Raw genomic sequence first — 59,837 nt, 5'->3', positions numbered from 1 at the left:
AAAAAAAAAATTCAGAAATATGAAATATAATAGAGTCCACCAACAATTTTTTAACTTGGGTACTGCAATTGACAATGATCCAGCAAATCATAGCTCCAAAATAAGTAGCACCTAATAGTACTTGCAGAACCAACCTTTGAAAACCATATACACCAAAATAGACATAGAAAAGTAAAAAACAAACAAAAGCATGCAAAATAATGATACAAAGGAGGGGGAAAATCAATTAAAATAAAAGACACAGTATATATGAATATGAAAGATGGATAAATCAAATTTCAATGGCACATTCATCTGGTAAAAGAAGATAACAATAAAATACAACAAAAGTAACCAATCGGTAATTTAACTCACCTCAATTGGGGACATCAATTCTGGTGGCTTATCCCAGGTAGACTCACCTGTCCTCTTGTTGTAATAATAACTAGAAAAAAACAAGAATCAATCAAAGTAAGCTAATGAGAAAGAACACTGAATGCCACCAACCACTTCCAATATTTTGCAAACTTCAAATTGGAATGTTAAACTATTACAATGAAGCATGAGGTCAATAACATTGCAGGAGACAAGTAGAAATGATAGGACCTGCAGCCAAAGCAAAAAATTACCTAATCTCTTGCCAATCAGATGAGGAGTGTTGATTAAGGCCAGGAATAGTTACTGTCTGAAAATCCAAATTAGAGATTCCAAAACTATAATTAGTTAGTTTTCACAAAACAAAAACATATAAATCAATGCACAAGGACTAAAGCTAGATACAAAAATTTATTAGTATCACATCTAAGTAATAATCAGAATCCTAATTCAAAGTTTCACATGATTTCCTTAATTTCAGCCATTGTAGTATATTTCCAGTGTACTTGGGTTGGTTACTGCAAAATATCACTAACCTCCCGCTCCGGTTATCTACCCTTTAATTCATACTACTGAATTTCCCTTCAGGTTGTTGGAAATATAAAGAACCTCACCTCTCAGGTAATCTGCCCTTCACTTGGATTACATTTTGTTTAAATTATATTAATCCATTACTACACTAATCGTACGATACGCGATGCGTATCATATGAAAAAAGTTCCATATCGTAAGGGCGCATCATAAGTGCTCATGAATCATACGATATAGTATGCGTATCGTAAATTCGTATGCATAGTATGATACATAATCAAATGTTTAAAATGGGGTTTTAATGTGTTTAAAATTTGTACTTTTATTTGTCACAAGTTATATGGTGCAATGATCAGTAACCCACACAAGTTAGCAAGTAAACCTAGTCTAAAGAAAAAATTGCAACCTTGTCATCTTTTTAGTTATACATTAATTAAACCAAGAAGTTTTAGGTGATTGAATCCACTTTCTATATTAATAAAATAGAGACTCGGGATCACAATGACAATTCTCTATACCATGGGGATGCAATGATGAGATTGAAAAAAACAAAAACAAAGAAGCAGCACCTTCTCCAAATTATATTAAATATTATTGAGAAATTTCATACTTCATGAACAAGAATAATTTTTTTCAAGAAACTTGAAAAGCACATAAAAAAAAAAATAGTGAAACACAAAGAAAAGGAAGACGAAAATATGTGACCCTCGTAACTTTTTAACTGAAGAGATTAGAATGAAATAAAATGTAACAATAAAAAAGCACTTACAGAATCTGTAGAAGGGATGACTGAAGGTTGCTGACCAGTCTGCAGTACTGGTGTCGCAAATGTAGCACTCTGATGTTTAAAGGATAACCAAGTTTGACCAGGTACAACAGGCTCAAGCATTTGAGATGTTGGTTGGAACTGGGACAATGCACTAATATCATTGGGTAGGCCAGGCACATGATTTGTTACAGGAGGGACCCTTGGTTGACTCAGATTAGCAGGCATTGCAACATTTGAGGGAGACCTCTGTACCATAGGCTGAAACTGCTGAGATGCCGATGGAACACATGTTTGTCCTTGCTGGGTTGGAACAACTGGCTGAAACTGCCGCCAAAGAAATTTCCCATGACACAATAGCTCAAGACTCTTATAAAATAACAAATGATAAAAACATGGATGGGAGAGATAAAGATGAACCAGGAACAAAAGAGTTAAAAAATAAATAAATGTCACATGCCTTCGAATAAAATCTAAACAAAGTGTTGAGCATATATATGAGATTAAAAAAGGTTTTACTATAAGCAAATATTCATTCAAGAATGTCTACCAAACGTGCCCTAATTGAACAGACCAAAAAACAAAGAATAGGTTTAGAAACAGCTAAGCTGAGCACAATGTCAAGCCAAAGTGAAAGCATCATGTTCACATACTCACATTCAAGTCAATTTTAATTGAAAAAGAACTAGGTTTCAATCAAGAAAGGTAAGAATTATATTTTCATAATTTGAGGGAGCTAGGCAAAAAAAAATGACTGAGATACACAAATGCTCATAAAAAAGGAACACATTTCAACCTACTTCTTTGTAAACTCCTGTATTCACATAGGTTGCTTGTTATATAGAGATGTTAACACCCATATACTATAGTCACTGCATAAGATGGTCGAGTAGAGACTCACCTGTTCCTTAAAAGGAAGAGACTTACCATCAGAATTATCTTCTGAAATCTTTGGTTTCTTCTGCTTTGATGTATAAGAGCAGTGATCCCTGCAAATCAGGTTACTATTAGTAGCATATCAGACAATTGTTAAGTCTTTGTAAAGAGGTGAGAGAAACTTACAGCAGTTGGGCATCCAAGATATCTATGCTGCGATCCATGGGATACTTGTGGGTGGCCACAACCGAAATATTCAAGTCCTTGAAACCTTCTTGGTCTGGTTCCATGTTAGATATTTTAGAAACAACAATTATGACACAATACAAGTAAGGAATTTCAATGTACTGTTCACGTTGCCTCTGCCTCTTATTAGAGTTAGGAATGAAGGAGGACTGCAAGAGAAGACAGAATTTACTATGACCTAAATGGAGAAGACCGTGAGGACGATGCTCAGCTAGTAATTCTTTCTTCCCGAAAATTTCACCGCAAGTGTCGAGATAGCCCTCGAACCACTCATCAGTAATCAGATTGTAAGCGTGTATAACCAATTCATGTCTAGCTAAATAATCGAAGGAAACCCAATAGAGGGTATCACCATCTGCTAAAGCAGTACTAGTCCTCGGCCTGAAACCACAACAACGACGTAGCTTGCAGTTTGACACGGGAGTGTCGAGTGGTTCCCAAGACTGATCATCGATGTTGTATGTAAGGAAACGACACTCAAGAGGACGATCGTCAGGAGTATGTTGACTAAGGAATGAACTGACAAGAATCTGCTTCTTGGGCTTAAGAAGAAGAGCGACAACATTCCGACTATGATTGCCAATCTCCTCTGGAGGATTGGGTAACGGTTTCCACACTCCTATTTTAGGATCTAAAACTTCCATCCAGGGAGAGTCAACTTTCCGTAAACCACCTAAAATGTACAACTTTCCGTCGACGACGAACTTGTGTGGCCCGACTCTACTAACAATCGATGGAGGACCAGGCTGCCAACCATCAATATCACCACCGGTAAGGTCGAAAATCTGAACCCGATCATGATAGCGATGACTGCTAATACAATAGATGGAGGAGTCTAATGCTGCAAAGTAACACTCTTTCTCAATCTCCATCACCGAACGCGGATTCAGCTTTTGCTTTTGACAGTGTGAGTCTGCGTCTGCGTCTGCGTCTGGGACATCAATGGAAAACCATTCTATCTGTGATACGGTGGCTCCATCATCCCTCACCGACGGTTGCTTGTACCGGGTGAAGCCGCCGAAAACAATGACGGATCTATCGTTATTTGGCCTTGACGTTGTCGATGAACTTTCGTCGGCCATAGAATAGAAGAGAGTTTGGGAATTGTCGATGAAATAGGGGTTATATACTTTTTGGTTTCGCCTGTGTGCAGTTTCCTCTATTGGGCCATCCTTGTCTCTACTACTCTTTGGGCCTAATTGTTGTTCGTTTGGGACATTAGGCCCATATCGTGTCATCTATTGTTGTTAGCTTGTTTTGGTATAATAGACCCACTTCAAGCCTATACTCTTTAGGCCCACTTCTTCCTTCTTAGACCTTAGGTCCGTGTCCACCTCTCCTTGGATTTTTGGGTTAACAATTTGCATTTTATTTTTTATGGTTCAATATGATCACTAGCTGCATGATTATTCAAGTCGGACGGCAAGATATTATAAATGTCCTGAAAACATGATTTGTTAGTGTCCAGGAAGGGCTTCTAAACTTGGAGAAATGATCAAAAGCAACTAATGGTCCGTTTGCAAAGATTATTTTTGCCCATTTATTTTACTATCTAGCTTATTTTTGCTACTATTCATAGGTCTCACTGTACTTTTTCGTACTATTTATTGGTCATACTGTACTATTTTAGCTAATTTTTACCAGTACTTTCAGTAAAAAATTTTCAGTTTCAGCAAAATAAATGAATCTCAAACGGACACTAAATGTAGTATGAATAAATAGTTTTTTTTTTTTTTATATATATTTATTTTTGAGAACAAATAAATAGTTTCTTAAGCTCAGTGGCATGGGATTACAATGTAGTTAAAAGACTATTTTCGATTCTGGTATTAGATCATCCAATCCTTGCAGAAGTTTGAAAAAAGGAAAAATCCCGTTTAAGTTTGAGAATATGTGGTGCTAGCCCCAGGATTTACTGTTTAACTGAGGGAGTGGTGAAACAATTATATTATAATAGGAACAACTAGCTTCAATCTAGTGATAAGCTATTATATTAGAGATTTTTGACCCATCTAATGGGGACTTTGTATAAAATATTGGCTAAGGTGCTAGCCAACATATTAAGAAGGTATTGGGTAATCTACTATTAAATTCACAAAATTCTTTTACGGAAGGTAGATAATAGATTCGGATTTAATAGCAAATGAAGTCTTGGATTTAAAAGTTTGTTGTAGATCCAATGGATCATTTGTAAGTTGTACTTAGAGAAGGCATATGATTATGTCAATTGGAATAGTCTCCTTTATTTGCAACGGCGATTTGGGCTTAGAAAGAAATTTAGGACTTGGATCAACATGTATCTTTCTTCATTCATATTTTTAGTTCTCTTGAATGGCAGCCCTGCAGGTTTTTTTGGAGAATTCGAGAGGGTTACAACAGGGGACACCCTATCCTCTCTTTTCTTCATCCTAGTTATGGAGTTGCCTTGTCAGGTGATCGATAGGGCGGTAGAGGAAGGTTGTCTGATGGGGTTAATAGTCAAGGGTAGTAATGGAGATGCCTTAACTATGTCATACATTTTTTGCACTTCATTAAAAAAAAAAAATCGCTTCCCTCTACAGATGATGCGATTCTCTTTTTGAGGTAGAGATGGAGCAAATAAGAAAGGGATAAGATTAAAATAATAATAAAATAAAAAGAGTTAAAATGAATGCAAAGTATGCATTTTAGTGGAAGACATGGCTGTTAGCTGGAAAATGAAATTCATAAAAAAACATTTCAGGTGTTGAAAAAGTTGAGAAACTGCTAGATGATGCTCAAGTCTTTCTGCAAATCTATGGAATAGCTTTATGAGGGAAGTTTCATACTAAAAGCATTTCATACTTATTTCTTAAGCTTGTTGAAAGTATGGCACCAACGATTTTCTTTGGCCTTATACAGTTTCTTTTCTAATCAACAATGCATCCAGTTTTTTCGTTCTCTTTTTGTTCTTTTCTTTCCCTCATTTCTTCTGTTCTCCTTGCTTGCTGCTCCTTTTTATTTTTCTATCATTCAAAAAACACCATGAGTATCCTCTAAAGTAAAGGGTTTACAGTGGGAGATAGATAATGATAATTTAGAACTTTTTTTACTTGAGTCTCCTTTTAATCTGCTGTCATTTAGGACAGGAACAAGAAGAAAATGGAAACTTCAAGCGACCAAAGACAATATATTTACTACAAGAAAAACTAAGTTTTATTGGGTTTCGCACTTACAGGTTATATGGCATGGATGCAAGATGAACAGTATGCAACTAAGTCTTGTAAATAATTGTCTTTAGTACTTCTTGTGTAGATATATTGTATCGTACAGATTACAATTTGTATGTTAGATCTGTTTTTGGCATTTGCAATTGAGGATCAGACAGATCCATTCCATTTCCATCTAATTAGATATCACTTGAGCTGTGGATATTAGAATAAGTGAAGTTGTGCTTTTGTTTAATGAAAGCTTTTGCAAGAATAAAAAAACCATTTACTTGATGAACCAGGGTTTCTTTCCTCCAGATTCATTCCTGTTAGATAAGGTTGATAAGATAAGGTGTTGGTGCAAATACAATAATAATAGAAATAACACAAAAAGAAACTGAATAATACTTCTGAATGTTATTACTTATGGACGGTCGGGCCATTTACTCACCTCCCCCTTGCGCACGTATCTAGCCCAATATCTGAGTCAATACATTTTAGCCCATTAATCATCACAATTAAAAAGAATAAAATAGTCTCTCTTCTTTTCAATGTGAGATTAAACATTTTCACTAACTCCTCATCTTCCATATTCACTCACACATCTTTATATTTATGTTATTACATTTATTCATTTTATTTATTTAATATTAAAATGCTCCAACAATCCCCCACTCATTTTAATATTAAACTTTTAGTTAAAGAGAGATTACCAGGCAAAGACAGGTCATTATGCATCATGAAGGTGTGCTCTGCATTGAACATTCACTTAGTAAAACAGCGATCTCAACTCCAGAGTCGTAGTGGTCTCTGGCTTGAACTAGGAATGCTTTAGGGAAATTAAGCATTACTGCTTACACACAACAACCCAGGTGTTGACATGAGCTTTTATAGCTAGCACTTTACGGCCGTGTGCTGATCCCGGTTTCATGAGTGTATTTGAGATTAAGTCCAAAATCTCATAGGGAGCGGTCCCACCCCCACACTCACATAGGTGAAATTTGTTAAGGGTACTCCTGTAATTCTAACACCCCACTCATACGAGTTACAAATTTCATTAAGAGTTTTTTACTCAACCTTTTCACATTACAGGATAAATGCACTTACATCATAGGGATGAACAATTAAAAAATTATTTACAAAATAAATAATTAAAAAAATTGTGCATTTCTTACGACCATCGTATGATTCGTTTTTCCCATTGAACCCAATTCTCAAGATCTCTGGTCCTTAGGTTGTGTATCCTCATACATGGCTCACGATTCTATGGACTTTAGTCGCATCCCCCTCGATGTATTCCAGACTCTATCTTTTGCCAAGGCCTTGGTAAATGGGTTTGCAAGATTATTATTAGATTTAATATAATCCACAGTTATGATGCCACCACTCAAATAAGATCGCACGGTACTGTGCTTCTTCTTATAGGTCTGGATTTACCATTGTAATAACGGTTTTTAACTCTACCAATTGCAGTAGTGCTATCACAATGAATTAATATAGGTGGAATTGGCTTTTCCCAAAGTGGAATTTCATATAATAAATCTCTAAGCCAATTTGCTTCTTCACTAGCTGAAGCTAATGCTATTAATTCAGCTTCCATCGTTGAATTAGCAATTATTGTTTGCTTTTTAGATTTCCAACAAATAGCACCACTACCTAAGGTAAAAATATATCCAGTGGTAGAGAGAGAATCACCAGACAAAGTATTCAAATCAACATCACTAAAACCTTCAATCACAGCAGGGTACTTTTTATAAAATAAGCCATAGTTTTTGGTACCAATTAAATATCTCATGACTCGCTCAATAGCTAGCCAATGATCTTTACTAAGCTTGCTAGTAAATCTGCTAAGCACTCCTACTGCATATGCAATGTCAGGCCTAGTACAATCAGTAGCATAAAGCAAACTACCAATAATACTAGCATAATCCTTTTAATTAAAAATCTCATCATCATTATTCAAAGGAAATAAATGAACACTAGAATCAAAAGGAGTCGCTACACTTTTGTGATCATGAAAATTATATTTTCTCAATATTTTCTCAACATAATGTGATTGATCAAGATATATTCCATCACATGCTTTTGTAATTTTCATGCCCAAAATAAAATTAGCCTCACCAAGATCTTTCATATCAAAATGGCTTTTAAGCATATTTTTTGTCTCATTTATAACATGCATATTTGAGCCAAAAATCAACATATCATCCACATAGAGGCTAATAATAACATGTAAATTATTCCATGATTTAGAATAAATACATTTATCACATTCATTTGATTTATAATTTATATTTTCTCAATATTTTCTCAACATAATGTGATTGATCAAGATATATTCCATCACATGCTTTTGTAATTTTCATGCCCAAAATAAAATTAGCCTCACCAAGATCTTTCATATCAAAATGGCTTTTAAGCATATTTTTTGTCTCATTTATAACATGCATATTTGAGCCAAAAATCAACATATCATCCACATAGAGGCTAATAATAACATGTAAATTATTCCATGATTTAGAATAAATACATTTATCACATTCATTTGATTTATAACCATTCTCAATCATGCAGGAATCAAACTTTTTATGTCAGTGCTTAGGTGCTTGTTTTAAGCCATATAGGGATTTGTTTAGCTTACATACCTTGCTTTCTTGTCCAGGCTCTACAAAGCCTTCGGGTTGATCCATATAAATCTCTTCCTCTAGGTCCCCATTTAGAAAAGCAGTTTTTACATCTATTTGATGAATTTTCAAATCAAAAATTGCAGCAATAGCAATTAACAATCTAATAGATGTAATTCTTGTTACCGGGGAAAAAGTATCAAAGAAATCAAGATCAACTTTTTGTTTAAAGCCTTTTGCAACAAGTCTAGCTTTAAACTTATCTATTGATCCATTCGGTTTCAACTTTTTTCTAAGGACCCATTTACAACCTATGGTCTTACAACCTGGTAGAAGATCTACTAATTTCCAAGTTCTATTAGAAATTAGAGATTCCATTTCATCATTGATAGCCTCTTTCCAAAATATTGCATCAGGTGATGTTAAAGCCTCTTTTAAATTTTGGGGATTTTCCTCAATATTAAAAACATAATAATCAGGACCAAAATCCTTTTCAACTCTAGTTCTTTTATTCCTTCTAGGTTCCATTTCAAAATTTTCTTGATTTTGTAAATGTGAAGTAGAAGAACTAGGTTGTGACAAAATATTTTCTTCACCCCCACTATTTTTCAATTTAAAAGGAAATTTTTCTTCATGAAAAATTGCATCACCAGATTCAAAAATTATTTTGTTTTTAAGATTAAAAAATCTATAGGCTGTACTATTAATTGCATAACCAAGAAAAGCATAGGTAGTAGCTCTAATTCCCAATTTAGGCATTTTAGGGTCAGTAAGCTTTACATAAGCAAGGTAACCCCATACTCTCAAATATCCCAAATTTGGCTTATGTCATTTCCACATCTCAAAAGATATGGTGTGTGACTTTTTATGTGGCACCCTATTCAAAACATGACATACAGTTAAAATAGCTTCACCCCAAAAATGTAAAGGTGCACCAGATTCAATTAACATGACATTTGTTAACTCAATTAAAGTTCTATTCTTTCTTTCAGCCACACCATTAGAAGCGGGTGAATATGGTGCAATAGTTTCATGGATAATTCCCAAAGACTGAATAAATGAGTTGAATGCACTAGATTCATACTCACGGCCTCTATCACTTGTTATTCTTTTTATTTTTCTATCGAATTGATTTTCAACTTCTTTTAAAAAATCTTGAAATTTTTCAAAAGTATCACTTTTATTTTTCAACAAATAAATAGTTGTATATTTTGAAAAATCATCAATAAAAGTGATAATATATCTATTTCCTTCACGAGTTAAAATTCCCTCAAATTCACATAAATCAGAGTGAATTAACTCAAGCAATTCGGTATATCTTACAACATTTTTATGAGGCCTTTTTGTAATCTTAGCTTGACTACAAGTTTCATATTTTTCAAAATCTTTTGACAGTCTTGGAATTAATCCTAAACTACTCATGATTCCCACATATCTACTATTTATATGACACAAACGAGCATGCCAAAAATTAATAGAAAAAAGCATATAAACTGAACTGGTAGATGCTTTATTATTCTCAACATTCAATTTAAACATTCCATTACAAGCATAACCCTTGTCCACAAATAATCCCCTTTTTAGTGATTACATAATTATCAGATTCCATAGTTTGCTTGAAATCAGCCTTGTTAACAAAAAACTTGACATCAAATTCTTTCTCATGGACGGAGTGTAAAGAACATCTTTCAATATTAGCACGCGTCCAGAAGTGAATTTCAATTCAACCTCACAACTCCCAAGAGCCTTGGTTTTGCTAGAGTCACCAAGCATAATAGTTTTTTCTTCTTCAAAAGAAGTGTACAACTTTAACCAATTTTTGTCATAGCAGACGTGCCTATTAGCACCAGAATCTGCCCACCACCCTTCAACATATTGCACTATATTGATGTCTGAAATCATAGCCACTAAAGGCTTTTCGGTTACGTTAGCCTGTGGGACAGATTCACGTTTTGGAAATTTGCAAAATCGAGCAATATGCTCACTCTTGTCACAGACAAAACAGGATCTATTAAATTCATCTTGTGAAGGAGGTCCTTGGTTCTTATTGTAATTTTTATTCGGGTTTCCCCTTCCCTAAGGTCTATTATTATTTTTAAAGGCTCTCTTTTTAGGCTTTAATTGACTATTTCTAGGAAAATGATTTTTGGGCATATTATTATTGGCTGAAATAAGGTTTACCTTTGTGGTGGAATTACTATTGCTCTCTTGTGTCATAAGGGCATCTTGTCCTCTAGCCTCCTCCTCCATACGGATGCGTGTGATCAAAGTCTCCAAGGATGTCTCCTTTTGTTTGTGCCGCAAAGTCTTTTGGAACTCCCTACAAGATTGTGGTAGTTTGTTAATTATGCCAGCTACCACCAAATTATCTCCAATCTTTATGCCTTCAGATCTCAATTCTGCCACAATCATTTGGAAGTCTTGTGCTTGATCCACCACCGATTTTCCATCCACCATTTGGTAACGGAAAAATTTGCTAGCAGCATACTTTTTTGCACCTGCCTCCTCGGTATCATACTTGCTTTGTAAAGCTTTCCAAATTTTCTTAGCATAATTGTAAGTTGTATCATAATAATCATAAAAATGATCGGCAAGACAATTCAATAGATAAGAGCGACAGTTATACTCATCTTTTGTATTCTTATCTATTTTTTCTTGATGGAGAACATATTCTTCATCACTCATCTCATCGGTAGAAACTTTTGATGGATTCTTGTCAGTGAAGATGTAGGAGACTTTGAGAAGGCTCAAATAGAAGAGGACCTTTCCTTTCCACCTCTTGAAGTGGGTTCCCTTAAAGCGAAAGGACTTGTTAAGATCTCTAACAAACTCATTTGGTTTCTCTTGTGTAGGCTCCATGTGTTGAATCTCCTTAAAATTGTTGGTGCAAATACAATGATAATAGAAATAACACAAAGAGAAACTGAATAATACTTCTGAATGTTATTACTTTAAAGAGAGAAATTACACAACACTATTTGGACTGAGGCGCGGCACTCGCTCTCTTTAAGGAGATTCAAGCCTTTGGTTGGCTAAACTTTGTAATCGGTGCAGACCTTCTCTGACTTGTCTTCCCCAGGATACAACAGCTCAACAAGTGTCGTATGACTAGAACAACCTCTGCACAAAGTATTCAACCCCAAAACTCCACCAGAAAGAACACCCTTCTTTGACAAGAATCTCTCTATTTTTTTGTGTGTGTATATTGTATTTTGCAGTAACTTGGATTGAGTCTAAATGAGTCTATTTATAGGCTCAATGGGCCACACGAAATTACTACCCAATTTATTCTGATTAATTAGGTCCATTATTTTGATGTAGTGGGTGTTACAAGATTAATTGTTGGATATTAATCTGATGGGCTGGAGTTACACAATTAATGGTCTGATAGGGAGTTTCTGAAGAATGAAAAGGCTCAAACAGATAGTCCATTAAGTGGGTTAATGGCTCTTTATTTTCCATAGTAAAAATAGAGTATTAATTCGGGCCATTTACTCACCAACGGATATGGTAATTGCTCTGAATGGGCTGTCAAGTAGGAAGATCCAAGAAGCTGATTCATTTCCAATTTTGATATCTCCACTCTTTACCTCTCCCTTGCGCATGTATCTAGCCCAATATCTGAGTCAATACATTTTAGCCCATTAATCACCACAATTAAAAAGAATAAAATAGTCTCTCTCCTTTTCAATGTGGGATTAAACATTTTCACTAACTCCTCATCTTCCATATTCACTCCCACATCTTTATATTTATGTTATTACATTTATTCATTTTATTTATTTAATATTAAAATGCTCGAACATAGGGCATATAAACACTACAGGTAATTATCATCCATACATTGCGATCGTGCTATTTAGTAACTATTGAAGCAGAGTAATCTACTTGGAAGGATGATACATGTGTGATGTTTATTGATGTAATATTAAACATGTGTCATGTCCTAGAGAATTGTTTGATAACTGCCTCCTTATTTTTCATTTTCTTTTTATTTAAGCAAAAATTATTTTTTAGTGGCTTCTAGATTGATAGTAAAACAGAAGATCATCCATTCCATACGGGCTGGTTCGTGATTGGTAGCTGGTGTGATGTTAGAATATATAGAGGGTGAATCCTTGAGTAGCCCTAACGCTTAGAAATTTTATTTAATTAAAATATGGCTTTTACTTTTGTATAAGTATGTTGTTAATTCTTGTTGTTTACTGTGAAAGTGTTTAGGGTTTGATAAGTCAACCCTAACACATAAAATATTATTTATATATAAAGTACATGATATTACTGTTTTACCCCTATTACTCATAACACTCCCCCTTAAGCTGGAGAGTATATATCATACAATCCTAGCTTGTTACATAATAAACCCAAACGAGTCTTGCATAAGGCTTTAGTAAACATATCAGCAATCTGGACTCTTGTAGAAACACATGGAGTAGCAATTACACCATCTTCTACTTTCTCCCGAGTAATATGACAATCTACTTTAATATGATTGGTTCGCTCATGGAACACAGGATTGGAGGCAATGTAAATTGCTGCTTGATTATCACAATGCATAGTCATAGGCAGCTTCACAACGAATCTTAATTCCTCAAGTAAATGCTTAATCCACATAACCTCACATGATGTGTGTGCCATGGCTCTATACTCAGCCTCTGCAACAGACCTGGCAACAACAGTTTGTTTCTTACTTCTCCAAGTAATCAGATTTCCTCCCAGAAAAGTGCAATACCCAGTAGTGGATTTTCTATTTGACGGTGATCCAGCCTAATCAGCATCAGTGTAGGCTTCTACCCGTAGGTGACCATTAGCTTTATACAAAAGACCACGGCCTGGATGTGCTTTAAGATACCTCACAATTCGAATAACTGCCTCCCAATATGGAAGGCGAGGATCTTTCATAAATTGGCTCAAAACACTAACTGCAAATGATATATTTGGGCGAGTAATTGTGAGATAATTTAGTTTACCAACCAAACGATAATATCTCTCAGGATTAGATAACAACTCCCCCTGATCTTCATACAATTTGACATTAGGATCCATAGGAGTCTCCACTAGTTTAGATCCTAACAAGCCAGTTTCTTCCAAAATATCCAACACATATTTCCTCTGTGATAAACTGTTGCCTTCTTTAGATCGTGCTACCTCAATACCCAAGAAATAACGAAGTTTACCCAGATCCTGAGTTCGAAAGGAGTTTTGAAGGTATCTTTTCAAATCATCAATACCCTGCTTGTCATCTCCAGTTATTATAATATCATCAACATATACTATCAACAAAATCTTTCCTTTATCAGAGGTATGAGAAAACACAGAGTGATCAGAGTGGCAACGTCGCAATCCAAACTTTAACACTACTTCATTGAATTTACCAAACCAAGCTCTGAGAGATTGTTTAAGACCATAGATGGCCTTATGCAACCTACACACTTTTCCAGACTCCCCTTGAGCAACAAACTCAGGTGGTTGCTCTATATACACCTCTTCCTTCAAATCGCCATTCAAGAAGGCATTTTTAACATCTAACTGAAATAATGGCCAACCCAAATTAGCAGCCAAGGAGATCAAAATCTGGACAGAAAAATTTTTAGCAATAGGTGAGAATGTCTCGGCATAGTCAACACCGTATGTCTGGGTATACCCTTTGGCAAACAAGCGAGCCTTCAAACGCTCAATAGAACCATCAGGAAAATACTTCACAGTATACACCCAACGATAGCCAACAGTAGTTTTCCCTAGAGGACGAGTAACTAAAGACCAAGTAGCATTTTCAGACAAGGCAGACATTTCTGCCTCCATAGCAGATTTCCAACCAGAGATGGACATAGCCTCCTGGACAGACTTAGGAACAACAGTAGAATTCAAGGATGTGGTAAAGGCATGAAGAGATGAAGACAAGTGACCATAAAAGACAAATTGAGAGAGAGGGTGAGAGGTACAAGAACGCTTACCTTTGTGCAAAGCAATTGGAAGAGAGGCAGGATCAGGAGTCAGATCGCTAGGCAGGGTAGAAGTCTCTGTTGGAGGTTTCTGCCGACGACAATATACCTAGAGTGGTTTCTGAGGAGATTCAAGAGGAGACACAGGTGGTAGGAGAGGAAGACAAGGAGGAGAACTGTCACTAGCAACCGAAGGAGAGAAATAGGACTGAGATTCATCAAATGTGACATCAGCACTAATGAAACGACGTCGAAGAGTAGGTGAGTAACATCGGTATCCTTTCTGAGTACGAGAATACCCAAGAAAAACACATTTAATGGATCTAGGATCAAGTTTGTCACTCCCTAGACCTAAGATATGAACATAGCACACACAACCAAAGATCTTAGGAGGTAGATGAAACAAAGGTGCATTAGGAAAGAGCACAGTATAAGGGATCTGACCACCTAGAACAGTGGAAGGCATACCATTAATTAGGTGATAGGCAATGAGAACAGCATCACTCCAATATGATTTGGGAACACGTATATGAAACTTTAAGGCATGAGTGACCTCTAACAAATGATGCATTTTGTGTTTAGCAACACCATTTTGTTGTGGAGTATGGGGGCAGGAAGATTGGTGAATTATACCATGATCATCAAAAAATTGAGACAAAGATGTATGAAAATATTCACAAGCATTATCAAACCGAAAAATATGTAATGAAGCATTAAATTGAGTCTTTATTTCCATATAAAATGATTTGAAAATTGAGTACAATTCAGACCATTCTTTCATAAGATAAAGATAGGTGACTCTAGAATAATCATCAACAAAAATGACAAAATATCTAAATCCCAACAATGAGGGAGTGTTTATTGGACCCTAAATATTAGAATGAACTAAATGAAAAGGACTACTAACACGACTCTTATACCTAGAGGCAAAAGGCACCCTATGGTGTTTACCCAACTAACATGCTTCACATTGTAAAGACTCAATTTGATGACACGATGGAACTAATGACTTCAAATTCTTGAGAGATGGATGACCAAGGCGACAATGATGCTGAAGAGGCGAGATAGACAAATGAGAAGCCACTAAACGGGAAGAACCACATCGATCCAAGTAATAAAGTCCACCGGCTTCATGCCCTCCGCCAATAATCTTCCCTGTCTTGAGATCCTGAAAGATACAATGAGTGGATAAAAAAATGGCAGCACAATTCAAAATTTTAGTAAGCTTACTAATTGACAAACGGTTAAAAGGAAAATTAGGAATATATAAGATAGAAGAGAGAGATAGATTAGGACTGAGATTGGCAGTGCCCAAACCAGAAACTGTAGTGGCTGAGCCATTTGCCAATGTAACATTGGGAAGACTACTAGATTGCTCAAGGTCAGAGAGTAAACCTGAGGTACTTGTCATATGATCAGTAGCACCTGAGTCAATGACCCAAGGGTCCTGAGTGGCAAGACAAGTAGCAGAAATATCTTGTTGAGCCCAAGTAGCAGTAGAATTAGACCCAACAAAGTTAGAATGCAGAGACAAAAGGCGATTGTACTCTTCCTTAGGAATAGAGACTACTTTGGATGTTGGTGGAAGTGACTGTGAAGGCAGTTCTTGAACTTGAAAACTAGCTTGGTGAGCCGAGGGTTTACCATACAACTTCCAACAAAAGTCTTCTGTATGATTCTCACCATGACAATCAGTGCACTTATGAAGACCATGTCCTTTACTACGACCCCCTTGTTCACTACCACGGCCCCCACGGCCTCGGCCCCCACGACCTCGACCTCCACGACCACCTCTAGTACTCCTCATATAAGTGGTAAAGGCAGATTTATCACTAGAAGGTAATGCATCAGTATTAGAGGAAGAGAGAGAGTCAGTACTCGAATCAGATAATGTGGCCTGTCGAAGTTTACCAAAAACTTCACTCAATGAAGGGAGGTCTGGACTAGCTAAAATTTGTGGTTTTACTGGATTCAAACTTTTAGGCAATCCAGAGAGGAAGCGAGCAACATGCATAGAATCTCATTGTTTCTTCATAACTTTAACATCAGAGGAGATAGGCTGATAAATATTGAGTTCTTCACATACACCCTTAAACTTATTATAATAGTCTTCCAAAGACATATCACTCAAACTCAAGGAGAAATAATTTTGATGAAGATCATAAATCCGCTTCAAATTGTTAACACTAGAGTACAGTTCCTTGGCTTATTCCCAAACAAGTTTAGCAGTTGGTAAGAAAACCAAACTACAACTGATCTTAGACTCCATGCTATTTCACAAACAACTCCTAATTTGTGCATCTTCGGCTCTCCAATCAGCAAATTTAGGGTCTGTAGGTACAGGAGGGACCGGCGAGTAAGCTAGGATGGGTCGCCGAAGGAGGGCGAGTAAAACCCTGCCTCTCTCGCAGTCAGGCGACGTCGATCTGGTGTCGCGAGACGGGAGAAAGGGTCACCGGCGTTGGACAACTCCTTCAGCCACTAAATCGAGATCGTCGAAGGTCTCTATTAGGGTCGTCGGAGCTAGTGGGTAAGGTTATGGTTGCCGGCGACAACAATATTGGTGGGTGGTGGTCGGAGGGTTAACGGCAGTGGCGGGTTGGTGGCTCTGATACCATATCGTTTACTGTGAAAGTGTTTAGGGTTTGATAAGTCAACCCTAACACATAAAATATTATTTATATATAAAGTACATGATATTACTGTTTTACCCCTATTACTCATAACAATTCTTATCATAATGTGTGTAGTAATTTTTTGTTATTTTTAATTTTCTAAGGATTTATAATTTTTTTTCATTATTTCATGATTGTTCTTTTGCTGTATATGAATTTTGTTTGTTTAAGGTTGTATTTCATATCTAAACTTTTACAAGAACACATGTATGTCATGATCTAGGTAAAAACTTATTTTATACAAGGGCACATATAGGAACAATGTTCATAAGTATATTTTTAAAAATTTCTGAACATTGGGTTGATCTAAGTAGATCAGTATGTTAACTTCTATAAACTGATGGATTTTATAAGAATGTCTGTGAATTGGGGACATTGCACCCCTCTTTGATATCAAGGACAAAAAGTTATAACTGAGGACATCAACTTAACAAATCTCTTAAGTCTAAACCCAACTAATAGGGTTAGCTATAAAGATTTGTCATTTGTATGTTGTGACATCATATACTATATATTAGAAGCCATGATTATGTCAAGTGACTATTCGCTCAATACGACAAGTAGCTACAAGCTCCTCATGCCAAGTGGCTCTCCTTATTTTAAAAATTGGGTAAATTACATAATTCTTCAATAGTTTGGGGTTGTTTCAAATTAAATCATAAATTTTATTTACTTTTTTAATTAAAACCATTACCTTTTTAAATTGCTTCAATTCACTATTTACATAAGTCTATGTTAACTAGAAGCAATAGAAACTCACATAAAATTTAGCTAAAATCTATCCAAACACACACACACACACACACACAAAATCATTCCATGTAAACTTATAATAAAAATAAATTATTTAGTTATTGTTATCAAAACATTTACAATAAAGTATAATAAGTAATTTAGCCACACACACGCCACCCATGCACCCACACCCTATAGATTTAGCCTACTGTTTTCTGATAGTAAGATTTAAACCTAAGACCTACCACAACCACAACCAACTCTTTGACAAATCAGCCACCTCGCAAGGACCCTTGGTTTTCAGCTAGTTTTGGTACTCAGTAACTGCAGGAAATTAGTTCTACTCTTTAATGGGTTTGCAAAGCCAGATTGGAGGGAAAGAACAATGATGGCAGATCTTAGTCACTGCAACAAGCTGGTTTAGTGTTTAAGCTGATTTTTGTTCCGAACGTTGTCCTAGAAAATGTCTGGAACTTAGCTAAGTTGGCTACTGATGTGCCAACTCACTTTTGTTGACCTCATATGGTTCAGTTTGTAACTTCACTGTTTGTATTTCTTCCTTTACTGGTATCAAAAAAACAAAAACAAAAAAAAAAAAAAAAACTCTTCTTTTGTGTTCTAATTCATGACTAACCCTTGTGGACAAAAACAGCAAAGGGTTTCATTCTAGTAAGTTGGGCTCTTGCACAGGCTTAGTACTTTTTATTCCATCGTAAAGCATATAGAGGATTTCCTTTGATTGAGAATAATACTTGCCCTTCTCCCAATATGTAGGGTGCTCTTCTTTTGGGCCATCCCAAATTTTTTGGGAGTTTCCAAAAATGAAAGCATCTATCCATTTAACATCTCTATTACCCTTTAATTTCACATCACATTTTCTCAAATTTGGACCCACCTTTTCACTTGAATGAGGGCATTTTAGGATGATTATGTTGTTTACCTTGTTTCATAAGAATGAATTTTCAATGCCCATCTATTTTCAGATGAGGGAGTAAGACTTTGGTGGTGTACAGTTGTATCTGATTATGTTATTGACTTATCATTTAGCTTGAGTGTGATAAAACCAGAAAGTTTCTCTCAAAGTATATGTGACCATTAACTTAAGACTTAATTGTTACGAGGGTGAAGAATAGTAAGATTACTTATCAAATGATGCAGTAATTCTATGTCATTGCTACATAAGTAGTGTACATATTAAGGTGTGGATAAGCAGTTCATAGCCAACTTATCTTCAAGTAACCAACTGTCAACCTAAAATTATGGGAAAACTTTCCTTCATTCCAAGTGTAATTATATGTATAAACTGGAATGAGGTTTCAGAAAGAGGCATCATCGCCTTGAACTAAGGATGTGGTTCTACATAAGTTCAGTATGCTTGATGGAAAATTCATCATTAAAAAGAATTTCTTTCATCTTTTTTACTTTCTAATAAGTATTGTTTTTCTCTCATATCTCAAGAATGAACAGTTGGGCGGACCATTCAGAGTTCTTTATTTGCAGACACCTTGATTAACTCAAGGAATGAAGCTGTTTTATAGTTAGCATGCAATTACTTTCTGTCAATATTTCACATATATGTCCTTCAAGTTCTGATTTCATATTTCTTTCCTATAGACAATAAACATACTAATGTGTATCACTATCAACAGGTTGTTCCAAATGCTGGACACTCTGCTAATGAGCCAGGCATAGCTGCAGAACTTGTCACTGCAAATGAGAGGCTGAAAAATATCATCAAGAAGAATGGACTTTGAAAGGACCTGCACAGCACACATCAGAAGATGAGAAACAAGCTTCTTGTTTGATGTTCCTAGATGATGACATCTGAGAGAATTAAGGTTCCAAATAATTGAAGCTAGTTTAGTGGAATATAATGTATGTTGAGTTTTAATGTGTTTAGAGGGTATAATTAAGATTGTTTATTGCTCCACATTGGCACTGCTTCTATCACCAGAATGAAGACCTTGCTAGTCAACAGAGCCATGGTTTTCCCATCCCACTTGATTTATTTCTTGAAACTTGGAATTTTTGGTTCAATACACTGCAAGAGTGTGCAGGGGCTATACTTTTATTCAAAATTATTCATCAGGAGCAGCCTAGGTAAGCAAGAGAAGTGCTCATTTGACTGATGGAGGTGATCTCTTGAACATAATAATGCATTAATCTATAGCATTTTGTAGATTTGTGTATTGCAAAATGGGGCTTGTGGTCTGTCTGGATAGTACCAATGTTACAGATATGGAAATTATTTATCTTGGAATAAATTTTTATGTTCATATGAAGAAGTTTGGTGGCATTCCTGTGAGCTGGACCGCGAACTGAATGGTTACCCTTTTCGTTTCACCAAAACCACTTAAATGGTTGGCATGCCCTCTGCTGAAAGAAGCACTATGGAGTATTACCCCTCTTGCCCAATTGAAACCTAAGGACCCAAGGACTTGTCTCTCCATTTGTGAGGGTTTTGCTGCCATTAGTCTTTCTAAAAAAGACAAAGTATATATTAAGGCTCAGTGGTCTCATGCTTTGAACATGAAAGTTTTTGGTAGAAATGTAGGGTACTTGTATGTTGTCAAAGATTTAGAACCCTGTGGAACCTAGTGTGACAAAGCTCATGATCTTATTAGAAAATTACCTTTTGATGGAGAAATGACTATTGATACCATTGGCTTCATAGGGGGTTGTGGCTGCTTCAGCATTCTGGACTGGGCCAATGTGGAAGTCCTTTCCTTGATTAAGCAGGAAATTCATGCCTTGGTTAAGGTAAAAGACTCTACTGACTCTTAACTCTTAAGTTGTAGTTTGTTAGTCCTATACTTGTTAAAGATGTTTGTTGTGGAGGAACCTATGTAGTGGCAGGTCCTCGTGACCTCCCTTGGGTGATTTTTGGAGATTCAAACAATTTCCTGAAGAAGAAAAATATGGGGGTCGTAATATCTGTACTAAAAGAGTGTGCATATAAGGATTGCCTGAATCACTGTCAGATGATAGAGCTTAGGATTTTTGGACAAAAGCTTACCTACTCAAAATATGAAGGCTGCCAGATCTAATTCAAAAAGAATTGCTAGATGCTGCATAAACACAAGCCAATCTAGAGGTGTTTTCTTTAAGCAAGAGTTCCTCACTCAAGTTAAGTCTTATCACTGTCCACTTCTTTTGAACCTTTTTCCCAGTAGAGATGCTGGTTTGATCAAGCCATAATAAATCTAGGAAGGTACTTGGGGCTTTCCCATCAACAAGAAAGGAGAGAGATAGAAATGATTCAATTTTGAAATAGAAGTGCAAGCAAAATTGGCAGGTTGGAATTGTCATTGTCCTCATCAAATCAAATCTACCTCTTCAGCTGTGACCAAAAGTTAAGAGTGAATTTGCGTAATCAAGTTTGAGACCTTGGACTATGTCTTTGTGATTGAATTTTGATTATTAAGTCATTGTGCTATCATGTGATGGGTCTTACGTCGAGTATATACTAGATTGGTTTGAGTTATATAAATGATTACAAAAGGTTCAAATTTGATTAATCCTCGTGTGGGAATAACAAAGGTGTGACTAAATTTTAATTTGTTAGTGACATGGGTGTCAATTGCTAGCTAACAATATCCCATTCAGTTTGAGAATAAGCTTTCCCTGATGGGGAATAACAACAGTAAAATAATAAGTAATAGGACTGACACATTGTTTATTTGAAACTACACATAATTGTTATGTAAAATTAAACAAGGTTTTAATCATGAAAATTTAGTAAAGTCAAAGGAACAACGTGCTTTAAACAGCAATAAACAGGACATATTTTTCTAATAATTTTTAAAAAAAGTATCAGAGACTTACAAATCGATCATCGTTTGTTGTTCTGTCCACTTTCCTTTCACCATCTTCATGCACATCATACTCAGGTTCACTTTTTCCATGGACTTTTTAATTTTTCTGAGATTGGAAACAAAATATCAATTGTATAGCTCCATGAATCTCAATTATTAGAGGAAAATAGTTTGATAATAAACTTAATAGGAATGCATTTTTAAGAATTCCTTTTGAGTTTCTAACCAGAGGCCTTGGAGCTGTTGTAATTTCTCTCAGAGGGGCAAGTTTTGTCTTCGAGTTTGCTTCCTTAAGAATCCCTCTTTCCTAAAACAACTTAATTGACATCAGATATGAAGGAAATTCTTTTAACTGTCTCTTTAAACAGACTGGGCTGAAAAAGTTCACATACATCAGTTCTTAGCCTAAAAGGCTTGGGATTTGTGGGCTTTAGTTTCCTATACTTCACACTAAGAGCACTGGTGGCAGGGCAGCAGAGATGGAACGGTCTTTTAAAGTCTTACCTGTTACTCAGTTAACCTGCATCATTTTTGCAAGTTGGGAAATGAGACTAGGATGAACAGTTTGTACAGAAGCAGATCTGACCAAAAAAATATGATGTTCTAGCAGAGAGGCAACCTTTTGTGATACTTTGAAGTATCATGTTTCCCCAGAGTTACTCTTTCACGGTGCCCATTATTCTGATTCTGCACGCTGTAGTCATTTAACACAAAAATATTGTTGATATATTATCTGCAAGAAAATAAGACCATCATGATAACAAGAAATTGTGAATGCACAAGTTCAATACCTGTTAACATTTGATGCCAAAAGCGTTTTTCTTTTCATCATTATCTAAGACTCACTGTCATTTTCTGTATCGTCACAGGTCACAGCATTTTCCTCGTCATCGTTTGACGTAGGACAACCAGAACAAAACTAAAATAACGGAAAAATAAAAGAATATGACCTAAGAGTCAGCACCTAGGCCTTGCTTGAAGTCAGCACCAAGCGGAGAAACTACTAGGAGTCAGCACCTAGGATAGACCTGGAGTCAGCACCAGACCAAAAAAAGACCAAACGGCTATTTTTTTCATTCATCAAAATATCAACTAACTCCTCAAGGAGTACAATAGGTTGTTTATATAGGATTGCTAAACCCTAGTTCTAATTGGCTAGGAAACCTTAATTGCCTTATTACAAAAATAACCTTGCTTTCTAAATTAAAATACTAATAGCCCAATAAACTAATAAAACCTAAAACATAAAAATACCATTGACTTGCAAACAGAAATAATACTAAATAATAATCTTCTTGCGTCTCCCTTATCATTCTCCTCTAGTTGGAGAAAACTCGACCTCAAGTTCTAAAGTGTTGAAGGATTAGGATGCTGACAGGTAACACTTACTTCAAGTCTAGAATCACCTTAGGGAGCACAGGGAAAAGAAAAACATTGAATTACACCACATCAAACTCATTTGGAATAACAAAATCAATGTGTGGAATCAGTATAATCTCTTCTTGAACCTTATGAACCATAGGAAGCATTATGGTTTGAACCTCTTCGACTTCATCAAGATGTAGATCTTTAAGGACTGTGGAGGGTTGATCAGAAGCACATTCAACAACTTCAACTTTCACACCATGTGCACCCTCTAACATAATACTCTCTTTAGGCACCATCTTTTCACCTTGTTGCTCTTCAATAGATTAATTTCCTTGCACGCTTGTTAAAGCAACACTTGTCGAGACATGTATGTCTGTGTCAACATTAGGCTTTGGTGTTGTTGGAGGATTCTCCACGACCAAGACATCACCGTCAATGTTGTCTTCTATGGGGGCAGCAATAAGTTCATCGTGATCAATTATCCTTGGTTTCCCAATTGAATCGGGTTGAGTCTTCATTTGCTTCATCTGAGCAATCCTGTCTTGAATATCTTTCATGAGCTTTACAGTTAATTCCGTTACTTCCCTGGTAGATAATTCCTTAGTAGATTGTTCAAAAGTGCACTGAGGACATGAAATGGGATGAGGATGAGGATTCATCGTATTTGCTTCAACTTGAAAAGTACCACACTTAGATTGGGGTTGATACTTAGCTCGACCGTATGGTAACAAATACTCATTACAAAACTTTTATTTCATATCTTCCCACACACTAATGGCAGGTTCATAATTCATATAGCGGAAATATTCAAGCTTCTCCCAAAACATTTGTGCTTCACCTCTTAACTTCAACTTAGCGTACCTAACCTTTTTGTTATCTGCCCAATTTGCTTGCTCAAAGAATTGCTCCATCACATTCATCCAGTTGACAAAATCTCGTAGATAAGTAAGTATTATCACCATCAAAATAAGATGCTTCAGATATTGCCATAATAACCCAATGAACAAGAATCTTATTGAGTGATGTTTACTGGGATGATCCTCTTGTGGGCATTTTTTTTTTTTTGGGTGTGGGGGCCGGGTCTTCTACTTGTAAAGGAAAACTGGTGTTGTGTAAGGTGGGCTTAGGGCTTGTTAAAAGGATCGGGCTGTGGGTTTTGCAATAGGATGACTTTTTTTTTTTGGGTGCTGGCCTATTGGATTGAGCTAAATTTAAAATGGGCTGTGTTGGGTTCTTTATTTGGGCCGGATAAAATTGTGTTTGAGTGGCTAATGGGTCAGGTACAATTTTGAGAGACAAATGCGCTGGTTTTTTTTTTTTTTTTTTAAACAAAAAGCTTGGTTACGTAAATGGTTAAAGAAGGGAAATAGGGGAATTTAGACAGGCCAATGGGTTACCTCATGAGATTGGATAGATGCAGGTTTGGCGTTGCAGTAGAACCAGCAGCGTGTGAGGCTGAGGCTTCCGATGGTGTTATGGTTGTGGTGGTTGGCCCTTCCGGCAGCTTGTGATGGCTGTGGGCAGCAACTTTGGAACGACGGGGTGAGATCGGTATTAACGAATTCTTGTGGTACCGTTCTGGTGGAGTGGGTTATGGGTTTTTTGGATCTAGTTTCCTTTATGGGGGTGGCTTTTGTGTGGGTATTGTGGTTTGATGGGAAGAGAAACACGGCAATGAATTTTTTTTTATTTTTTTTTTGTTTTGTTTTGTTTTGTTTTGTTTTGTTTTTTTTGTTTTGGGCGATATTTTCTGGTTCTTTCCTATGGTGATGCTTTAACAGATCGGTGTTAAATCTGATACCAAAATTGACGCAAGACAACTAGAACAAAACTAAAATAACGGAAAAATAAAAAGATATGACCTAGGAGTCAGCACCTAGATCTTGCTTGGAGTCAGCACCAAGCGAAAAAACCACTAGGAGTCAGCACTTGTGGTAGACCTGGAGTCAGCACCAGATCAAAGAAAGACCAAACGACTATTTTTTTCATTCATCAAAATATCAACTATCTCTCAAGGAGTACAATAGGTTGCTTATAAATGATTGCTAAACCTTAGATCTAATTGGTTAGGAAATCCTAATTGCCTTATTACCAAAATAACCTTACTTCTAAATTAAAATACTAAAAGCTCAATAAACTAATAAAACTTAAAACATAAAAATACCATTGACTTGCAAACATAAATAGTACTAAATAATAATCTTCTCGCGTCTCCCTCATCATCTTTTTTCTTGACTTTATGAATTTCCCTTCTCCCTAAACTTGATATTATTTTCTTCTCATAATCACTTCCTCCACTAGTCCCTTCAGCTGCTCCACTTAGAGATTGGGAATTGGGAACATCTTTTTCTACTGAATCCCTTTCTTCAGAACTTGGTAGGGCAATAATGTCACCTCTTGAAGAACCTGAGAAAACTTAAACTGAATTCTCAACTTTCTGGGATTTCACAGTTTTCGAATACTCTTCACGCCCATTTCCTTAACTGCTATTAGAAGTACCTGATGCAGAGTACACTTCAAAAGAACCACCCCTAGATTTCTCATCCATATCCATGTCACTAGAATCGTCCCCTTCATGAGGCACACGATCATGAGAGGGTTGTGTCTATTTCATTTTTCTTTCTCTACAAAATTCTTGAAGATTTGGCTTCCTGGACCTTGCGATTGTGAGAATGCAAGGAATTAAAAACCCGGCTTTTAGCCTCTCATCCTCTTAATGGTTTTCATGAAGCATCTCTAGGCAATGGTTTGTTATGGCCTAATACTTGCGTCTTTCCACTGGTAATCGCAATATTCTTCATTGCTGAACATATTGTTCTCACAGGCGTATTCAATCCTGCCAAAATCTTTGCCTTTACAGCTTTCTTTGTTATGGCCTAATAGTTGTTGCTTTTGGGTTTCAAACACTTCTAAATGTATTAGGATTTGAGGTGCTTTCAATTCCTTAGAGTCGTAAGAGCCTTAGACACATCAAAAGATTGCTTTGCCTTTAAATCTGGGGTTGCACTGAGCTTAGTAGGTGGTCTGGCTTTCAATTTGGTATCAACCAATTTTTGAGAAATTGATGAAATGAGGCTTATATTGGGACTTCTTGCTGCCATGACCTGTATGGTTAAAAGCCATCATCTCTAATTTAGAATGAAGAAACTTTGAGGAAGAGTTAAATTTAAAGAAAGGACTACCCTGAAGAACAAAAATTTTGTAGATTGCTTCGGAATCCATTTCTTCCTCATGCTTCTGGTCACATCATAAAACACAATTATTATAAACATAGGGCAACTCAAGTCAATTAAGTGAAAATTGCAAGACATAGTTTAGCAATTAAAACTTAAAAGTCTCACAGACTCCAACTACATGCTAATCAACAGGTGTATTGAACTCAAAAGTGCGTTCAAATTCCATTAGAAAAAAAACATTAGGCATTGAGATATTAAAATGGATGACAGGGATCTTGAGCAATAGTGGGATCAATTAATTTTGTTTATTTCCTTATATATGAATATGATTTCAACATAACCAGGAAACCTCAATAGCTGTATGATCCACCAATCTTTGAAAGTCTTGGGGAGCAAGGAAATTTTTTTAAATGATCATTTTTTGTTTAAAGTACAGTGGTACTTTTATCCATTTCTAACAAATAAGCAATACGCTCTAATTTAAGTTGTCTTTTTCTCTTTTTCTCTTCTTCTCATAAATCTAACAACTAATGCAATAAATTATAGTAGGTACCTCATACCAAGATTTTATCTAACAATATCAATATTGATCATGGTTTATATTAAAATCATATTCAATACCTTGTATTTCTTTCAAGTTTTCATTAAATTATACTGGGATTTTAGACAAAGATTTTGATTTCTTGCCATGGCTTGAAATTCAATCAGATCTTATTAAAAAAATTTCAAAAGGGAAGAAAAAAAAAAACCGATGGTTTTTCTTTTTCCCACTCCCCCCCTTCCTTTTTGAAGTAGATTGGATACTGTACTGATACCTGGGCAGCTTGACTTGTGGTTAAATCCAGCAACAACGGCATGAACAAAGAAGCAAGACATGATTGAAGAAGTTTCGTGAGGCACAGATATTCAACGGCTTGACCTGATTCACTTGAATGAGTTCAGAGCAGATTCACACCTGGCAGTTTTGGTGTCCATAACACATGGGTTGATGTCTCTTATGAGGCCAGTATCTCCAATTTGTGTCATAGAATAATTCAATGTGCCCATCACATATTATGGCCAAAATTATATAGAACAAAGAGGGAGGAAAAAAAAACCTATTGCATTAGCAGAAAGTGCATTTATTTACTAGAAGAAAGACTAGGATTTAGAGGATCAAGATGAATTATAAATCACTCACATTCCAAGAATAAACAAAATTTTTTACTTTTTATTTTTAAAAAGCTCTACTTCTAATACAAAGGCATTTTTTATTATACACCACGTATGCTGATAGACAAAGTCCTAGGAGAATACAACCAGAAAATTAAGTCCTAAGTTCAAGGGCAGAGTAATGCAGATGAGCAATAACCAAACAATATTTTCCTCTCAAGAACAAATAGCCCCTTGTTTCAACTGTTCCAAGAACAAGCTCTAGTTTTGACTTTGTTATGGTTAACACTGATTATTGAGAATCTTAAATATTCTTACAATGACTATTCAATTTCTTCATTTGCTTAGCTAACCTCTCTTCCAACAGAAGAGCCTCAACATAAGAACAAAGTCTACTTTTGATAATGCAAGAAAGAATTTGGATTTCAAAGAAGCAAAAAGGATTGCAAAAAGTGATTGAATGAATAAATAAACCATTTTGAATGTCTGACATATCGAGCCTTTAATATCACCCCGAGAAATAAAGCATCCTTAAAAGAAAAATGAATGCAAAATGACAAATCAAAAGAAAAATTTACCAGGTGGGCATCTGCTCTGAACTTACCCAAATAAGTAAGGTCATGCCATTGAATCTCTGTACCTCACAAATAACATTAGGTGATTCAGATGTCTTGCTTCTTTTTTCCATTTCACTTTTTCCTTTGGAAAAATGTTTTAACTTTAAAAAATGTACATCTTAATTTAATTTCATGCCATGCAAGAAACTGAAATCTTTGTCCATCCCAGCATAAGTTAATGAAAACTTGAAAGAAATTACAGGTATTGAATATGATTTTAAAATGGACCATGATTAATATTGGTATTGAGAAACAATACATAAAATCTTGGTAAGAAGGCACGAAAGTGTGGTGTGCAATCATCAATTCATACCTGGACTTCCTTGAGTGGCTCATAGAAGCAGCTTCTACTTGCCACCATAAAAATGCATAGGCAATTGCAAACTCCAGAACTTGAGTGTCTTGCTTGGAACATCTTTTTGTATGTAGGAGATCATATACTCAAGAAAAACTTTTAAGTCCATCCAACATCTCAAGGGGAGGAGATATCAGTTGCCCCGCATCATTAAAATATAAGCGGTGTCTCTTTCAGGAATTAATGATAACCCCACCTATTCAAAACCAAATCAGAAAGCATATTCTATTCAGAAAGCTAAGAAAGTATAAGAGGCCACACTGCCACAGGTGCAGATCATCTCATGAGGTGCCAACTGAAAGGCTTAAGTATCTTTAAATTAGAAAGAAATGGACGTGCTGAAGCTTATTGTACTAACTTGAGGACTTTCTGAATTTCTAGCCACTTCTTACTTTCTTTTTTTAAACTAAATTACCTTCCTCCTTTTCTAGTATTAATTCTATACTATCAACTGTCTCCAAGATTTATTTGATTCGATTTCTTTCTTACTTTTCTACTTATCTCCATACCATAGCCAGATCATTTCATTTGATTCATATGACTCTTTCAACCAGGTACATCTGTCAAACCACCATCTTCCTTTTACAGACTTTATATCATCTTCTTTCATTTCTAGGGTAGACACCTCAAGTAAACATGTTAGAAGAAATGAACTATTATAGGGAGAAAAAAAATACTAATACTTGATGATAAATCTATGCAGGTCATGCCTTTTTGGGTCCACCAACTGGAAAAGCCAAGCTTTAAGCAAATCACCAAGTTAGACTACACCTGCTAAACAAGGATATGACAATGCATTTCGATGTTTAGAAGGGCTCCTTAAGTAGTTTGACTCAGAATTCTTGAAAATAGATACATTTTTTTATTGGTAAGTTACAAGCGCACCCAGTGGGTCTTAAACCCATGACCTCACCCTCCATTCCATTATTATGGAAGAAGAAAGTGCCAGGTGAAATATAGATGAGAAATAGCTCAGTCAACATCTTCTGTGAATTAGCAAAAAATAGAATACCAAGGGCTAGTACTAATAACAAGGACATCATAGAAGTCGGCCATCTTCTGGAACACCGACGTCAATTTGATATATTCCCTGCAGCCCATCTTGATCGCCAAGATTGACTGTTTTGGCTGCCACCTTTGTTTAATCAGTTGTGACCATGTAAATTATAAGGTTGCGATTCCCAAAATGTATAAAGAATAAATGCAGCTTAAACTATGATAGTTAACAACATTTTGAATTAGATTTAAATTTAGGGTAACTATCAAAACCTTCATCAAGTCAGAACCAAGGAAAATCCTCACTGAGCAGGATAGACCAAGAAAAAAGGAGCAAAACATTTCAACCACTTATGTCATGTATCTAATTCAGAAAAAATCCATCAATAAGAATATGTATTGATTATACTTTTTTGATAGAAAGATAAATATGTATTGATTATACTTTTTGATAGACAGATAAACATATATATTGATTATACTATACAATGCCAATATCTCAAATGAAGGTAATTAGTAAAATGATAAAGCCATAGAAGTTAGCATAGACTATTTTAATTATTAGAAAGCCTCTACAATAAAAAGTACGGCATATAGTTAGATGAGAATTACAAAACTGGTGGCCACCACAACTTGCAATCCTATCTATCATTTCACAACCATGAGGATAAGGATGTTATTAAGTCATTTATTATAACTTAAAAAAATTCCCATGGATAGCATATTTCGAATAGAAAGAAACAATTTTTGTTTCTGAAATACACAAAGCCCATACTTAAACTCAATCTGTTTTAAATTAATAAACCTATCTTACATCCCCAACTTCTCAAAGAATGCAATCCTTAAACATTCAACCCAAAATTAAGCCCCATATCAAAAAATATCAAAGAAGTTCAACTTATGAATGGAAAATCCCAATGAAAACCACAATCATTTCATACCCACAAATACATACAATCTTCAATACTTTTTTCTTCTTTACTTGTTTTGTGTAAAGCCCATTAATCTCTTCAACCCAGGAAAGAACACTGAAAGAGAAAATTTTGCAGATGGGTTCTCTTCCAACAAGTATTCCTCAACCAACTCTTTCACAGACCTAGCAGACAATGGATGAAAATCCATACTCCAATCTGAAACAAAACCTTTAACCAAAACCCATTTTTCCTCTTCATCCATTTTCCTCCACTTCATCTTCACCTCCTCTCCTTTCAAAGCAAGGTACTGGCACAGCTCTGTGAACAGGAGCTCTTTGCTCTTCTTCATGGCCTCCTCTCTTTGCACAAAATGGGTGTTTATCTTTGCCACCTCCAAAGCCAAATCCGACGCAAGCTCTGCATCGCTGATTTTTTTCTTGGCGCACGAGATTTGGGTTCTGGGTTTGTTGCTCAAAAGGGTTGTGGAGGGAAAAGTGCTGGGATGTAATTTTTGAAGTAGTGGGGTGATTATAGAGGACAAGAAAGGAACTCTCAAAGCCATTAAGGTTTTGTAGAGATGGGTTGTCTTTGATTTATTTTTGAGGATTTTTTTTTAAAATAACAATAAAACCTAAAGTATATTATTAGTTTGGCAATGTTTCAAACATATTTGGTTTTTTATAATTCGAGTCCAGAGAACTCGATTTTTGGGTTGAAAATCGAGTATATTGTCCTCGAGTTTCTTATTTTGCCAGCAACTGAGGTGGACACAGTGTCCACGTAGGCCCAGAAATTGAGTTCATTGGACTCGGTTTGTAGGTGCAGAAATAAAGTTCATTGGACTCAGTTTGGTTTAAAGGAAATCGAGTCCATTGTACTCGTTTATGGAAAACGAGTCTATTGAACTTGATTTCCTTTCGGCCATCCACGTGTCCATCAAAAAACACAGATCGCACGCATTCAAAAACACTAAGTTCAAAACACACAGTTCTCACTCTCAACTCTCATTCCCTCTCACTCTCAGTCTTTCTCTCATTCTCACTCTCATTCCCTCTCGATCCGTCGCCGTCGCTGTTGCTGTCAGTCCTCATTGCCTCTCACTCTCAGTCTCTCTCTCACTCTCACCCTCATTCCCTTTCGCTCCATCGCTCTCAGTCCTCATTCCCTCTCACTCTCAATCTCATTCCCTTTCACTCTCAGTCTCAGTCCCTCTCACTCTCACTCTCACTCTCATTCCCTCTCACTCCACGCTGTCGCTGCCTGTCGCTCCATCGTCGTCGCTGCCTCTCGCTCCCATCGCTTCGTCTTTGCCTCGCTCGGCCTTTCTCCCTCAGACATTGATTTTGGTTGGCTCCAACTACCTCACAAAAGTAAAGACTCTCTCTCTATTCCTTTCAATTGATAGCATCATATATGGGTTTGCTTTGATTATTTATTTTTTTTGGGTTTATTGGTAATGGATGATTTTCTATTGGCATGCATTGTACTTGATAGATTTTGGGGGGTGCAGAGTTTGTTGCATATACCATTTTTGATACTGTGAGGCATTTGTAACTTTGTATGACCAAATTTATGTGAGGAAATGATTTGTTCAATTCAAGTAAAATGTAGGATTTTGATTATGGTCATCTAGCTGGCCTTTAATAAAATGTGCTTAATAGAGCTCTTTTTTTTGGGGAAGTTACATATTTAAATCACAGTTAGGAATTAAGATCACAAATGAAGAAATTATATATATGATGGGTGTCTTCATTTTGAATCCTCGTGTAATTCTAGGAGTTTACATCTTGTGTGATAAAATTGAGCAATGTTATTGATACAACATTTTTGACAACAAATTTCACACCTGTTGAGTTCGCATATTATTATTGAATCTCATAAGAGTTCATCATTAAATACTATTTTATTATCTACTATTAACAACTTGCCACCTTAGATAGTTATATTTTTGTTCTGCTTATATTTTAAACAAAATAAACCAATAGAAAAAAATTAAATTATACTAAATTACCACTTAAAAATAAACCAATTCGACACTATAAATCCCAAAGAATTAAGATTATCCCAAGTAAACTCAAAGTTACATTTTCGTTTTCTTGCCTTCAAAAAAAAGGTTGCATTTTGTTTTACATCTGGCCCAAAGCTTATAATGAAGAAATGTAGAAGACTTAATTAATTAGCTCATACTGAGTTTTTGGCAACATATTGAGTTTTTTATATGTATTTTTATTCCCTGTGGTTGATTGTCATACTTATTGTTTGTGCAAGAAATTAGGCTATACATTGAGATCCTTGTCAATTTATCTTCAACATGTGCTTATATTACTCTTGACTCGCTAAACTCCGTGCAGTATGGTTGCTGTTCCTGCTCAGATCCCTGATGAGTTCAGTCCTGGTCCCATTGAGGATTCAGTGTTAAGGTTTCTAAAAGAACATCGATCGTGCGCTGTTTAGGAAGGCAAGGTAAAATTAAAACCGACCACCTGCTGAATATTCACTTCTTATCCTTTTACATTATGTTGATTTTTTTTTCTTCCCATTTCTAAAATTCTAAGTTTGTCAATGGTATTACTAGGTTTGAATGCATAGTCATGCCCATTAGTTGGGTTAAGTTAGATTGGTTGACTGTTGCACACCCTTATATAAAGGTTGCACTTAGATATTGGTCTATTCCATGAAAATGTGGATTCTCAACAATAACGACAACAAAAACCTATTAATTGGGTAGCATCAGATCAGACCACTAGTAAAGGAGATGGTTGTCATTAAGATATAAGAAAGTCAAAAAGGCTCAAGGTTCTTTTACTTCTTTTTTTTTTTTTTTTTTTCCCTAACAAAATATAATGCCAGAACAGTCCTCCCTCATTCTCTCATATTGAACAGCTCTCATTTAAATATGTGAAATCTTTTTCATTGTCCTCTAAACCATTTCAAAATATAAAACTATTTTAGGCAAATTTATTATCAAAAATCCCACTCCTGGAAGTTACATCCTCAAATCTTAAGCTATCTATGAATTCTAAAATAGAAGATGAGGAAATATTTAAAAAAAAATAACCATTCAATCATACAAACATCTTAGCAATGTTTGACGATGTTGTTTGGATGTTTGTTGCTATCAAAAGTTTTACTATTTCACTTATGCTAATTGTCCACAATGCAACCCCCATTCCAAGTTTTAGAGCTTTTGTGACAATCCCATTCAAATAGCTTAGCATCCGATCCACCGTATTTGGTAACCCATGATACTCCAAATAAAAGTAACGCAAATGATCAAATATCTCTTGCAACCCTAGAGTGAAGTAAATGAGCTCAATTGAGGCACATACAACCCTAATAAATAATAACGTTACACTTCTGAAGATTATCCATTGTTATAATTCTATCCAACACTGCTGTTCATCTAAGGAATCACTTTAACCCCTCAAAACTTCATAGTAGAGTGAACTTTCAACTTTCCTTTTTTGATGGTTTCTAAGATATTTGATCCTCTTTCTAAAAGGGAAATTAGAATCAATGTGCCATTCCCCACAGAACACTTTACATATCTCACAAAAGTATCCCAACCATCATAAATATATATATATATATATATATAGATATATATAGTTAACTAGTTATGATAAAAGTAAACCTCCAAGTTTTGAAGCATGTCCTTTAACTTTTCACGCCTTCGCCTTTTTGCATTGTCATCTTCATCTCCTCCTTCTTGAGCAGCTAACTTGTCACTCTCAGCCACAAGTTCTCCATTACAACTTTCACAATGAAAAAATTCATCCTCCATATATACTCCTGAACTGTATTCTTGTTGTCCAATTCATCTTTCAGTTTTTTCTTCATACGGTGCAATCTGTACCTGACGACATCATAGATTTGCAACACACCAACACCATTTTTCATTTAGGCCTTTTAGCAGTAGCCAAAATATGGTCAACATCTGATTAACTAGAGAAATGGATAATTAAGATTGAACCAAAAAAAAAAAAAACCCATAAAAAGAAAAGGATCATTTTGCCTCTGTCTAATTAAATCACTAAAAATTGAAGGTATGATCTTATTAAAAATTAAAAATATTGAGCATATTCTAGACAACAATAGGAGTGAGTGTGCATCTTAACCTTTTCTTCCCCCTCTTTTAGAGGATGACCATCAGCTGTGGCAACTACAGCAGCACTATATATCTTCGCACCCTTAGCTGTCTGTGGTAAAACCAGACAACATATGGCATATGAAGAATATATCTAAATAAAAGGGTTTATATAACTGAGCCAATAGCTAGTATGCATGAACTTCATGAGAAAATGAACAAGCAACAACAAGAGCAGTTGAAAACACTGAAGAACCAAAAGAAAGTTACTTTCTAATAGGATAAGTATGACATGTACATTAAATAATTCTAGTGGAAAGAAAAGAACACTCATCAAAATTATGGTAAGAATTGCACAATGTAGAACCCAGCGGGGTGGGGGGGTGTTTGTTAGAAATGAGGCATATGCGAATATTATTTTTCCAAATTAGTTATGCAGTAAGCTAAGGTTATGGATATCAAAAATTTTATGAATTCCATTTATAAAAGCCTTATTATGCATTCTAAGTTATTGGTATTTTGTTGGGCTGTGATTAGAAGGTAGAAAAGAGGCTAAGCTTGAAATTCCAGGAACTTTATTAGGAACTTGACCTTCAGGAGTGCTACAGATCGGGCCTTAGTGTAATGGCAAATGTCTTCCACCCAAAGCGACAGGTCACAAGTTCAAGTTATACAAAAACCTCATGAAACATGAAGTTAGTAAATTTAATATAAGTTTGACGCCGTTGAAGGTCCTATTGTTTCACTTTCTCCATAGGATCCACATAATGTGCAAAGGAACTGCACACAAAGTTTGCCATAGAGTGTACAAACTGCTGCTATTAAGTAAACCCTTATATTGTTTCACTTTCTCCATAAACTATAGTTTTACTGCTGCTATTAATTAAAGCCATATATTTTCTCAATTATCAAATTGAAACGACTATGGATAGAGTGTTATAAATTAAAATAAACTTCATATCAGCTGTAACTCTGCACTGTGCACTAGCATTCTATCAAATGTATTAAGTGCATTGCATCATTTTATTTTTCTCCCGTTGTTGCTTTTTTTTTTTTTTTTGGGATGATATTTTAATTTCCCTTGATAACCGCTTTATTTTTGTTTTTTGGGATCAATAGCTACAATCATATATACAAAGGTTATGACATATTGCATCTCATCACCATGGTTCTATCATGTGTAGGATCCGAGGGCACTGAAATGCTGTGGTTGTAATGACGAGTTTCGAAAATGATGTCCCATAATGGTGGATGATCGCGACCTCGACATTATCAAGAAAGTTGGATTAATTGGGTTGTATAGGACCCCATGTAGAGAGATTGATCATAACTTGATAACGGCCTTCGTTGAGCGATGGCGGCCTGAAACCCACACCTTCCATCTGCCACATGGTGAGACAACAATCACATTACAAGATGTGGAAGTTCTTTTCGGGATTCCAATCGATGGTGAGGCAATTGTTGGAACAACTGACTTAACATGGGATGCTGAATGTTAGAGTATGCTTGGAATTACTACTAATGGAATAGTGCTTAAAGGACAAAGGATCCTAATTAACAAGCTACTAGAAAAAGTTGACCAAGGGTTGCCCAATGATGCAGCAGAGGTGGTTGTGCATCAATATGCACGGTGTTATATTCTAGCACTCCTGGCAGACATAATTTTTGTCGACAAGTCTAGTGATAGGGTGCATACGATGTGGTTGCAGATGTTAAGGGACCTTCGCAATCCACCTCAGTACAGTTGGGGGAGCGCTTGCCTTGCATGGTTGTATAGAGAGTTATGCAGGGCAACCGACAGAGGTGCCAGTCAGATTGGTGGGGCCTTGCTACTGGTTCAGTATTGCGCATTGTTCAGATTCCCTTTTTTGTGCCCAAGGAAGGAGGACCTCCCACCAGATGATGCATATGGCCCACCATTTCCACCTTCTCCACTGTCCATTAAGTAAGTCTCTTCCTTGACCGATTCTTTCTATTGGAAATAGATCCATAATTTTAAATGACATGACACATTGTTAGACATAGAAAATAAAATTTTAACCTTGATATTCATCAAATTTTGAAAATTAATAGGATTTTTATTTATTTTTATATATTGTTTTACAACCACTGAGGTCATATGTTATTATTGATGTATAATACAAGTGTTATTAATCACTAATCATATGTTTAGATAATCATTTATTGGTATAAACTTAGTGGTATGTAATGTTAAATTTACGATTGCCCATCATTTATTGTTGTTGATTACTTCAAATTCTCAATTCCAAGTATTGACTCCCTCTTTCTTAATTGTAGGACTGTGTGGGTCATGACCACAAAAGAATAGCCCCCAAGAAATCTGTTTGGTCTGGTACTGTCAGCTTTTAGATTGTATGAGTCCCAACCAGGTACCCAAATTGTGTTTCTTCTATTGTTTATGACTATTGTATTTATTGCTTGTAAAATAGCTTATAGTCGAAAATAATGGAACATTGCATAATGTGCTGCCCTTTTATTTGGCTATTTCAGGTGTTGTGGGAACCATATAAAGATGAATTAGCCCACCTACCTCCATTTTGTGTCGCAGGAAGGGACGTAAGGACAGCGAGGGTGCCACTTGTATGTTTCTGGCTAGTAGAGAAACATACACCGGACCGTGTTCTTCGTCAGTTTGGGATGGCACAAGAAATCCCGCCATATGTTGATACTGACGAAGCCTTTCATGCCATAGACCTGAGGGGGAAGATAACGGTGAATTGGAGGCACAAACATTATGGCCATATCCAAGTATGGAATAGTCGAGCACGATCTCTATGTCATGGAGCACGACTAGAAGGTGATATGTCGCCTGCTCATCCATGCTTCGATTGGTATGGTAAGGTGACTTGGAGGTTCGTCGACCATACTATCGCTTCACTTCTTATTATGGTAATCACTTTGACCTTTCTTTTCAATTTTTGTTGCGTAACACCATTTTTGTGTTAGATGTACTAATTGTATTTATTTACTTAAAGGTTGCCAGTCACAAGCAGATGTTGACGTGTTATACAGTAGGCAGTCCTGAGTACAAGCATATTTCAGCTGTACTTAAATATTGGAACGCCTTTACCGTATAACTGCCCAACTTCCCTTGGAAGAGACCAATGGGGCAAATCCAGATGTGCCAGAAGATACTGGACGACCAAGCACGAGCTCAACTTGTGCCAGCCATAGCCATGGTCAGCGTGCTGCACCCTATCAGGTTGTCAGTAGGCCGGATCCCCCTCCACCCCCACATGCATCTCTTGCGCCAGAGTTCCCTCCACCCCCACATGCATCTCCTGCCCCAGAGTTCCCTCCACCTCCATATGCATCTCCTTCCCCAGAGATCCCTCCACGTACTACTCATGCAATTCCTGACCTAGAGATCCCTCTACCTACTACTCATGCATCTTGTCACCCCGAGATCTCTTCACACACCCCACATACATTTTTTGACCCTGCTCATCTTTCATTTACTCCGCCATCCTTTGATCTCGGCTATGATTTCAGTCAGACCCCTCCTAGGTAGACGGTTGCGAAAGCCAAGCAAGCAATGGCAGGGCCATCAAAGTTTTAATGCTCGATTAATTTGGATAAGTAAAGAAGAATGTGAAACTCACAAAATCAGCTATTAAGACTGCTACTGGATCATCTTCATGCTCATCATGAATTATGTTCAAGTCAAAAAGAGTCCAGCCAAATGAATCATCAAATCCAGAGCCAACATTACTAGTATTTGGGATTTTAACATGCACAAATGTAGATTATGACTTCAAATAAGCTCTATTGCAAGGAAACCATTTGATATTATAAAAAGGTGCCTGCAGAAGCCATGAATACTAATATTCGCAGATATGGTATAAGTGTAGTATGATAAGGATCTTCACTATGAAATTCCTGCCAGGGTGTATGAAATTGGACTAGACCAACTGGTCCATATATCCAAAAAAAATATGAAGAAAAAAGACACATCTTTTCTAGTAAAATCTAATTTACCTAACCTCATTGTTTTCATACATTAGTATTATTTAGAATTTGGAAGGACACATTTTTTCTTATCTATCTATTTGCTATTTAAGGTTATCAGCTCAGTAACCAAACAGGTGACTTAGAACTCTTTTACATTTCAACTTCCAGCTTGATTTTATAAACAACCATCCATATTTGCATGTGGAAAAGTAATATTAATGAAAATGGTGGATGCAAGAATTCTCCATAACTCGAAATATTAAAAATATTAAACATAGGGGGAAATTTTTTTAAATTGAAATGCATAATATATTTGGTTTGTAATAGGTAACAATTTTCTTAAAGTATCATCTATAGGCAATCATTTGTAACATAAGGACAAACAAGATACACCTAGAATTGCAGACAAAAAAACTCCAGTGAGCAATTCTATCTGTAAAAAAATATAAACATCAACCTTGAATAGAATCTACTCAACTAAAGGTCTGCATTAGACACAGAACAAAATGGAAAAGCATACAAGGTAGGCCTACCTTTAATACATAGTTTGCAATGTCTTTCATAGTCCGGTAATCACCTTTAGATATATAACTTGCAGTTAGGGCGTACAAATAGATGAGAATTTGGAAGTCAATAAAAACGCTAACTTGTAATTAGGTTAGTCAAATGTGATTCCAAGGGGGAAAAAAAAATACACTTCTCCTTTTCCTTTTTATTAGAAACTAAAAGTCTTTACACAACGTCATCATCACATATTTCCCATTCTCTAGTTAGTTGTTAAACATTACCCCTTTTTTATATAAATTTTCCTTTACCATTTTTTTTTTATATATATACTAGAATCTCAGTCAAAAAATATATACAAGAATCTGTATTTGTTGATTTTAGGTTAAAGTCCAAAGCACACTAGTTTGGGGGTTTTTTAATTTTACATTCAAAAATTTCAGAATTTTGATTTTACCCTCTAAAGTCATATTCCGTTTGCAACATAAATTTGCCAAATGTTTAGTTCTTCCAATAAAATGATGCCATGTGGCACTATAAAAATGATGTAGCATCATTTTATTAGACAAACTAAACACATATTATAACATTCCAAATACTTTTTTTTAAAAAATTACATCCTTATGCTTCGTTTGAGAGTTCATGAGGAAATGAAATGATCATTAAGCCCTCGTTTGGGACTTTTAATGGAGGGAATAAAAAGTCAATTCCCTTGTTTGGGAGTTTAAATGGGAGAGGATGGAATGGTTAGGGGGAAATCCTCATTCTTCTCTATTTCCTCAAAGCCTTAAATTTTCATTTTCACTAAAATTGGGAGGAATTGGAGGAAATGGCTTTTTTTTGAAATTTTACAACACCCTCAAGCTGAGTCAGCCCACCACAGGAAAGACACAGAATTGAGCACAGATTTGTATGTTCAAAAAAAAAATATTTAGAAATATTTATAAATCACCATCATCTCCAGCACAAATTATCCTAGAGAGCCTAAAGAAATAAATATTCAAGAAAAATGAAATATAATAGAATCCACCATCAATTTTTTAACTTGGGTACAGCAATTGACAATGATCCAGCAAATCATAGCTCCAAAATAAGTAGCACCTAATAGTACTTGTAGAACCATCACCTAAAAAAAATTACATTGTAATGGAGAAATGGTACATAAAAGGAAAAAAATATATATATAAAAGTTCCCAAAAACGACCACATTTCGACCCACTTCTATGAAACCTTTGCCAGAGTCAAACTTGTTTAATATGAAAATAAACTCATACAGGTGAGTTAACAAGCATATTCAAGAGTGTAACCAACGCATAAAAATATGACAATAATAAACACATAGCATGGCTTAGCTCGTGTTTAACTACCATAAAAATTAAAAAAATACAAAGTTCAACTTAAAGCATACAATCCAAAAGTTCATAATTACATGAAAGTTCTTATAACATACAATCTAGAAAGTCCTTTATAAATATGACATCCCAAATGAAGTTTCATAATTCAACCTAACACAGTTCAACTAAAATATAAGTTCCATGAAACTTGTCAAATGCTAAGCATCACATTTGATCAAGTTGGAGCAACCAAAAGAGAGTGCAGGAGTACCACCCATAGATTCCTTGTTGATGTCCAAATTCATAACATCTTCCTCAATCTCATCCAATCTTCATTTGTACAATTTCTATGGCAAAAAATACAAACATTAATAGTTACAAAATATAAGCATTAAAAGTGTAACTTTTGACTGTGAACAACTTAGACCAACTAAAAAGCTGTAGATAAAGCAAACAAAACATAAGAGGATACCTCTGTAATAATCTTGTCAAAATTCTGTATTAGTAAATATTCCATTTAAGCTACATCCTTACCGACCACTAACTTAGGCAAGCAAAATACTCTCAAGAAGTCATTTTCATTATTAGAACTCGATATAGAGAATTCTGGAGACTTCAAAAGTAATTACACATTTCCAATTAAACATGGATACCCATTTATTTTGCAAAAATCAATAGTTTTTATCATCATGCCAAATTTACAACCATAGTCAGATAGGTCTTCAACTAAGTTAAGCATTAAAACCTATATGACAACAATGTGAATATTGTCATGTGCTTACCTACCCATTAAAAGGTCTCCAAAAGCAAAATATTAGTACCAAGTTGAGCCCATTGTAGTTTTTGTCAATCAAGGAAAAAAGCATCTCTCTCACTCTCACAGTCACACACACACATGCAAATAGGACATAAATCCTCATAAAGATTGAGCCCATTAGCTATCATAAGACTAGTCCTTTTTTAGTCTTTGTTATGTTCTTTTTTTTTTTTTTTTTTTTAAAAGTAAAATAATGTTATCGAAAATGAAAATGCTACTCTATTTTCATGATCAAGAACATAAAGAACCTTGGAAAAACATAGGCAAATAAATCAGAAAATCGAGAAGGAAGTTGGAAATTAAAAATTGAGGTACAATTAGAAAAACCCTATGTCCTAGACAAATCAAACAAGGTATGACGCAAGATAGTCTTTAATTCAATAGGTCTATCAACCTCCTCAAAATTGTGACTGTCATGCTCCTTCCACACTAATCACGTCACGCATGCCGGCACCAAATTCCATACATTCGGGATTATTTTCCAAACCAATTACACCAACCAAAAAGAATGGGTGCTATTTTGTCCACAACACCCAATAAATCCAAAAATCATAAACACATTGCTACATAAAGCATGAGCAATATCGCAATAGATCAAAAAATAATCCACTGTTTACCTACTGCATCTACACATACAACACCAATTGACTAGCAGTAAACCCCTCTTGTTGAGGTTATCAATTGTGAGAATCTTACCCCACGAAGCTGTCCACAAAAAGAATGACTCCTTCTTGGGTACCTTGGGACACCAAATACTTTTCCATGGAAATAAACGAGCAATAATTCCACAAAAACCATTAGTTTCTGAAATGTTACAGCACCCTAAACCGAGTTAGCCCAACACAGCAAAGACACAGAACTGAGCATGGATTTGTATGTGCAAAACATAAATCACCATCATCTCTATTACAAATTAACATAGAGAGCCTAAAGAAAAAAAAATATTCATAAATATGAAATATAATAGAATCCACCAACAATTTTTTAACTTGGGTACTGCAATTGACAATGATCCAGCAAATCATAGCTCCAAAATAAGTAGCACCTAATAGTACTTGCAGAACCAACCTTTGAAAACCATAGACACCAAAATAGACATAGAAAAGTAAAAAAAAAAAAAACAAAAGCATGCAAAATAATGATACAAAGGAGGGGGAAAATCAATTAAAAGAAAAGACACAGTATATATGAACATGAAAGATGGATAAAAGAAGATAACAATAAAATACAACAAAAGTAACCAATCGGTAATTTAAGTCACCTCAATTGGGGACATCAATTCTGGTGGCTTATCCCAGGTAGACTCACCTGTCCTCTTGTTGTAATAATATCTAGGAAAAAACAAGAATCAATCAGAGTAAGCTACTGAGAAAGAACACTGAATGCCACCAACCACTTCCTATATTTTCTAAAATTCAAATTGGAATGTTAAACTATTACAATGAAGCATGAGTTCAATAACATTGCAGGAGACAAGCAGAAATGATAGGACCAGCAGCCAAAGCAAAAAATTACCTAATCTCTTGCCAATCAGACGAGGAGTGTTGATTAAGGCTAGGAACAGTTACTGCCTGAAAATCCAAATTAGAGATTCCAAAACTATAATTAGTCAGTTTTCACAAAACAAAACATATAAATCAATGCACAAGGACTAAAGCTAGATACAAAAATTTATTAGTATCACATCTAAGTAACAATCAAAATCCTAATTCAAAGTTTCACACAATTTCCTTAATTTCAGCCACTTTAGTACATTTCACTACAAAATATCACTAACCTCCTGCTCCAGTTATCTATCCTTTAATTCATACTACTGAATTTCCCTTCAGGTTGTTGGAAATATAAAGAACCTCACCTCTCAGGTAATCTGCCCTTCACTAGGATTACATTTTGTTTAAATTATATTAATCCATTACTACACTAACCATAGTTGTTAGTATCGTACGATACACGATACATATTATATGTAAAAAGTTTCATATCTTAAGGGCGCATCATAACTGCTCATGAATCATACGATATAGTATGCGTATCGTAAAATCGTACGCATAGTATGATACATAATCAAATGTTTAAAATTGGGTTTTTATGTGTTTAAAATTTGTACTTTTATTTGTGAAACCTAGTCTAAAGAAAAAATTGCAACCTTGTCATCTTTTTAGTTATACATTAATTAAACCAAGAAGTTTTAGGTGATTGAATCCACTTTCTATATTAATAAAATATAGACTCGAGATCACATTGAGAATGATGAGATTGAAAAAAACGAAAACAAAGAAGCATCACCTTCTCCAAATTAATAAGATATTAATATGTATTAAATATTATTGAGAAATTTCATACTTCATGAACAAGAATAATTTTTTTTCAAGAAACTTGAGAATCACATAAAAAAAAAAAAAAAATAGTAAAACACAAAGAAAAGGGAGAAGAAAATATGTGACCCTGGTAACTTTTTAACTGAAGAGATTAGAATGAAATAAAATGAAACAACGAAAAAACACTTACAGAATCTGTAAGAGGGATGACTGAAGGTTGTTGACCAGTCTGCAGTACTAGTGTCGCAAATGCTGCACTCTGATGTTTAAAGGATAACCAAGGTTGCCCAGGTATAACAGGTGCAAGCATTTGAGATGTTGGTTGGAATTGGGACAATGCACTAATATCATTTTGGGGCAGGCAAGGCCCATGATTTGTTACAGGAGGGACCCTTGGTTGACTTGGACTAGCAGGCATTGCAACATTTGAGGGAAACCCCTGTACCATAGGCTGAAACTGCTGAGATGCCGATGGAGCACATATCTGTCCTTGCTGGGTTGGAAAGACTGGCTGAAACTGCCGCCAAAGAAATTTCCCATGACACAATAGCTCAAGACTCTTATAAAATAATGAATGATAAAACTTGGATGCATGGGAGAGATAAAGATGAACCAGGAACAAAAGAATTAAAAAAATAAATAAATGTCACAAGCCTTCGAATAAAATCTAAATAAAGTGTTGAGCATATATATGAGATTAGAAAAGGTTTTACTATAAGCAAATATTCATTCAAAAATGTCTACCAAACGTGCCCTAATTGAACAGACCAAAAAACAAATAATAGGTTTAGAAACAGCTAAGCTGAGCACAATGTCAAGCCAAAGTGAAAGCATCATGTTCACATACTCACATTCAAGTCAATTTTAATTGAAAAAGAACTAGGTTTCAATCAAGAAAGGTAAGAATTATATTTTCATAATTTGAGGGAGGCAAACAAATAACTGAGATACACAAATGCCCAAAAAAAGAACCACATTTCTATGAAACCTTTGCTAGTGTCAACTTGTTTTGTATGAAATAAACTCATACAGCTGAGTTAACAAGCATATTCAAAGAGATGTCATGTAAACTCCTGTATTCACATAGGTTGCTCGTTATATAGAGATGTTAACACCCATATACCATAGTCACTGCATAAGATGGTGGAGTAGAGACTCACCTGTTCCTTAAAAGGAAGAGACTCACCATCAGAATTATCTTCTGAAATCTTTGGTTTCTTCTGCTTTGATGTATAAGAGCAGCGATCCCTGCAAGTCAGGTTACTATTAGTAGCATATCAGACAATTTTTAAGTCTTTGTAAAGAGGTGAGAGAAACTTACAGCAACTGGGCATCCAAGATATCTATGCTGCGATCCATGGGATACTTGTGGGTGGCCACAACCGAAATATTCAAGTCCTTGAAACCTTCTTGGCCTGGATCCATGTTAGATATTTTAGAAACAACAATTATGACACAATACAAGTAAGGAATTTCAATGTGCTGTTCACGTTCCCTCTGCCTCCAATTAGTATTAGGAATGAAGGAGGACTGCAAGAGAAGACAGAATTTACTATGACCTAAATGGAGAAGACCGTGAGGACGACGCTCAGTTAGTAATTCTTTCTTCCCAAAAATATCATCGCGAGTGTTGAGATAGCCCTCGAACCACTCATCAGTAATCAGATTGTAAACGTGTATAACCAATTCATGTCTAGCGAAATAATCGAAGGAAACCCAATAGAGAGTATCACCATCTGCTAAAGCAGTATTAGTTCTCTGACTGAAACCAAAACCACGAAGTAGCTTGCAGAAGGACACGGGAGTGTCGAGTGGTTCCCAAGACTGATCATCGATGTTGTATGTAAGGAAACGAAATTTAGGAGGACGATCGCTACTAAGGAGTGAACTGACAAGAATCTGCTTCTTGGGTTTAAGAAGAAGAGCGACAACACTCCGACTATGATGGCCAACCTCCACTGGAGGATTGGGTAACGGTTTCCACACTCCTATTTTAGGATCTAAAACTTCCATCCAGGGAGACTCAACTTTCCGTACACCACCTAAAATGTACAACTTTCCGTCGACGACGAACTTGTGTGGCTTGACTCTACTAACAATCGGTGGAGGACCAGGCTGCCAACCATCAATATCACCACCGGTGAGGTCGAAAATCTGAACTCGATCACGAAAGTGATGACTGCTAATACAATAGATAGAGGAGTCTAATGCTGCAAAGTAACACTGGTTCTCAATCTCCATCACCGAAAGCGGATTCAGCTTTTGCTTTTGACAGTGTGAGTCTGCGTCTGCGTCTGGGACATCAATGGAAAACCATTCTATCTGTGATACGAGGGCTCCATCATCCCTCTCCGACGTTTGCTTGTCCAGGGTGAAGCCGCCGAAAACGATGACGGGTCTATCGTCATTTGGCCTTGACATTGTCGATGAACTTTCGTCGGCCATAGAATAGAATATAATTGAAGAGAGTTTGGGAATTGTGAACGAACGGGATGAGAGAGGAAATAGGGGTTATTATATACTTTTTGGTTTCGCCTTTGTGCAGTTTCCTCTATTGGGCCATCCTTGTCTCTTCTACTATTTGGGCCTAATTGTTGTTCGTTTGGGACATTAGGCCCATATTGTGTCATCTATTGTTGTTAACTTTTCTTTGTCCTGGGCCTTAGGGCCAACTCTAGCTTGTTTTGGTATATTAGACCCATTTCAAGCCTAAACTCTTTAGGCGCACTTCATCCTTTGCCTATAAATTATAACATGCTTAGATCTTAATAGTCCGTTTGGATTGAGAGAGAGAGAGAGGAGGAGTAGAGTACAGTAAAGTAGATTTAGCATAAAATTAACTTATTTTTAGCCAACTCTATTCTACCCCCCTCTACTCCCCTTCCTTCTCCCCTCCATTCAAACAGGCCATAAGTCCGTGTCCACCTCTCCTTGGACTTTTGTGTTAACTGTTTAAAATTTTGCATTTTATTTTTTATGGTTCAATACGAACACTGGCTACATGCTTCACAGATTTAAGTCGGACGACAAGATATTATGAATGTCCTGGAAACATGATTTGTTAGTGTCCAGACTGGCTTCTACACTTGGAGAAATGATCAAAAGCAACTAATGGTCTGTTTGCAAAAGTTATTTTTGTCAACTTATTTTATTTTATTTTATTTTTGAGAAAAACCAACTTATTTTACTATTTAACTTATTTTTGCTACTATTCATGAGTCTCACTGCACTTTTTGGTACTATTCATTGGTCTCACTCTACTATTTTAGCTGATTTTTACCAGTACTTTCAGCAAAAAATTTTCAATTTCAACCAAATAAACTGATGGAATTATATGACATGGGATTAGGTGGCTTCCTTTTCTTTCTTTTTTTGGCACTGATTACGTGGCTTCCTGTAGCATGAATAAATAGTTTTTATTTTTTATTTTTTTATATATATTTATTTTTGAGAACAAATAAATAGTTTCTTAAGCTCAGTGGCATGGGATTATAATTATCCCAATATAGTATTAGATCATCCAATACTTGCAAAAGTTTGAGAAAAGGAAAAACCCCGTTCAAGTTTGAGAATATGTGGCTCCAACCCCAGGATTTACTGTTTAGCTGAGGGAGTGGTGAAACAACTATATTGTAGTAGGAACAACTAGCTTTACTGTTTAACTTAAGCAAAAATTATTTTTTAGTGGCTTCTAGATTGATAGTAAAACAGAAGATCATCCATTCCATGCGGGCTTATTTGTGATTGGTAGTTGGCGTGATGTTAGAATATATACAAGGTGAATCCCTGAGTTGACCTAACGCTTAGAAAGTTTATTTAATTAAAATATGGCTTTTACTTTTGTATAAGTATGTTGTTAATTCTTATCATAATGTGTGTAGTAATTTTTTGTTATTTTTAATTTTCTAAGGATTTATAATTTTTTTTTTCATTATTTCATGATTGTTGTTTTCCTGTATATGAATTTTGTTTGTTTAAGGTTGTATTTCATATCTAAACTTTTACAAGAACACATATGTCATGATCTAGGTAAAAACTTATGTTATACAAGGGCACATGTAGGAACCAGATGTCTAAGAATTTCTAAAAATTGGGTTGATCTAAGTAGATCAGTATGTTAACTTCTATAAACTGATGAATTTTATAAGAATGTCTGTGAATTGGGGACATTGCACCCCTCTTTGACATCAAGGACAAAAAGTTATAACCGTGGACATCAACTTAACAAATCTCTAAAGTCTAAACCCAACTAATTGGGTTAGCTATAAAGATTTGTATGTTGTGACATCATATACTATATATTAGAAGCTGTGATTATGTCAAGTGACTATTCGCTCAATACAACAAGTAGCTACAAGCTCCTCATGCCAAGTGGCTCTCCTTATTTTAAAAATTGGGTAAATTACAAAATTCTTCAATAGTTTGGGTTTGTTTCAAATTAAACCATAAATTTTATTTACTTTTTTAATTAAAACCATTACCTTTTTAAATTGCTTCAATTCACTATTTACATAAGTCTATGTTAGCTAAAAGCAATAGAAACTCACATAAAATTTAGCTAAAATCTATCCAAACACAGAAGAAGAAAAAAAATCATTCCATGTAAACTTGTATAATAAAAATAAGTTATTTAGTTATTGTTATCAAAACATTTACAATAAAGTATAATAAGTTATTTAGCTACACCCACGCACCCACACCCTATAGATTTAGCCTCCTGTTTTTTGATAGTAAGATTTAAACCTAAGACCTACCACAACCACAACCAACTCTTTGACAACTCAGCCACCAAGTCAATAAACTCTTCTTTTGTGTTCTAATTCATGACTAACCCTTGTGGACAAAAACAGCAAAGGGTTTTATTCTAGTAAGTTGGGCTCTTGCACAGGCTTAGTACTTTTCAGTCCATTGTAAAGCATAAAGAGGATTTCCTTTGACTGAAAATAATACTTGCTCCTTCTCCCAATATGTAGGGTGCTCTTCTTTTGGGCCATCCCAAATTTTTTGGGAGTTTCCAAAAATGAAAGCATCTATCCATTTAACATCCCTATTACCCTTCAATTTGACATCACATTTTCTCAAATTTGAACCCACCTTTTAAACTGCATAAGGGCATTTTAGGATGAGTATGTTGTTTACCTTGTTTTATAAGAATGAATTTTCACTGCCCATCTATTTTCAGATGAGGAAGTAAGACTGGTGGTGTACGGTTGTACCTGATTATGTTATTGACTTATCATTTAGCTTGAGTGTGATAAAACCAGAAAGTTTCAAAGTATATGTGACCATTAATTTAAGACTTAATTGTTATGAGGGTGCAGAATAGTAAGATTACTTATCAAATGATGCAGTAATTCTATGTCATTGCTACAAAAGTAGTGCACATATTAAGGTGTGGATAAGCAGTTCATAGCCAACTTATCTTCAAGTAACCAACTATCAACCTAAAATTATGGGAATTCTTTCCTTCATTCCAAGTTTTATTATGTGTATAAACTGGAATGAGGTTCTAGAAAGAGGCATCATGGCCTTGAACTAAGGATGTGGTTCTACATAAGTTCAGTATGCTTGATGGAAAATCCATCATTAAAAAGAATTTCTTTCATCTTTTTTACTTTCTAAGTATTGTTTTTCTCTCATATCCCAAGAATGAACAGTAGGGCGGATCATTCAGAATTCTTTATTTGTAGATACCCTGATTAACTCAGGGAACGAAGCTATTTTATAGTTAGCATACAATTACTTTCAGTCAATATTTCACATATATGTCCTTCAAGTTCTGGTTTCATATTTCTTTCCTATATACAATCAACATACAAATGTGTATCACTGTCAACAGGTTGTTCCAAATGTTGGACACTCTGCTAATGAGCCAGGCATAGCTGCAGAACTTGTCACTGCAAATGAGAGGCTGAAAAATATCAAGAAGAATGGACTTTGAAAGGACTTGCACAGCACACATCGGAAGATGAGAAACAAGCTTCTTGTTTGATGTTCCAAGATGATGACATCTGAGAGAATTAAGGTTCCGAATAATTGAAGCTACTTTAGTGGAATATAATGTATGTTGAGTTTTAATGTATTTAGTGGGTATAATTAAGATTGTTTATTGCTCCACATTGGCACTGCTCCTTTCATTGGAATGAAGACCTTGCTAGTCAACAGAGCCATGGTTTACCCATCCCACCTGATTTTTTTCTTGAAACTTGGAATTTGTGGTTCAATACACTGCAAGAGTGTGCAGGGGCTATACTTTTATTCAAAATTATTCATCAGTAGCAGCCTAGGTAAGCAAGAGAAGTGCTCATTTGAATGATGGAGGGGATCTCTTGAACATAATAATGCATTAATCTTTAGCATTTTTTAGATTTGTATATTGCAAAATGGGGCTTGTGGTCTGTTTGAATAGCACCAATGTTACAGATATGGAAATTATTTATCTTGGAATAAATTTTTATGTTCATATGAATTTATTGTTCAGATAGAAGTTTGGTTGTATTCCTGTGAGCAGGTCCGTGAACAGAATAGTTACCCTTTTCATTTCACCAAAACCACTTAAATGGTTGGCATGCCCTCTACTAAAAGAAGCACTATGGAGTATTACCCCTCTTGCCCAATTGAAACCTACGGAACCAAGAACTTGTCTCTCCATTTGTTAGGGTTTTGCTGTCATTAGTCTTTCTAAAAAGGACAAAGTATATATTAAGGCTCAGTGGTCTCATGCTTTGAACATGAAAGTTTTTGGTAGAAATGTAGGGTACTTGTATTTTGTCAAAGATTTAGAACCCTGTGGAACCTAGTGTGACAAAGCTAATGATCTTATTAGAAAATTACCTTTTGATGGGGAAATGACTATTGATACCATTGGCTTCATAGGGGGTTGTGGTTGCTTTGGCATTCTGGACTGGGCCAATGTGGAAGTCCTTTCCTTGATTAAGCAGGAAATTCATGCTTTGGTTAAGGTAAAAGACTCTACTGACTCTTGACTCTTAAGTTGTAGTTTGTTAGTCCTATACTTGTTAAAAGATGTCTGTTGTGGGGGAACCTATGTAGTGGCAGGTCCTTGTGACCTCCCTTGGGCGATTTTTGGAGATTCAAACAATTTCCTGAAGAAGAAAAATATGGGGGTTGTAATACCTGTACTAAAAGAGTGTGCATATCATGATTGCATGAATCACTGTCAGATGGTAGAGATTAGGATTTTTGGACAAAAACTTACCTACTCAAAATATGAAGGCTCACAGATCTAATGCAAAAAGAATTGGTAGATGCTGCATAAACACAAGCCAGTCCAGAGGTGTTTTCCTTAAGCAAGAGTTCCTCACTCAAGTCAAGTCTTATCACTGTCCACTTCTTTTGAACCTTTTTCCCAGTAGAGATGCTAGTTTGATCAAGCCATAATAAATCTGGGAAGGTACTTGGGGCTTTCCCATCAACAAGAAAGGAGAGAGATAGATATGATTCAATTTTGAAATAGAAGTGCAAGCAAAATTGGTAGGTTGGAATTGTCATTGCCCTCATCAAATCAAATCTACCTCTTCAACTGTGACCAAAAGTTAAAGAGTGAATTTGCATAATCAAGTTTGAGACCTTGGACTGTGTCTTTGTGATTGAATTTTGATTATTAAATCATTGTGCTATCAGGTGATGGGTCTCACGTCGAGTATATACTAGATTAGTTTGAGTTATATAAATGATTACAAAAGGTTCAAATTTGATTAATCCTTGTGTCGTAATAACAAAGGTGACTAACTTTTAATTTGTTAGTGACATGGGTGTCAATTGCTAGCTAACAATAATATCCCATTCATTTTGAGAATAAGCTTTCCCTGATGGGGAATAACAACAGTAAAATAATAAGTGATAGGACTGACACTTTGTTTATTTGAAACTACACATAATTTTTATGTAAAATTAAACAAGGTTTTAATCATGAAAATTAAGTAACGTCAAAGGAACAACGTGCTTTAAACAGCAGTAAGCAGGACATATTTTGCTTATAATTTTTTAAAAATGTATCAGAGACTTACAAATCGATCATCGTTTGTTGTTCTGTCCACTTTCCTTCCACCATCTTCATGCACATCATACTCAGGTTCACTTTTTCCATGGACTTTTTAATTTTTCTGAGATCGGAACCAAAATATCAATTGTATAGCTCCATGAATCTCAGTTATTAGAGGAAAAATAGTTTGATAATAAACTTACCAGGCGTAATTTTTAAGAATTCTTTCTGAGTTTCAAACCAGAGGCCTTGGAGCTGTTGTAATTTCTTTCAAAGGGGCAAGTTTTGTCTCCAAGTTTGCTTCCTTAAGAATCCCTCTTTCCTAAAACAACTTAATTGACATCAGATATGAAGGAAAAACTTTTAACTGTCTCTTTAAACAAACTGGGCTGGAAAAGTTCACATACATCAGTTCTTAGCCTAAAAGGCTTGGGATTTGTGGGCTTTGGTTTCCTATACTTCACACTAAGAGCACTGGTGGCAGGGCAGCAGAGATGGAATTGTCAAAAAAGTCTTACCTGTTACTCAGTTAACCTGCATCATTTTTGCAAGTTGGGAAATGAGAGTAGGATGAACAGTTTGTACAAAAGCAGATCTGACAAAAAAAATATGATGTTCTAGTAGAGATGCAACCTTTTGTGATACTTTGAAGTATCATGCTTCTCCAGAGTTACTCTTTCACGGTGCCCATTATTCTGATTCTGCACACTAGTCATTTAACACAAACATCGTTGATATATTATTTGCAGGAAAATAAGACCATCATGATAACAAGAAATTATGAATACACAAGTTCAATACCTGTTAACATTTGATGCCAAAAGCATCTTTCTTTTCATCATTATCTAAGAATTCACCGTCATTTTCTGAATCATTACGACATTTTCCTCGTCATCGTTTTTCTTGACTTTATGAATTTCCCTTCTCCCTGAACTTGATATTATTTTCTCCTCATAATCACTTCTTCCACTAGTCCCTTCAGCTGCTCCACTTAGAGATTGGGAATTGGGAACATCTTTTTCTGCTGAATTCCTTTCTTCAGAACTTGATAGGGTAATAATGTCACCTCTTGAAGAACCTGAGAAAACTTAAACTGAATTCTCAACTTTTTGTGATTTCACAGTTTTCGAATACTCTTCACACGCCCATTTACTTAACTGCTATTAGAAGTACCTGATGCAGAGTACACTTCAAAAGAACCACCCCTTGATTTCTCATCCATATCCATGTCACTAGAATCGTCCTCTTCATGATATTGTCCTCTTTGGACGCCCGAAGGCTCTCTTAGTCCCTCAAGGTTTTGTTCTTCCCACATGACACCAAGTCTCATGGGAAAAGGCCTCATACACATCAAGGGAGGGCACCCCTTATGAACTAGGCTTTGGACGCTCACTTAAGCAATGTGGGACTCAAGTTCCTATGTCGGTATATGAATTTGTTACCAATGGTGCCCTTTTCAACCATATACATCACACGAACCATTCTTCCACTCTTCAATGGCAATTACGATTGCAACTGCAGGGGAACTTTCTTATTTGCATTTTGCTGCTTCCACTCTGATCATTCATAGAGATATCAAGAGCACTAATGTACTCTTAGATGATAATTACATAGCTAAGGTATTCGATTTTGGAGTTTCAAGGCTGGTTCCTTTGTATCAAACTCAGTTAACCACATTGGTGCAAGGGACACTTGGATACTTGGATCCTGAATACTTTCAATCAAGCCAGTTAACTGAAAAGAGTGATGTTTATAGTTTTGGAGTTTCCTTGCAGAGTTACTAATTGTAAAGAAAGCACTTTCTTTTAATAGGCCAGAAGCAGAGAGAAACTTAGCCATGCATTTTGTCTTAGCAATGAAAGAGAACTGCTTGTTTGAAATTCTTTACCGCAGAGTGTTGAATGAGGGAAATGCGGAGCAAGTTATGGAGGTTGTCGTTTTAGTGAAGAGATGCTTAAGCTTGAAGGGAGAAGAGAGGCCTACCATGAAAGAAGTTGCGTTGGAACTTGAGGGCTTGAAAGCAATGGAGAAACCTCCACATGTTAAAGGCAATATGAGTTCAGAAGAGACTTACTCAGTAAACCAGATGATGATTGTCTCAGTGGTGCTAATTGTGATTTTGCATGTTACGACAGTATAAATAGCCAGGTTAAAATATCGGTACTTGATGATGGGAGATAATTATTTAGTTTGTTAAAGAATCATACAAGGCTCGAGTCTATCATTATTATCATATTATCATTTTCTTTTATTTTCTTTTCAAGCTGTATTTGTAGGAAGTGTTGTTCTTAATTAATGAAATTTCTAATTCATAAAAGAAGAGAGATGTATTGGCGCACAAGTATTGGTTTTTAGTGTATATGCTAACTCGTGTCTTTAGAGTGTTCGTTAATTGGCATAAAAATTAATGTAATCTGATGTGGCAATATTGGTGTCAGTCCACGTGGCAGTTAGATAATATATTATTTTGACTGATAGCTAAGTCAACATTTTTCATTCGTAACAAGGACTATTTTAATACAACACCAAAATGTTAAAAACCAAGTTGACACATTTAAAATGTCAATGACCAAATTGAAATTAGGTGTTAAGGTTAAGGACCAAATATATAATTTATCCTAAAATATTTTAACTCAACCTACTACACTAACACTATATTAATTATTAACACACACAACTACACTTATCCATATATAAATAATACAATAAGTGTTTACTTAACCAATCAAAACAATCACTAACTTTATAACAAAAAGTTATTATAATATGATAAGAATACACACATATGTAACAAACCAATTATATTTCCTAATTATTAATTTATATAAAGTTATATTATATTTATATTATGCATGCACATGTTCACACACATCACAAATAATAATAATAATAATAATGCACACAATCAATATCATACATGCACTCACACACATATAGTATAAATTTATACTAAAGAGAGAAGTACTCACAACTCAAAAACACTCACTCTTAGAGTTGAAAACAACGAGAGAGAGAGAGAGAGAGAGAGAGAGAGAGAGAAGAGAGAGAGAGAGAGAAGAGAGAGAGAGAGAGAGAGAGAGAGATCTATGATATTGTTTGGTTTTGAAATGAGCTAATCTGTGTTGTTGTTTAGTTTTGGACTAGGCTAATCAGTAATCAAGGTGTGCAAAATTTAAGCCAGGATATATAGAAATAATTTTAAGGTAAATTAAACTATTAATATATATATATATATATATTTCAAGTTGGGGTTCAAATAATCAAGGTGAACAACATATAGTGCCACCTGTGATTACAGTCCTACCATACAATACACACTACTCTATGGACTGAAATCGTGTTTGCAATTAAAATTCTGAAAATATGTTTTGAAAACACAATTTCAAAATAGAGTGTGCAATAACAAGTGTATAATAAAATTTCCCAATAAAAAACAAAACCACTTTTCTTACTTTACACAATATCAATTAACCAGAATAAAGTTTGGTTACAAACGTGGAGACCACAACCAACAATAGATATATATTTGTCTCCATCATGCGCGACAAGGACACATGCAATAGTGAGTGTATAATTATTTCAAGTGAGTCATATGCTACAAGGACTCATGAGAGAGAGAGAGAGAGAGAGAGAGAGAGAGAGAGAGAGAGAGAGAGAGAGAGAGAGGAGAGAGAGAGAGAGAGGAGAGAGAGAGAGATTTGTGATTTTTGATGTTGTTTGATTTGTGTTGTTATTTGGTTTTGGACTAGGTTGATCTATGATCAAGGTATGCAAGATTAAGCTAGGTATCCCAAAATAATTTTAAAAGTAAATTAAACTATTAAAAAAGATTTATATATATATATATATATATAAATGTTTTTTTCAAGTCGAGGTTCAAATAACAGTTGTGACCAGTGGTGAAAGGCTGGGTAGACGGTTGCGGAAGCCAAGCAAGCAATGGCAGGGCCATCAAAGTTTTAATGCTCGATTTATTTGGATAAGTGAAGAAGAATGTGAAACTCACAAAATTAGCTTTTAAGACTGCCACTGGATCATCTTTATGCTCATCATGAATTATGTTCAAGTCAAAAAGAGTCCAGCCAAATGAATCATTAAATCCAGAGCCAACATTACTGGCATTTGGGATTTTAACATGCACAAATGTAGATTATCACTTCAAATAAGCTCTATTGCAAGGAAACCATTTGATATTATAAAAAGGTGCCTGCAGAAGCCATGAATATTAATATTCGCAGATATGGCATAAGTGCAGTATGATAAGGATCTTCACCATGAAATGCATGCCAGGGTGTATGAAATTGGACTAGACCAACTGGTCCATATATCCAAAAAAGAAAAAATATGAAGAAAAAAGACACATCTTTTCTGGTAAAATCTAATTTACCTGATCTCATTGCTTTCATATATTAGTATTATTTAGAATTTGGAAGGACACATTTTTTCTTATCTATCTATTTGCTATTTGAGGTTGTTAGAGATATATTAACCCATTAGTATAAGCCCAAGCCTAACTCTATTTTGTGTGCAAGCCAAGTCTTCTACTTGTACTAGAAGTCTATTAGTCTATGGTTTAGTTTACTATATATACACATGTTATGGTTCATTGTAACATAGGATTTGTACTACACTATAATATATTATTGATGTAGCCCTTTAGGGTTTCCTCCGTGGATGTAGGCCGTTAGGCTGAACCCCGTAACCCTCGTGTGTTATTGTGCTCTATACTTTTTGCTTTCGCTTCCACATCCATACTAGCATATTCAACATGGTGTATCAAGGCTAATATTTAACATGATATTTAACATGGTATCAAAGCCACCTTCCCGTGGCTATAGTTTTCTGTCCTTATGGTGTATTAAGAGCAATCTTTGTATTCCTCGGTGTTTCTTCGCTGCGTTCATCTTCTTTGGATTCCTATTGCTGCCGTCAAATCTCTCTAGTATAGTCATGCCACCGATAGAAGTCGCATCAACACTGCAAGACCATTGCCTTCCTCAAACCACCGTTACAGAGCCAAACTTCATTCAAGGGATCTTCTCAACCTTATCAAATCTCAAGATTTCATCAAGCTTCCATCTTGAATTTGAAATGGGGTGTTAGAGATATATTAGCCCATTAGAATAAGCCCAAGCCTAATTCTATTTTGTGTGCAAGCCAAGTCTCCTACTTGTACTAGGAATCTATTAGTTTATGGTTTAGTTTAGGCGAAAAGCACATTTTCGTCCCTACATTTTCACGTGATTTCCATTTTGGTCCCTAAATTTTTTTTTTACCGCTTTTAGTCCCTATCCTGGAAAACGTGTCTCGTTTTTGTCCCTGCCGTTACATTAGAAACGGAAATTGCACAGGTGGCAAACGGAAGATGACGTGGCCATTAAAATAATAATAATAAAATATTATTTGACATTAAAAAATGCCACGTCAGCACCTAAATTAAAAAAAATTAATTTATTAATTTTAACTAAAGAAAAAAAAATTAAAAACTAAAAAAAAATTAAAAACAGAATTACAAACAAAAAATTACAAATATAAGAACATAAAAACTTGTTCTTCTTAAATCAAAAAATAAACCCAGCAGGAAACATCAAACCCAAAATCAAAGAGCATGAACATCAAAGAACATGAACATCAAACCTACAGGGAAAAAAAAAAACATGAACATCACCAAGTTAAAGAGGTTGAACAAGAACAAACACAGGAAAACTCACACTAAACCACACCCAAACCAAACCAAACCAAACCATCCTAAGAATAGAAACCCAGCAACACCCATACCACTACAAGTTAATAACTTAAAAAACAAAAAGAAATTTCAAAATGCGAAATTCCAACAACAACAACAACAACCCAGCAAACCCCAAACCCCAAACCCAGCAAACCCCAAAACCCAAATGCGAAATTCCAACAACAACCCAAATGCGGAATTCAAAATGTGAAATTCCAACAACAACCTAGCAAACCCCAAACCCCAAATGCCTAAAACGATCACCGATCAAACCAACAACAATGAAACCAGTCAACGAACAGGACCGAGAAGACCGAGTGGTGTCGGAAAAGCTCCCTTCAATCCCAACCAACGAACCCAGTCAAACCCAGCACCCACCAACAAGCTCCCTTCCACCGAGACGGAACCGGACCAAGAAGACCGAGTGGTGTCAGAAAAGCTACGCCGGTCTGGCCAGATTCCAGTATCGAGAAGACCGATAATGACCGAGTGGTGTGAAGCTCGCGACGGCGGTCCTCGAACACAGCGAGGACTGAGGGGTTTTGGCCGATCGTATCGGCTTCGCTTTGCGTGAGAGAGGCGGAGAAGCCATCTCTTTCTCTCAACCCAGATCCAAAGAGAATGCCAAAAGAGAGATAGAGACAGAGATTTTGATATGAGAGACAAAGAGAGAAAGAGAGCTTCAATTTAGATGAGAGAGAGCTTTAGTAAGTTGAATCTAGTGGATGAGCAATGAACAAAATGTTTTTTATTTGGATTTCAAATAAAGGAAAATGTCGGGTTTGATCTTTGATTCTGAGTTTAATGTTGTTTTCTCATTTTCTGTTTTTAATTTTTTTTAGTTTTTAATTTTTTTTCTTTAGTTAAAATTAATAAATTAATTTTTTTTAATTTAGGTGCTGACGTGGCATTTTTTAATGTCAAATAATATTTTTATTATTATTTTAATGGCCACGTCATCTTCCGTTTGCCACCTGTGCAATTTCCGTTTCTAATGTAACGGCAGGGACAAAAACGAGACGCGTTTTCCAGGATAGGGACTAAAAGCGGTAAAAAAAAATTTAGGGACCAAAATGAAATCGCGTGAAAATGTAGGACGAAAATGTGCTTTTCGCCTTTAGTTTACTATATATACACATGTTATGGTTCATTGTAACATAAGATTTGTATTACACTATAATATTATTGATGTAACCTTTAGGGTTTCTCCGTAGATGTAGGCCGTTAGGCTGAACCACGTAACTCTCGTATGTTATTGTTTCTATACTTTATGCTTTCGCTTCCGCATCCATATTAGCATATTCAACATGGTGTATCAAGGCTAATATTTAACATGATATTTAACAGAGGTTGTCAGCTCCGTAACCAAATAGGTGACTTAAACTCTTTTACATATCAACCTCTAACATGATTTTATAAACAACCATCCATGTTTGCATGTGGAAATGTAATATTAATGAAAATGGAGGATGCAAGAATTCTCCATAACTCGAAATATTAAACATAGGGGGAAATTTTTTAAATCGAAATGCATAATATATTTGGTTTGCATAGGTAACAATTTTCTTAAAGTATCATATGTAGGCAATCATTTGTAACATAAGGACAAACAAGATTCACCTAGAATTGTAGACAAGAAAAATTTTTGACTAGAAGTTTATTAGTTTATGGTTTAGTCTACTATATATACACATGTTATGGTTCATTTAACATAGGATTTGTATTACATTATAATATATATTGATGTAGCCCTTTAGGGTTTTCTTCGTAGATGTAGGTCGTTAGGCTGAACCACGTAACTCTCGTGTGTTATTGTGTTCTATACTTATGCTTTCGCTTCCACATCGATATTAGCATATTCACATGGTGTATCAAGGCTAATATTTAACATGATATTTAACAGAGGTTATCAGCTCAGTAACCAAATAGGTGTCTTAGAACTCTTTTACATATCAACCTCCAACATGATTTTATAAACAACCATCCATGTTTGCATGTGGAAATGTAATATTAATGAAAATGGTGGATGCAAGAATTCTCCATAACTCGAAATATTAAACAAAAGGGGAAAAATTTTTAAATCGAAATGCATAATATATTTGGTTTGCAATAGGTAACAATTTTCTTAAAGTATCATATGTAGGCAATCATTTGTAACATAAGGACAAGTAAGATTCACCCAGAATTGTAGACAAGAAAACTCCAGTGAGCAATTCTATCTAAAAAAATATATAAACATCAACCTTGAACAGAATCAACTCAACTAAAGGTCTGCATTAGACACAGAACATAATGGAAAAGCATACAAGGTAGGCCTACCTTTAATACATAGTTTGCAATGTCTCTCACAGTCCTGTAATCACCTTTAGATATAGAACTTGCAGTTAGGGCTACAAATAGATGAGAATTTGGAAGTCAATAAAAACGCTAACTTGTAATTAGGTTAGTCAAATGTGATTCCAAAAGGAAAAAAAAAAAAATTTTCTCCTTTTCCTTTTTATTAGAAACTAAAAGTCTTTACACAACGTCATCATCACATATTTCCCATTCTCTAGTTAGTTGTTAGACATTACCCCTTGTTTATATAAATTTCCTTTACTATTTTTTTTTTTTTTTTTTTATATATACAAGAATCTAAGTCAAACAATATATTACAAGAATCTGTATTTGTTGATTTTAGGTTAAAGTTCAGGCACACTAGTTTGGGGGTCTTTGAATTTTACACCCAGAAATTTCAAAATTTTGATTTTACTCTCTGAAGTC

General features: G+C 35.5%; 2 protein-coding genes and 2 long non-coding RNA genes across 4 annotated transcripts; all 4 read right to left on the bottom strand.

Moving 5' to 3' along the window:
- Positions 1–19,444: 19,444 nt before the first annotated feature.
- LOC111988948 (uncharacterized) lies at positions 19,445–24,872 on the bottom strand. Its single transcript, XR_002880491.2, has 6 exons — positions 22,523–24,872; positions 22,351–22,425; positions 22,124–22,251; positions 21,958–22,038; positions 21,742–21,837; positions 19,445–19,676 (listed from the first exon to the last, which is right to left on the bottom strand). It is a non-coding gene; the product is annotated as an uncharacterized LOC111988948 (long non-coding RNA).
- Positions 24,873–25,062: 190 nt separating this feature from the next.
- Positions 25,063–29,067, bottom strand: LOC136063548 (uncharacterized). The gene is made up of 2 exons (XR_010625171.1): positions 28,358–29,067; positions 25,063–26,203 (listed from the first exon to the last, which is right to left on the bottom strand). It is a non-coding gene; the product is annotated as an uncharacterized LOC136063548 (long non-coding RNA).
- A 1,306-nt stretch (positions 29,068–30,373) lies between these two features.
- Positions 30,374–30,871, bottom strand: LOC111988950 (uncharacterized). Its single transcript, XM_065764074.1, has one exon. The coding sequence runs from the start codon at positions 30,869–30,871 to the stop codon at positions 30,374–30,376; it is 498 nt and encodes a 165-aa protein (XP_065620146.1).
- An 11,514-nt stretch (positions 30,872–42,385) lies between these two features.
- LOC136063543 (uncharacterized) lies at positions 42,386–45,775 on the bottom strand. The gene is made up of 5 exons (XM_065764073.1): positions 44,663–45,775; positions 44,502–44,589; positions 43,532–43,858; positions 42,539–42,594; positions 42,386–42,431 (listed from the first exon to the last, which is right to left on the bottom strand). The coding sequence occupies exons 1-5, from the start codon at positions 45,760–45,762 to the stop codon at positions 42,386–42,388; spliced, it is 1,617 nt and encodes a 538-aa protein (XP_065620145.1). The 5' UTR covers positions 45,763–45,775.
- Between the last annotated feature and the right edge of the window lie 14,062 nt (positions 45,776–59,837).

Source organism: Quercus suber, unplaced genomic scaffold (assembly GCF_002906115.3).
Source record: "Quercus suber isolate HL8 unplaced genomic scaffold, Cork oak 2.0 scaffold_540, whole genome shotgun sequence".
In the NCBI taxonomy this organism is placed as follows: Eukaryota; Viridiplantae; Streptophyta; class Magnoliopsida; order Fagales; family Fagaceae; genus Quercus; species Quercus suber.
The sequence above is the reverse complement of the archived record's forward strand: the minus strand, read 5'-3'. Positions and strand labels throughout refer to the sequence as shown.

What these genes read in the sequence shown, in the direction of transcription:
- LOC111988950 (XM_065764074.1), bottom strand. Translation starts at nt 30,871, where the DNA reads ATGGCTTTGAGAGTTCCTTTCTTGTCCTCTATAATCACCCCACTACTT.
- LOC136063543 (XM_065764073.1), bottom strand. Translation starts at nt 45,762, where the DNA reads ATGTCAAGGCCAAATGACGATAGACCCGTCATCGTTTTCGGCGGCTTC. An exon ending in TCATCCCTCTTACAGATTCT is followed by an intron (nt 42,595 to 43,531) that starts GTAAGTGTTTTT and finishes TTGGATTTTCAG; the next exon opens with GCAGTAACTGTTCCTAGCCT. An exon ending in TCTGATTGGCAAGAGATTAG is followed by an intron (nt 42,432 to 42,538) that starts GTAATTTTTTGC and finishes TTTGAATTTTAG; the next exon opens with AAAATATAGGAAGTGGTTGG.